Source organism: Eublepharis macularius, chromosome 15 (assembly GCF_028583425.1).
Source record: "Eublepharis macularius isolate TG4126 chromosome 15, MPM_Emac_v1.0, whole genome shotgun sequence".
NCBI classification, from domain to species: domain Eukaryota; kingdom Metazoa; phylum Chordata; class Lepidosauria; order Squamata; family Eublepharidae; genus Eublepharis; species Eublepharis macularius.
The window spans coordinates 33,498,793-33,570,881 of record NC_072804.1 but is presented as its reverse complement, the minus strand read 5'-3'; positions in this window follow the sequence as shown (position 1 = coordinate 33,570,881).

Sequence of the window (72,089 nt, the reverse complement as noted above, 5' to 3'; positions counted from 1 at the left end):
CAACATATATTTCGATACGAGCTTTCATGGGTCACAACTCTCCTGCAAAATAAAGTCTTCTAGTGGAGGAGCACCAGAATCCATTGAATTGGTAACATTCCTAGTTCAGGGATGTTGTTGACCGGGATGTAATTCTCAAGGAATTAATGCATTCACAGAATTATGCCTCTTGCTCTCTAATCTTTACAGTGAAATCCTAAGGAGAGTTACTCAAGTCTAAGTCCATTGATTTCAATGGGCGTAGACTGGAGTAACTCTGTTTAGGACTGCACTGTTAGTATACTGGACCAAGTAGCTGTTGTCAAAGCATCTACCTCCCAAGAATCCTAGATTTATTTGCTGAGGAATTCCTGAGTGTCTGCAATGGCAATTCTTGCATGCTTCAGAGGATCCTGGGACATAGTCTAGGACTCAACAAGAGTCACCGGCATCTTTGTACGGTTGCCAAATGATCAGGAAAAAGTGGCTTTGCTTGCTCCTGTTCCGTCAGCAGCAGCCTGTTGAGCAGAAACCAGCAGGTGAAGCATTCCAAAACCTGAACGTTCTTACTTGTTAATGTCTGCAAATTGAAAAGGTATTTGCTGGACCATAACATTGCCCCCCATAAGCCCAGGGGAGCTTATTCAAGACTTCCCAGCAGCCCCTGGTCGTGGTGAGTAAGCTGTCATGGAGCTGTGGCTTATTACAGATTTTTTAACTGAGAAACCAGCGAGGATCTTCCAAAGATGATGGTGGTGGTGATGATGATGATAACATCATTCGAAGAAATCCTCTCCCTCTAGGATTTCTTGTTGGTAGAAGTTAGGCTACTCAAGTGTCAGGACTAAAGGAGTCTGTGTTTAGACTTCACTACCACACTGTCATCAGCAGAAGGACTTTAATAGTAACAACAACAACATTTGATTTATATACCACCCATCAGGATAACTTAATGCCCACTCAGAGCGGTTTACAAAGTGTGTTGCTGTCAGGGCTTGCCGCAGCTGCCGCTGGGCGTGGCACTGGGCGGTCTGCTCCTGACGTCACAGGGGGGCCAGGGACTCTGCAGGACCCTGCTCTGTGGAAGGAGGGGCGGTATACCTCACCCAGACTCCCTCTCAGTCCACTCGCTGGCCTGCTCAACCTGGCCTGCTTACCCTCTGTGTCCTCCATCTCCTCCTTCCAGAACTCTCCTCCAAGCCTCCACCCTTGCATCCTACTGCTCTCACTCCACATCATCACTCCTCACTCACACCCACCACCGCAGAGCTCTTCCCAGCCACCCTTTATAGGGTTTCCTTTCTCCACCCCGCCCTCCTTCCAGGCTTATTCCCTCTCCTGACTGGGCCCAGCTGTGCATTCCTCCAGGTGTTTCCCTCCAACCACTAATCCCTCCTGGGCCCTTTTGCCATGCTGGCAGGGTGGGGTTGAGTGCGAGCCATCCCCAGCTGAGGGCTCCTTGGCCTTGCTCACGAGGAGCTGCCCCAGCCAGCCCTTGTGCTATTGAGCTTGCCTGGCCTTGCTCACGAGGAGCTGCCCCGGCCAGCCTCTGTGCTATTGGGCTTGCCTGGCCTTGCTCCCGAGGAGCTGCCTCAGCCAGCCTCTGTGCTATTGGGCTTGCCTGGCCCTGCTCACGAGGAGCTGCCTTAGCCAGCTTCTGCGCTGCCTGCTCAGCAATGCTGGGCGGGGTTACCCATCTCCTCCCCCAGAATGCCTGTGGCAGCCCCCCCTGGAGAGGCTTGGCTTCTAGCAACTCCTGAGCCAGGCTGCTGTCTTCTAGCCATGGTGTGGCTCTGGGCTGCAGCGGCGGCGTCCTCTCCCTGCCAGGTAAGGGCTCTGCTTGGGTTGCTGCTGCTGCTGCTGGACCCACCTTCTCCCTGCTGTGCCCCTTTCCCTCCGGCCTGCTTAGCCCCCTCTCTTCCCCCTGGAGGGTGGGGCTGGCTGGTTTCTCCTTGCCCCCTCCACCCCTCTGAGGTACTGGCCTTTTGCCCCTTCCCCATGGAGTAGGTAGGTTCTGGCCCTGGTTGCCGGCTTGGGGGGTGGAGTTGCTGCCACCCTTTTGTCCCCTGCTGTTCCCTCTTGTCAAGTCTGGGGGCTGGGGCTCAGACCCCGGACACACACCCCCCCCGCTTGGCTTTGAGTTGTGGGGGTCTGGCTCAGTCTCAAACATGCGGGACATATAGTCCGCGTCCACATGCCGTGCCCCCTGGCGGTATTTGATGGTAAATTGGAAGGGTAGAAGGGAGAGGTACCAGCGTAGCACCCTGGGGTTGTGCACCTTCATGCGATGGAGCCACTGCAGGGGTGCATGGTCCGTCAGCAGTATAAAGGGGTTGTTGGCCAGGTAGTACTGCAGGGCCCCCACCGCCCACTTGACCGCTAGGGCCTCCCGCTCCACCGTGGCATAGCGCTTCTCGGCGGGCTGTAGCTTCCGACTCAGGAAGAGAATCGGGACGTCTGCTCCGTCACGTTCCTGGGTCAGCACAGCCCCGAGGCCGGTGTCCGAAGCGTCTGTGGCCAGTGTGAAGGGCCGGTCAAAGTCCGGGTTCCACAGGGCAGTGGCGTTAGAGAGGGCGGAACGCAGGTCTTTGAAAGCTGCCTCTAGTTCTGGGGTCCACCGGACTTGGTTGGGCAGCCCCTTCCTTAAGCTGTCCGTCAGGGGCGCCGCTCGGGAGGCAAAGTGGGGGATGAACCGCCCATAATACCCCAGCAGTCCTAGGAATCTCCGAACCTGCTTCTTGGTCTTGGGCTGTGGGGCGTCGGCTATTGAGGCCACCTTGTCCGGTGGTGGCCTGACTTGTCCTCCCCCGACCACGAAGCCCAGGTATTGGAGTTCCTGGAACCCCAGGTGGCTCTTTTTGGGGTTCGCCCTTAGCCCAGCTCGTTGGAGGGCCCTTAAGACGGCTTCCAGGTGTTGGAGGTGGGTGGGCCAGTCGGGGCTGAAGATAATAATATCATCAATGTATGCCATGGCGTACGCCCGGCACTCTCCCAGCACCTGGTCCACCAGCCGCTGAAAGGTGGCCGCCGCCCCATGCAGGCCAAACGGCATCTTCTTGAATTGGAAGAGGCCTTGGGGGGTGGCAAAGGCCGTCTTCTCCCGGTCCTCTAGCCGTACGGGCACCTGCCAGTAGCCCTTTGTTAAGTCCAGGGCCGACAGGTAGTGGGCGGACCCCAGGTGGTCCACCAGCACGTCTGCTCGGGGCATGGGGTAGGCGTCGAACTGGGCCACCTTATTCAGTTCGCGATAGTCAATGCAAAACCGGGTGGTCCCGTCTGGCTTGGGAACCAGGACTATCGGGCTCCTCCAGGCACTCCGTGAGGGTTCGATTACACCCAGCCGGAGCATCTCATTTGTCTCCTTCTCCACTGCCTTCCACCGCTTCCTGGGGATGGGGCGCCAGGTAGCCCGGGCTGTCTGCCCCGGGCTGGTTGGGATGGCATGTTGAATCAGGCTGGTGCTGCCTGGCCTGCGGGAGAAGACCCCGGGAACCCGTGCGCAGAGGTCTCGTAGCTGGGCCCGTTGAGCTGGATCAAGCTGGGGGTCCACCTTGGGCGCCTCAAACTCCGGGGCTTCAGAGGTCCACGGCAGCTCATTGTCAGGAAGCTCCAATGGGTCCTCAGCCATGCCACACTCCTCTTCGGGGCGCTCGTGCCACTGCTTCAGGAGGTTCACATGCAGGGTCTTCCGCCGACGTCGGCCGACCCCGCACTGGACTTCATAGGTAGTGGGGCCCAGCACCCTTCGAATCGGGTAGGGGCCCCTCCAAGCGTCCCCTCCCTCTCTGGGAAATACCAAGTGGTGCACCAGGACCTTCTCTCCAGCCTGGAAAGTCCTCATCCGTGCACCCCGGTCGTAGGCGGCTTTCTGCTTCGCCTGGGTGCGAGTCAGTCTGCGGTTCGCCTCGGCTTGGGACTGTTGCACCCGATCACGGAGCTGACTCACGTAATCCTGTGGGGTGGGCGCAGGGTTGCTGGCCTGGGGCCCCCAGCGTTCTGTCAGCCGGGAGAGCATCCCTCGTGGCTTGCGCCCATATAGCAGCTTGAATGGGCTGAAGCCGGTGGAGGCCTGCAGGGTCTCCCTGAGGGCGAACATGAGCGGGTCGATGTACAGGTCCCACTGGTGAGGCTTGTCCCGTGTCATCTTCTTCAGGGCCTCCTTGACAGTCTGGTTCAGCCGCTCTGCCAAACCATCTGTTTGAGGGTGGTAAGCCGAGGTGAACACCTGCCGGATCCCCAAATTCCGGCAGAGTTGGCGCATGGCTGTGGCACGGAACGGGCCCCCTCGATCCGTCAGGATTTCATCTGGCAGCCCCACCATCGCGAAAAACTTGGACAGGGCCCGGACCACCCCCGGGGTCTGCATGGTTTTCAGCGGGATGACCTCGGGGAACCGCGTGGCATAGTCCACAATCACCAGGGCAAAGCGATGGCCCCAGGGTGTGCGTGGCAGCGGTCCAATGAAGTCCATCGCGATCCGTTGGAAGGGTGTCTCCATGACGGGTAGCGGGGAGAGGGGGGGCCTTCGGTGGGCGGCGGGCTGCCACCCGCTGGCAGGTGGGACACGAGCGGCAGTGGGCCTTCACATCTGCATTCACGGAGGGCCAGAAGAACTGTTCAAGGATCTTCTTCAGGGTCTTGTGGTGCCCCAGATGCCCGGCCCACGCATGCTCATGGGCCGTGCGGAGGACTTCGGCCCGGTAGGCCGCCGGCACCAATAGCTGGCGGACCTCCCCCTGGCCACTTGGGGCACGAGCTAGGCGAACCCAAACCCCTCCTTGCTTCTCGATGCGAGGGAGCCGCTGGGACCTCCGTTCATCCCGCACCTGCTCCTCCTCACGAGCGGCTGTCTCTCGCAAGCGCTGCAAGGACTCATCTGCCCCTTGGGCATCGCGGAATGGGCGGTCTGCCGGGGGTCCCGCTGGGTCTTCAACCTGTGGTTCTGCCCCTGGTCTGACAGAGGGACCCTCACCCGGGTCGTTGGCCTCCTCCACTTGCAGAGCGGTGGCAACTTGAGGGCCTGCCAATTCCCCTGCCGCCTCCAGCAGCAGCCCGGCATTCCCGGGGGCGTCTCTTCCCAATTTCTCCGTTGCCTGCTTGAGGAGCCTGAAGAACCCTGGGGCGTCTCTTCCCAGCAGCACTGGCACGGGTAGGTGGGCTACCCGGGCAACTTCCATTTGGTGGCAGACCCCTAGGTACTCTATTGTGATTAGGGCCGTAGGGTACGGCTGGGTGCGGCCCATCACGTCCGTCACCGGGATCCAGCGGTGCACTGGGGTGGCAGCTGGGAGAAGCTGGGGTTGAATTGCTGAGACTGCACTCCCGGAGTCCAATAGGGCTTGTAGGATCAGCCGGCCTATCCTCACGGTGGCGCATAGACTCTGCACCTGCTTGCCAGGCGGTGGGTTATTTTCCCAAACGAAGGCGCAAACCCTTGGCAAGGCCTCTGTGAGCGCGCCGGCTTGCATCTGCGGCTCTGCTGTCAGTGTTAGTTCCGCTGGAGCAGCTGGGTAGGCTGCCTCCAGCCTTCCCCACATCCTATCCTGGCGTTCCTCCAGCCACAGTCCGAGCTCCACTGGGGTGGCGGCCTTGGGAGGCCGCCCCTTGACTGGCGCCTGCGTCGGAACGTCTCTCCCCGTACGGGCCACCAACTTGTCAGGGCTTGCCGCAGCTGCCGCTGGGCGTGGCACTGGGCGGTCTGCTCCTGACGTCACAGGGGGGCCAGGGACTCTGCAGGACCCTGCTCTGTGGAAGGAGGGGCGGTATACCTCACCCAGACTCCCTCTCAGTCCACTCGCTGGCCTGCTCAACCTGGCCTGCTTACCCTCTGTGTCCTCCATCTCCTCCTTCCAGAACTCTCCTCCAAGCCTCCACCCTTGCATCCTACTGCTCTCACTCCACATCATCACTCCTCACTCACACCCACCACCGCAGAGCTCTTCCCAGCCACCCTTTATAGGGTTTCCTTTCTCCACCCCGCCCTCCTTCCAGGCTTGTTCCCTCTCCTGACTGGGCCCAGCTGTGCATTCCTCCAGGTGTTTCCCTCCAACCACTAATCCCTCCTGGGCCCTTTTGCCATGCTGGCAGGGTGGGGTTGAGTGCGAGCCATCCCCAGCTGAGGGCTCCTTGGCCTTGCTCACGAGGAGCTGCCCCAGCCAGCCCTTGTGCTATTGAGCTTGCCTGGCCTTGCTCACGAGGAGCTGCCCCGGCCAGCCTCTGTGCTATTGGGCTTGCCTGGCCTTGCTCCCGAGGAGCTGCCTCAGCCAGCCTCTGTGCTATTGGGCTTGCCTGGCCCTGCTCACGAGGAGCTGCCTTAGCCAGCTTCTGCGCTGCCTGCTCAGCAATGCTGGGCGGGGTTACCCATCTCCTCCCCCAGAATGCCTGTGGCAGCCCCCCCTGGAGAGGCTTGGCTTCTAGCAACTCCTGAGCCAGGCTGCTGTCTTCTAGCCATGGTGTGGCTCTGGGCTGCAGCGGCGGCGTCCTCTCCCTGCCAGGTAAGGGCTCTGCTTGGGTTGCTGCTGCTGCTGCTGGACCCACCTTCTCCCTGCTGTGCCCCTTTCCCTCCGGCCTGCTTAGCCCCCTCTCTTCCCCCTGGAGGGTGGGGCTGGCTGGTTTCTCCTTGCCCCCTCCACCCCTCTGAGGTACTGGCCTTTTGCCCCTTCCCCATGGAGTAGGTAGGCTCTGGCCCTGGTTGCCGGCTTGGGGGGTGGAGTTGCTGCCACCCTTTTGTCCCCTGCTGTTCCCTCTTGTCAAGTCTGGGGGCTGGGGCTCAGACCCCGGACAGTTGCTATTATCCCCACCACAACAATCACCCTGTGAGGTGGGTGGGGCTGAGAGAATTCTGAGAGAGCTGTGACTGACCCAAGGTCACCCATCTGGCTTCAAGCGGAGGAGTGGGGAACCAAACCCGGTTCTCCAGATTAGAGTCCCGTCGCTCTTAACCACTACACCAAACTGGCTCTCAGTTCCCCAGAATGCCCCCAGAACATCATTTGAACACCACCAAAGAAGCGCAGGTTTGGGACATGAGAACCCCAGCTTCAAATCCCTGCTCCCCCAACAGAACCCATGGGGCAGCAGTGTCACTTACAGCATTCTCCCTTTTCTTTCGTAGGATTGTTGGGGAGTGCCGGTGAGAGCATGTAGTGCTTTATAGGCTGAAGAGTGCTTTAAAGGTAGCAAACGGCGAATGCAGGAGGTGCATAGAAGAGCACTCAGTGGAGAGAGCCTTGCTGATTGTTTAGAGCCCATAAAAGCACACAGGGAGCTCCAACTGATGAGATTTGGGATGAGGAAGTTGGAAAGTGCATTTGGGCCCATGATTAATGCAGCCTGCTCAGCTTCCTCCGTGGGCTGAGAGGGGTCAATCACTCGCTATACAATGTCGTTCTCAGCACAAAAAGCTTACGACCTACTTTCCAGACAGTAGCCCTGGCCACTCATTCATCATCCACCTTTTCTCTCTCCCAGGAGTCCCACTTCCTGGACCGCTGCCACTCTCTGGCCTCTTCCACCTTTCTCATCAGACACAGTCCACGGAGGCGTGAGTCTTGCCCCTAGTTCATTCTCTGCCCTTGTTTCAGTTTCTGGTCATCTCAGCCATCATCTTAAATTCAACATTCTTGACCCATTATTGAATAGTAACATTTTCAGCGCAGTGGAGGTTGTTTAAGGGCACTTTTGTGGCATTCTGAGGTCAGCTTTCAAGACAACCAGTAGGTTCAAAGAGCTTCCTCCCTTCCTCGAAATGTTACAACATTCTTAATCTGTAGACTTGCAAGGGTTGAAATGTTACAACATTCTTAATCTGTAGACTTGCAGAGGTCAGGCCTGGAATTTACTCAGGAGTAAGTCTGTTGAACTCAGCAGGACTTCTTACTTCCAAATAAACATGCATAGGATTGAGCAGGAATGATTTCCTACGATATCATATAGAGTACGGGTATACCGTGAAATGGCAAAACCTAATCCGTTGATAATAATTTGTTTTTAATTTCCGAAACCATGTAAATGAAAAAGTTAATTTAATTTTAATAATGAACGTGCTTGGACTTTGTCGGCCATCTCGCTGCTTTTGTGTTCTTTCATTTTATACTTCCCTTTTCTCCCCAAGAGGGACTCAAAAGCAGATTAAAATGTCATTCCCTCACCTTTCATTTTATCCTCACAACAACCCTGTAAAGTAGATTAGGCTGAGACGGTGTGGCTGGCCCAAGGTCACCCAGCAAGCTTCTACGGCAGATTAGGGATAAAAACCTTGCTCTCCCAGATCCTAGACTGACATTCTAACCACTACAACACACTGGCCAAAACATTGGCAAACCAGAGCTAAGTTATTTTGCCCTAAGCATCAGGGAAGGTGACCACCTTCCTTATTTTTGTGCACATTGAAGTGCTAGACGCTTTTTAAATGTATAAAAGAACACTCAAGTTTCCAGAAAGGAGCTTCCAGTATTCTTGAAGGAGGTATAAATATATAATCTGTTTGTGTATTTGTTTTATGTGTAAAATGTATACCCTGCCTTTTCATTGGCATGCTCAAGGTAGCAGGCAAAACTATCATTGAACAATGTCTCCTGTCCAATATCGGCATTGATATCAATGCATTCTGTCTAGAATAGACTCTACTGTGCATAAATGAAATACTGTTGTTAGGAGTATTTTTATAAAATTAATCCCTATACCTTTGAATTTTAAAAAATCAGAACAAAAATCATGGCAAACATGAAACTCAGCATCATTTATATTTATTTGTTGTATTTACTTCTTTGTGTTCCTCCCCAGTGAGGAACCCAAAACATCTTAGATTGTTCTCCTCTCCTCTATTTTATCCTCACAACAACCCTGCGAGGTAGGTTACCTTGAGCATGGAAGGCAATTCTTTGTTGCAAAGTAGTAAAACATCCTGGCCCTTTCCTAGAGGTTGAATCAGTAGAAATGGGCAATTGAAGATTTTCATGTGATGGAGGTAAATGCCATCACCTGATAATTGCTTGGAGATCAAACTGATATTGAAGGGATGCCTAGAGGGACCTGTTTAAATGTTAATAAGCATGAGAGCTTGACTGGACTCTTCCTATGGCTGAAAAATCTCTCAGTGGCAACACCAGTAGAGGGAAAGAGGGATTTCCATCCCCTCTCTTTGCTGCTGGCAGTTGAAAGCCTTCCCCGACACTGGTACCCTGGGAAAATCCATGAATTCATCTATGCATTGTGGATTGCCCCTCTCACCTGTCAACAGCTGACACTTCCCTAGGTCCTAACTTCCCCCTTCATTATCAGGTCTGACACCATCTGCCTCCCAAATTAATAGTTCCCCTCTACCTGTGCAAAAAAAAAAAAAAACTGGTCAGCTATGATGCTTAAGATGTTATTTATTTGCTTCATTCAGGGCTTTTTTTCTGGGGAAAGAAGTGGTGGAACTCAGTGGGTTGCCCTTGGTCACATGGTCACATGGCTGGTGGCCTCACCCCCTGATCTCCAGACAGAGGGGAGTTGAGATTGTCCTCCGTGCTGCTGAGCGTCGCGGAGGGCAATCTCAACTCCCCTCTGTCTGGAGATCAGGGGGCGGGGCCACCAGCCATGTGACCATTTTCAAGAGGTTCCGGAACTCTGTTCCCCCGCGTTCCTGCGGGAAAAAAGCCCTGGCTTCATTTATTCCCTGCCATTTTAACCAATGGGGACCCAAAGCAGCTTGCATCATTCCTATTGTTGCCAGCCTCTAGGTGGCAGCTGGAGATCTTTGGGAACTACAACTGATCTCCAGCCGAGAGAGATCAGTTCCCCTGGAGAAAATGGCTGCTTTGGAGGGTGGACTCTATAGCATTATACCCAGCTGAGGCCCCTCCCTTCCCCAAACCACACCCTCTCCAGGCTCCACCCCTAAAAACTCCAGGAATTTCCCAACCCAGAGCTGGCAACCCTAAATTCATTCCCCTCCTCCATTTTTTGCCAGGTTGCAGACATGGGCACTTTGGTGCAGGTGCCAGGTATTCTGAATTCAAACAGAAAGATGTCTAAAGGAGACAGCTGAATTGATACTTCTTGTGAAATGTCCCCTTTGGGGGTTGGACTTCTGCTGGTAGAAGGGATGGGTCAGGAACAGAGCTGTTTGGGACCAGGGCTGGCAGGGCGCATTGCTACTTCTTACGTACGCTTGATTCTTTCTAGACCTCAACTCGATAAAAGCTGGCCTCATTTACAGCAGTAGGTTCACTCCAGTTGCTGGATCTCCCACTACTTACACTGCTAGGATCAGGACAGGAGAGCAATGCGGACAGTTGACTGAACCGAGCCTGAAGCACCGAAGAGGTTAATGAATGAGTAATGAGGGAGAAGTCTTTCTTGGAAGAGAGGCAGCTGTCTCTGTGGCTGGCTTGAGCGGGCTTGCCAACTGGCTGGGCTTCCGACCGGTTCAGCTGTTTCTATCAGCTCCTGTGCCAAAGGACCGGAGTTTGGATGAAGGAAGGAGCTTACAGACAACTAACGATGGGAGTAGTTGACATGTTTGGTGCGTGTGAGGTTTTTTCCTGGAGTTTCTATTATGTTCTACCCAAAACTCTGTGCTCAATAATAAATGTGATGTAGGGACAGCCAGAAAGCTGAAGCCCAGGTAGGAACCAACTTCATCCTCCCTCAAGCATGCAGAGGGGAGAGTTAGGACCCAGCCAGGCAAAGACATGCTGTTTCTGGGCCTCATGTTAGAGGGGTGGGATGGCTAGATATAGAAAGCCTTTAAGTCTTATGCCTGGGCAGACTTCAGCTCAGTGCAAGGGGAAAACACCCTGCATATATGCTCACAGGTATCTTACGATTGCTTCTCTCTTATTTCTGCCAAAGAATTATGTACCACAGATGCCTGGGCTGGGGTTGTGTAATTGCCACGACTCAGTGTTTCACAGCTGCAAAATGGGGCCACTGCCCTCCAAACAGAATCGAGTCAGTGGGGTGCATCGAGGTGTGTGAGATACCGATTTGTGTTTCCTCACTAGTGTTGCCCTCTGGATTCACCTGTTTGCATACCACTTTTGTTCTTGCTTCCAGCTTGTGGCCTTGTTGAGTCTAGGTTGTGTTTGCTCAGACATGGTCTTCTAGCCAGCTCTACTTCACCCCCAGGAGTGTTCCTCTTTTCATCCTTAGGGTGCTGAAGGTGGGTGGTCCAGAGGAGGGGCCTTTTCCGTGATGGCTCCTTTTGTCTGTGGAATGCCTTTAGGCCCAGTGCCAGGTTTTCTGGCACCTGAGGCCGGGGGCAGCTTTAGCGCTGTTGCTTCCCCCGTGCGCGTGCACGCGAAGCACGTGCACGCACCTGGACTGTGTGATGATGTCACGTGGCAGGAAGCTGAGATGGCATGTGTGCGTCCTCCCAGCTGTCCTGCTCAGTTGCTCCGTGTGCCGCCCTGGCCGCCTGCTGTGCCTGGTCCGCAGCTGCTGTGCCCGGCCGTGAGCGTGTGCTGGTGGCAGCAGCAGCACAGGGCAGCTGAGCAGGAGGGCTGGGAGGCTGCAGCAGCTGCGGGCCAGGCACAGCAGGTAACTGGGGTGGTGCGTGGGTGGCTTCCCAGCCCTCCAGTGCTGCCATCACCAGCTCTGCAGTGCGCACCCCTGCCCCTGGCACCCCATCGGGCGCCTCAGCGCTCAAGGCAGCTGCCGGACCTGCCTCTATGGACACACCGTCCCTGAATGCCTTCCCCACATGCCTGATGGTCTTCATTTCTTCAGCATTTCTTCAAGTGCTGAGTTAAATCACTTTTATTCACCCCAGGACTTGGCTTAGCATGTTGGCTTCTTTTCTTGTTCCCTACGATTGCCTCCCCAACTTCTGTTATATGCACTTTTAATGCTTCTCATATTTTCTGCTCTTTTGTACTTTAATGCTCATGTTTTGTCATTCTTGCATTTGATGTGTTTGCGTAGTTTGTAAATTGATTAAATTTAATCAATTCATTATGTATTTGATGTTTGGTGTCCCAATAACAGGTGGACAAGATACAAATAATTATTTTCTTTCTTTCTTTTATTCATTTATTTAAGAAAAAAGCACATATTGAAGACAGTGTTTTTACAGTGCTGTTTATGTTCTAGAAACTGTGTAACAGCCACAAAAAGTATGTACACTCTACGGTGCTCTTTATATAACAAAATGTTAACACTTGCTGATAAAAATGCAGAACAATTATAAAAATCAATACTTAATCCATATTGTGGGTACATACAGTTTATGAAGAGTTGCCAACATTTATTAAAGGAAGGTTCTAATTGTCTGCCATCTCGTAAATGTGCAATCTGGAAACTTTAAATATTTGCTAGACCTTATAAATTTTTAGCACTTTGCCAGTTATTAATGATAAAAATTGTAGCTGCTGTAAGTTCTTGAATAAGAGCAAAACGGGAGTACAGAACGCAGCTTCCTGAGAGTATCAGCTATTTTTTTCAAAAACAAGTTTCTAAGCCTTATGAGGCTCAGGGTGCATAGGGGTGCCTTTGGTAGGGTTGCTAGCTCCAAATTAGGAAACTCCTGGAGATTTTGGAGGTGTCACCAGGAGAAGGCAGGGTTTGGGGACCTCAGCAGGGCATAACGCCATACTGTTTACCCACCAAAGCAGCCATTTTCTCCAGGTGAACTGATCTCTGTGGCCTGGAGATCAGTTGTAATTCTGAGAGATCTCCAGCCACCACATGGCGGATGGCAGCCCTAGTGCCTCATGATTCATTGCATATCAGTGTTCCTTCCCCAACTGAAACCTCAGTCAATCAGGCAATTCCAAGGGGTTGATTTATTTTGGACTTTTACAAAGAGGCAAAGAAATTTTAGATGTTTCACTAGTCTGAAAATAAAGCGGAGGAGGATTAGGGCAGCCTTAACGTGCATGGTGTTTTATAGAACTCCACAAGCCCAAAAGCTGGTCCCTACCACTGCTGACAGTTTAAATAGCCTGCTTCCTGTTACTGATGCTCATATAACTTCCAGATGACTTTACAGCAAAGCGTTCCCATGAAGACTTTTGGACATTTCAGATTACAGCAGCCAGACTGTTGATTGGCACTTGCTGATCTCAACATATTTACTTGTGTGTTTTTTAAAAATGGTTTCCAGTATGTTTCCAGGCACAATTCAAAGTGTTGGTTTTGATCTCCCAAGCCCTAAATAGATTGGGACCTCTGGATATCTGAAGAAGCACTTGGGTTCCTGGATGAACCTGCCTAAACTCTGAAGGTCATGTTCTGAGAGTCTGCTGTAGGTGCCCTACCATTCTGAGATTAGGCAGGTGATGACGATAGACAGGCCCTTCTTGGTGGTGGCATCCCATCTGTGGAACAACTCTGTTTTCCTTTCAGCGCTGTATTAAACTGTTTGGACTCTTCCATTCTTTTGAGGGTTGATCTGGCTTTAATGTTTCTAATGTGTTTTCATTAACATTCTTATCTGTGTGTTTTGTTAAGGGTCTTGGGCTGGCTTTTCTTAAGTGCTGTTTTGGGTTGACAGTTTTACCTTTTTCTGTGAGCTTCTTCAGGGGCTCTTTCAAAGAGGAAAGTCGGGATGGAATTTTCTAAATAAGTAAATGTCATTTATGCCCACCATTTCATATCAACACTAGAGATGGGCACGAACTCAAATACAAACCAAAGTTCATCACGAACTGGGCCGGTTTTTGGTTCGCAAGCCGATGGTTCATCAGAACTCATTTCTGACGAACTGTGACGAACCACTATGATTTTTAGAGCGGTTGGTATGGTTCGTTTTTCAGTTCATCACTGCAGACAGCCTGGCGGCGATCAATCTGTTACCTAGGCGATAGGGGAGAATGGGATTTTTGAAGTCCTTGTGCAGCCCTGGAAGTGACGAACCAAACAAACCAGTTTGCAAACCAGGCAAGTTCATGACGGTTCATGGTTCATGGTTCGCAAAACACAATGAGCCTCAATGAACCGTCATTTTCCCAGTTCTGCCTCTAATCAGTACCCTATTTTGGGGACAATGACCCACATTTCAGATTTGCAAAAGAGGAAGCACCCTAAAAATGTTGAAGTCTCTGAGATTCAGGTTCACACATCTTTTTATAGGCAATAGGGTGCTCTTTATGGATCTCTCTCCATCACCTCGTGTCTTCCATTTGAAACTGCCTTATACCAAACCAAAGCATCAGTCTGATAGTTTGAATATTGTTTGCTCTGATGGCTCCCAGAACTTCCGGAGATCCTTTAAATGGAGATGGTGGGGATTGAACCTGAGACCTTCTGCAGTCAGAACAGCTGCTCTGCCCCTAAGCCACAGCTCCTCCCTCCCCAATTTGGAGCTCATGCCCACTCTTCACCTCAAATGCTCTTCTTGTCCTATCTCCTTCCACACTAACTGTGCAAACATTTTTCCTCACCTGCTTCCTGCGAACGAAACTCCTTCTGGGCCGGGGGTTGCCGGAGCCCAGTAAAGCCGAGGAAGTCTAATATTTGCTCACATCTCATTAGCTGAATTCTTATCCCCAAGACTTAGCTGAGTGAGATCAGGAGCACTCCTGGCAAATAATGAACAGAAGGCCGTCATAAGGAAAGGAAGCCAAAAGGACCTCCGACGACAATAATTACTCATCACTGTTTCAAGCAGAGACAGAAGCTGTCCATTTCTTCTGATTTGGATGCTGCTGTTGCTGAAACGGCTTCCATCTGGGATCACAGGAAAGTAATTGGAGGACCACAAGCTTTCATGGGTTTAATTGGTCAATTAATCAACACCACTGGAGTTGATTAATCCATGGGGGGGAAACATTATGTAAAAGGTATATGTTAGGGCTGTTGCTGGGCCTTTCCTCTCATGCAAATGTTACACCTTCCTTTCCTCTCGGGAAGGCAGAGTGGAGCATTCTGGAATGCCCCTAAGAGTACTCCTGGATCAGACCAATGGTCCATCTCGTCCATCTTCCAGTTTCAAATAATGGCCAGTCAGATGTCTCAGAGGGAAGCCCAAATGCAAGAGGCCGCTAGTTGCAGCCCTGCACTGCCAACTGTCCCCCACCATCTGACAATCTGAGGCATTCCACCTCTTAACCCAACGGTCCCATTCTGCTACCATGGCTAATAGCCAGTCTAGAGCTGTCCATCTGCCCAACCCCCTTGTAGATCCATCTAGGCCAGTCACCATCACCACATCTTGTAGCCATTGAGTTCCACAAGTCAGCTACTCATTGTTTGAAGTAGTACTTCCTTTTGTCTCTCTTGAAACTACTGCTAATCAGTTTCATAGGTCTAGTATGATGGGAGACAAAGAAAATATTCGTATCCTCTTCCTTGCCCTCCATGCGTAATTTTGTAGGTCTCTATTTTTTAAACTAAAAAAATCCTTTTGATTGATCTTTCAGGAACTGAATCTTGGGAAAGGGTCAAATGTTAATTCTCCCCCCCCTTTAGACAGCCATGCCCCCCCCCGAATCCTTCACTGTCGGGAGGCTAATGAACAGCCCCAATGTAGAGTCATCTGGCTGCGGCTTTGGTGCCCTTTGGGATTCTTTTAAAATCTTCTTGCAGAAAGTGTTACCATCATGCAGCCAACAAGACTTGACAACATGTTGAGGCCAGTGAGGGTAAAGCACTCGCACTTCATCAAACCCTATGGCTGGTGTCACTTTTTGGAGGAAGTGGAGAAAACAACGCTTTGGAAAGAGGGACAAATGTTGCCAGTGCAGCTGCTGATCTGGGCTGGCAGTCTTATGCAAACAGGAATGGAAGGGATAAGTTTTAGGGAGAGGTTCTGGGCAGAGGATGGTCTTTGGGGCCCTGGACACAACTCAAGGATAGGGCTCCAGATAGCGGACGGCTATCCACTGGCACTTGAGGGGTCCCTGACCACCCTACTCCCCTACCATGTTGCCTGAGTTTCAGGCAGTAGGAGGGGATCAGCTATAGGGTAGTGACTGGCACATCTGGTTTCTGGGTGGTGGTAGCAGAGCCCATGGCATCTGAAGCTGCCTTACACTGAATCAGACCCTTGGTCCATTAAGGTCAGCAATGCCTACTTAGACTGGGAGCTGTTCTCCAGGGGCTTGGGCAGAGGTCTTTCACATCACCTGTTGCCTGGTCCTTTTTAACTGGCAATGAACCAGGATTGAACCTGGAACCTTCTGCATTCCAAGCAGAGGCTCTGCCATTGAACCATGGCCCCCTCATCTAAGATCCATCCCTGTTTCTGGGTACATTTTGCACCAGGGCTGATTCTCCAGGTGAGCCGCCTGCTTGGGGAGGCACAATGGGGAAGGCACCAATGCCTCCAGGGGCTCACCCCCAGCTACCCGTGGTATGCAGGCACCATGGCTAGGGCCAAACCCTTACAGCAACAGTGCAATGGAGCTGGCTTGGCTCCAGTCAGTGGTGGGAGAGGCCCAAGAGTAGAGTTACCAGTCCCTCAGTGGGAATGGGGGACACCCCCTCCCACTCCTAGGGCTCTTCCTTGTTCCACCAAGAATGGCGTCATTCCCGGCACAACAAGGAAGGGAAGGCCCCTGCATGGGGCTGATTTGATTAAAGGTAACTCCCCCTGGGACCCCACTGTACGCCCCCATGACCCACGACTCCCCTATCCCCCAGGTTGGGCTCCAGGGTACACAGCAACCCTACCCAAGAGGGATGCCTTGTTTGGAAGGCCAACATTTATTTTATTTAATTCATTTCTACCCTACCTTTCTCTCCAATGGAGACCTAAAACGCCTCACATCGTTCTCCTCCCCTCCATTTTATTCTCACAACAACCCAGTGAGGTAGGTTAGGCTGAGAATGTGTGACTGGCCAAGGTCACCCATAGGGCTGTGAGGTCCCCCAATGGGGGTGAGGAATCCCAACCTCCACCGCCTGCCACCACTTACCTGGCCAGCAGGGAGAATGGGCCCAGGAGACACAAAACCTCCTGGGCCAGTGCTCAGCAGGTGCACTCTCATCGGGCGCAATGACATCACTTCCTTAGGTGACATCATCACACCTGGCGGCAGCACGCTCATAAAAAACTCACCCCCAGTAAATGTCAGGTTCCCCTGTTCTCCCACCATGAGGGTAAGGGGATCTGGCAGCCCTAGTTCCTCAGCAAGCCTCCATGCCAGAGTGGGGATTTGACCCCAGATCTCCTAGATCCTAGTCTAACACACAACCTCTACACCACACCACACCACACCTCTACACCAGCCCTTTTGGGGACCTCTGAACACCCTTTGCAAACTGAAAATGTGTACTAGTAAGCATTCCGTTGCAGCCATTTTGGAAAGGAAGGTGCTTACTTTCTGGAAGGCAACAATGAGTCCCAAAGGCCCTGGAGAATAAACTTGGTGTGCACATTTAGCAGTTCCATGCGAGACCCTTGGAGGCTTCTTGAGCAAACAAGTCAGTGTGAAAGGATTCCTTGCAGGCAGGAAATTTGAAAATCTCTGGTTTATATTAATGCAGTCATTAGGAACATCTTTTGCGGAAGGCGCATATTTGTATTCTCTTAAAAAGGTATAGCAACCAGCCTCCCCCAAAACGTTTGAAAAGCCAGAATGAAGTATAAGGGGCAGGGGGGGAGACCTGACATTTCTGGTTATATGGCAGAGGGCAACTTATTCTCTTCTGGAGGCCCCATTATTGCATTCTGATATCTCTGTCACACGTGTGAATACATCCTGCCTTTTGCAAGGTGTGGCATACCCTTTATGGTCTGTGATCTCCACGGAACACCCGCTTTGTAACTAAAATTAAATATCAATTTGGACAGCAACTCTGTAAATCCTCTTTTATCTTTAAGCCTTAGTAACAGGACTCTTTTGCTCATGTAATCGCTTTGGAGCACACCGTTTTCTTAAGTTGCTTTTGTGTGGGTGGGTGCACACGCACATGCATGTGCATATGCACACTACAAAATCTTCCCAAAGTGTCACAATGAGGAAAGGTTACAAACGTGAATGATTGGTATGTTGGAGATTTCCCATTCCTCTGTACAGCTCTGGGGGCTGCTGGATACATGTCACAGTGACAAACCCACTGCGGTCAGATTCACATATGTGTTGCTGGACTTCTGAAACTGAAGATGGGTAGAGGAGTGTGGGAACCAAACTCTTTGGAAAAGCAAATTTTCAGTGTGGTGAGATGATATAAAAAATTCCCTCTGTGGTATTTGACTTCTGGCTAGGGTTGCCAGTTTCCTTTGCCCTCCCAGAAGGAGGAGGGAGAACTGGCACTTACCTTCTGCCTTCCACACGCATGTGCACTCCCGGCGCTTGCATGATGACATCACTTCTGGGAAGTGATATCACTTCTGGGAAATGATGTCATCACCCAGCCACAGACATGCTCCCGTGTTTTGTGCAAGGTTAATTCTGGCCCATTTGGGACCAAAATTGGCCCCAGCAAAGGGTGGGAGCACGCCTATGGCCAGCGCGGTGATATCACTTCAGGAAGTAATGTCGTTACACCACCTGGGAGCACGAGCTCTGCACATGTTCCCAGGGTGCCTGCAAGTGGTGGGCGACCTCTGGGGGCTTGCCACCTCCACCAATCATTGGCAGTTTGGCAGGCAAAGGAGCAAACTCCTGGGAGTTTGCCCGCCTCTGGTGAGCACCTGGGAACCCTACTTCTGGCATATTCCAGCAGATCAATTCATAACTCAGCTTAGCGTATGAAAGAAGTTTTTAAAAATGATTTATTCCAAGGCAAAAATGAACCAAATCAGACCTCAACACCCTCCTGTTGACATAATTAGGACCTAGAGGGGGTCTTGTCCTTCCCCCATAATTCCCTAGTGAACCCCCAAAGTTCCTCTCCCTTCGAATGGACTTTGCATTGACTCTGTACTTGGTGGTTAATTTCACATGTTAAGATTATGTTGGAATCGAAATAGTGGGTGGCCTGATGAAGGATTTATCCTGAAACGAGCCAAATCGAATAGGACCGGTAAGCTCGTTGCCACTCAGCGTTCCTGCCACTCAGCGTTCCTGGATGCCTTCAATTAGTTCTCACGGACTTTGGGACATTATGCATTTAACAGCGACGTGATTACCACTTACCTGTTGAATGTTTATAAGGACATGATGGAACTTTTCTTGCTCCTATGATTATTGTAAATATGAAACTTTTCTTGCTCCAATAATTGTCATTGCACCAATTGTTGTAATCTTTATTGTATCATTGTACATAGGGCAATATAATATTTCTTGGCGTGCTTCCTTTGTAATCCTTTGGTGTACCTCTCCCAAGGTCTGGCAGTGACTGCTCCTACTCCGGAAGAAGGACGGAGGTTTATTCATCTCTTCCTTTTCTCTTCCCATCCCCCTTCCTGCCACCAAAAATGTTGCTGTCACAGCAACCCAGGTACAGGCAGCTTAGGAAAATTTAGGAAACTCATCAGGTGCCCTGGGAAAAGTACATTTCCCTGGGTTCCTGGCACCTCAATTGCTGCCGTGGCAGCATTTCAGAATCCCAGGGACTGGGAGATGTGGACATGAAAGGGGGGATCTGTCCATTCTGTATCTGCTGGCACTGAAGCAGAAGAAAGTTGTAAGGTTATTAACTCTGAGTTGCACATTTCTTGGAGATTTGAGGATGGAGAGCCATTAGAGAGCAGGGTTTTTTGGGGGGGAGGGATGACATAAAATTACCCCTCCAAAGTTGCCATTTTCTCCAAGTAGAGTAGGAGTCTGGAGTGGGGGCTAGGACATAGGGGTGCCACTGCCATGACAGTATTATGTCAGTTCCTGGGGAAACACAGAAGTGACATCACACTGCTCTAGGAATTGACAGAAACTCTATGGTTTACCAAGTGAAATAATGCCATCATGCTGACGGTGAGGTTTTTTTTTCATTACCTCCTACACCAGCATACCAAACACTGGTGGGAGTTTGGGGAGAATTCCAGGCTGGAGATCTGTAACCATAGCGAACTGAAAGTGGCTGAGGTGAGGATCTTTTCTGGCTTAGATTCATATCCAAGCTGGGGAGGAATTCCAGCTTGAAAGATGAGCAATAAAAGTCCCCAAGGTTTGCATTCTGAGCCAAGAAATTGCAAACTTCCCATCCTCCCTGTTAGCAAAACGTTGCACGCATTTGCAAATATGAGTTCGTTACACTTGTGCATCCCATTGTTATGGGTGTACATAACAATTTTACAGTTGCTTACACATGTCAGTCTCAATCCACCTCTAATCACACATCTTGTGCATGATTTGCAGCCCAGATTTGTTGGGGAGGGGGCCGTGATTGATGCATCTGTATCAATATCAAGAGGTCATGTTCTGTGGAGGCCCAGATGATGTGGTTGCAGACTTGCATCAGCTGTGTGTGTAGCTGCCGCTCCCTAGTTCAGGAAAAGAATGTGTGAAGAGACCCAAGACACAACACATCTTCACCTGCCTTTGGAAAGGAAAGCCGCCGCAAGATTGCTCCAGATGCTCAGCTATGTAATGTGGAAAGGGTCAGCCATGCAAATGAAGCGCCCGTCTTGCAGCACTCCGGGGACCTTCATTTCTGTTCATGCGTCTCAGTATTTGCATCTGACCATTCTAATATTTCAGTGAGCACCACATCTGCACATGTGTTTTCAAAAGCAAGCAGGGAAATGTAACATCAGAAGCAGCCCGGAGGCTCCTTCCTCCCGCCTTAAAGCCTCTGATTCTTGCTTTTAAAAAAAAAAATCAGAATCTGCCAAGCTGAGGAAAAGCATGCTAATTATTTGGGGTATAGAGGCTAGATTTCGACTTAGCTCAATACGTGGATTAGCAAAGAGGGCTGAATAATCTCCCCTTCCCAGAATAAAGTCACTCTGCTATATTCCTCAATCACATCCGTAATGCTGGATGGGATCTTAAAGGCTCTGCTGTTCTAAATGCCGATGCCGGAAACTGTTCAAATAACCCAGGCTGGTGCTGTGATTAGAGGTTGAAATGTTATGTTTGCTGGAGTTCAACAGGGCAAGATAACAGTTACCGTTCTCCTGGCCAAGGCACCATTTGAACAGTTTATAAGTCTATGACTGGTGTCTGTATGAATTGCACTGGCTCCTGGTCCTTGGACATTTTGGGGTAGGGAGGGATTCTGAGGCACAGGACACTCTACAAGTTGTAGGGCAACAGGAGTCTGCCTCCAGGGCCTTCACATCGCCCAAGCCTGCCTAGAGTTCAGTCAGAGGGAGAATATTCCCTCAGCTACGGGAAAGAAATGAATGTGATGCCAAGACTGAAACCTTACAGATGGAGGGTGGAATGGGGCTCCTCATATCTGAATCTGCAGCTCTGCTCCTCACCGTTTCCCAAAGTCGCTCACTTTCTAGAAATACACGGCTGAGAAGGCAGAGGCTGTTCTCAGAGGCAATCCCCCCCTCCCCGCGATGGTGCCAGAGCTCATAGATACAAGCCAGGGCTCTTCCCTTTTAAATTCCTGCCAACTGTGAGGAGGATCCTGAACACTCAGTAGGCCATTACCAACATCCCTGTTAAGTGTAGTGAACCAGAGTGATGTAGTGGTTAGAGGGCCCAGGTTTGGATCTCCCCTCTACCGCAGAAGGTTGCTGGGCAATCTTGGGCCGATCACACACACTCAGCCTAATCTACCTCACAGGGCTGTTGTGAGGGGAAAATGGAGGAGGAGAGAACGATGTAAGCTGCTTTGGATCCTCGTTGGGAATGGAGGAAATAAATCAATCAGGAGGTCAAGCTGAGAAAAGAAGACTAGGCCACGGTAACCCAGAGAGCTTAACAGCCGCATGAGGAGCTAAACTCACATCTTCCTGGTCCACGTCCCACCCTGGAAGCACATTACCAGCTTTCATATTGCAGATACGGACAGCAGAAACTGAGGCAGAGAAAAGCATGGCTTGCCCAGGCCACGGCAGAGGCGAAATCGGCAGCAGGGGCTTGTTGACTGTCACAGTTCAGTCTCAGAGCCGAAGCGCTCAGAAGCAGAACTAAGTCGTCTGGTTTCGGAAGCAGCCCAAGGAGGATAAGCAGGTCAAGCACTACCTTCCTGCTAGCTCGCTTTGCTGTGCCTCGCGGCTGCGGGCTTAAAAACTGGATGCCATCCCGCAGACCATATGGGCTGTATTACCTAGAGGCAGCAGGGAGACCTGGTAACAGATTTCGAGCACTGGCTCAGCTTGGCTGAGCTGGATTCCAAGCTCAAACCCACCTTAAAGGAACAGCCTGGCCTGGGCTCAGGCCTGCCTATCCGCTGTCGTTTATATGCCTTTCTAATCTCAGTGCTTACTGTAGCACACCCTATGGAGGGTGACCACGAGATGATTTTTTTTTGGAGTATGTGGGTGGCGCATGGAGAAAAGCTTTTTCTTCTGCTGAGGACGGTGGTGAGAGAACAGAAGCCCTGTAACACATAGAGGAGATCACCACTAGACTGAGGCAGTATGGTGGTGCAGCTATGGTACAGGATTTAAGAGGAACTTCCAATTTAAGCTTGATGCAGGGCTGACACCCAAAATGGCATCTCTGTGTTTTGTTCTCCACCCTTAGCCCTTATATCATTTAGGCAAACTTGCCTGTGTCGTGATGTCATCACACTGGGCATTTCCTCTTCTCTACGTCATGGGCTGCCGTTGGGGGAGGAAAAGAGACTTGCGACAACAGGGATAATGTGACCCTGTTCATTCTCCTAGACCTCTCGGTGGCTTTTGGTACCATCAATCATGATCTCTTTCTGGACCAACTTTCAAGGTTGAGACTTGGAAGGCACTGTTCCGCCGTTGGTTTTGGTCCTACCTCAAAGGTAGGTTTCAGAGGGTGGGGCGGGGGAACTGTTGCTCTACCCCAGGCCTCTAGTCTGTAGGGTTTCCCAAGGTTCTATCTGGTCCCCCATGTTTTCGCACATCTATATAGAGTCACTGGGAGAGGAGATTTGGGCTGTGTTGTCACCAATATGCAGATGACACTCAGATCTATCTCAGAGCGGGACCACAAGTGACGCCTGACACAGGTTGGACACTTGCCAGCTTCCCTCAAGTTTTGATGGGAAATGTAGGCATCCTGGTCTTGCAGCTTGGCTCTCCGACTGCTGTCCAATGGACTTTTCAACTGTCACCTGTCCAACATTCCGCCAAGCTGCCTACATTTCCCATCAAAACTTGAGGGAAGCTGGCAAGTGTCCAACCTGTGTCAGGCGTCACTTGTGGTCCCGCTCTCACACTTCCAACAGATCCCAGGGAGGCTGTGGAAACCAAGAACAAGAGCCTGGAGGTAGTTTGGAGATGAACAATCTGAAATGTAATCCCAGCAAAATGGAGATGGGGGGAAGGCTTGGCTAAGAATGGGGATATCTACTGTTCTGGGTGGAGTTGCACTTCCCCTAAAGGAGCAGGTACGTAGCTTGGGGATGCTGCTGGATCCAGGCATCCAGTTGGATAAGCAGACGGCAGAGGTGGCCATGGGGGGCACCTTTCGCCTTGCCCTTTCTGGCCAAGAAAAATCTTGCCACTGTGGAGCTTCCATGTAAAATGCAGGCCCTCTCTCCACCCTGCCAGTCCCAATAAAGGATAGTTTTCTAAACGATCATAATGAAATCTTTTCAAAATGAAATCACAAGTCCACATCTAGGTACCAGCTTTACTTTTTGCAAGTGGCAGTTTTTTTCTTCTCTCTCCAGAAAGCCTGTGCCTAAAGGGTAAGGTGGGTGAAGACCAAGGCCATGTGTGAACTGCAGTTTAGCAGGAGTGTAAGAAAGGCACAAAAGCATGGGAAATGGTGGGTACAGAATTCGGCTTCCTGAAAATCACAGGGAGGGATTTACCAGTGGTATTTAATGAGATGGTGGCTGAATATGTGGTTAGGTCTGGGACTTCAGTGTCCTCACAACCCCCATGACTTGCAAAATGCAAGTAAATTATGCAAAAATGGCAAAATGCATTATGCAAAATAAGAGATGCAGATGTTATTAAATTGCCAAAGTTATATAGGTCATAGAACTCAGCAGCTTGTATCCTACCACTCCACTTGGCAAAGATCGAAGCAGCCCTCCAACCTCAGGAGAATTCCTACGACTTAAATGGCTCTGCCACCAATGGAAGCCATTGGAGGAAGGTACCTTAGCTGGAGAACAACTTCAGACTTACCTGAGCAGAAGTGGTAGGATACATATCAGAATCTCTTAGAACAAGAACTTGGAGTGCTAGGTGGAAAAGTTCTCAGTGTGGATTATATGCAAATCTTGGATGGTTTAGATCCAGACTCACTTTTCCAATGGCAAAACAGAATTTCCAGTCTCTCCCACTCGGAAATTGCAGCCCACTGATCTCCACACAATGCTGCTCTTGAGGAGGGAACCTGAAGAATGACATGCGGTGGGTGGTCTGCGGAAGGAAGGGAAGATCAGTAGAAATTGCCCATTTAGTCTGTATCCTACCTATGCCTTGCAACATCAATATAGGATCAACAAGCTCTTGGCATTCCTCTTTCCCATACATTTTGACAAGTGGGGGTTAGGAGATCAAGTGTGTGTGTGTGTGTGTGAGAGAGAGAGAGAGAGAGAGAGAGCATAAGAGCGCACTTCCTTTTTCATCAAAACAGAGGATGCTAGAAAGGTAGGAATTTCTTTTGGCAAGCAAGAGGTAGCGTGCACCTGGAACAGCGGGGATAATTGGCTAGCTGGCAGCCTGCAGGCACCAAGGGAGAGCCTAGGGTTTCTCTCAGTGATCCCCTACCCTAGAATGAGAATCTCAGAGCCTTCAAGCAGGCAGTTGGCACAAGTTTGACTTGCTGACACAGAATTGCTTCATCCAGTAGTCTGGAATGGGGGTGGCGAATATGGGTATCTGTGCATTCCCTTACAGCTTTCCTGGTGTACGTTGTGGAAGCTGGCTAGGTGACTTCCCTTACCCTCTGGATTTGCCTAACCTGCTGGAGTGAAGTCAAAACTAGTAGACTGAATACCCCCTCCCCAGTCATCCACATTGCTGTTGGGGAGTGGCTCAGTCATTAAGCATCAGCAGGGTTCATTCATATGCCACACCCCTTGACATCACCAGAAGTGTGTCATTAGCATAACTGATTTGCATATGCCACACCCCCTGACATCACCTATTCTGGCTGTTTTGGACCCAATCCTGGCCATCCGGGGCTGAAATTGGGCCCAAAATGGCAAAAAGGGGCTGAAAATGGCCGAAAAGGGCCCCAAAATGGTCAGGATCGGGCTGCTGCTGAGTGGGAGAGTGATCCACCACCCATCAGAGGCCCGATTTGGGCCATTTCGGCCCCAATCCAGGCTGAAACGGGCCCAAAATGACCGAGAGTCAGGTGGGCGGGGCCACCTGACATGTGACCTCTTTGGGGAACTGCCAGAACTGCGTTCCTGCGTGTTCCCCCTCGAAATGAGCCCTGAGCATTGGCTTGGCATGCAGAAGGTTCCAGGTTCAATTCCCAGCATCTTCAGTTAAAAGGATCAGCTAGGAGGGTCTGACTCAGTAAAAAGCAACTAGGAAGAGGCCATGGCTGAGTGATAGGTGATCTGCTTTGCTTGCAGAAAGTCCCAGGTTCAATTCCCAGCATCTCCAGTTAAGGGAATCAGGTAGAAAGTAATATAAAACCATCTCTGCTTGAAACCCTGGAGAGCTGCTGCTAGTCAAAGAGGACAGTACTGACCTTGGTAGAGGGTTTGGTAACCACTTGCCTGAGATCAGAGCACCACCTGTAGGCTGGATGCCTGTAAAACTTTAGGCCAACCTAGGGTTCTTTTGTAGAACAATGCTGCTCAAACTATCTGATGTAGCAGACTGGCAATTTCTTTCCTAGTGTGCTAGGGGGTGGTACCATATTTGTGCCATATTATTATCATATTTGCATAGGTATATAGCACATCAGATCAGAAAAATTAACATTATTCACTGTATTAAATTGGAATGGGAGTTACCCCCCGCTGCCAAAGACTCTTACTTTTTACCCCCCCCCCCTTCAAAGACCCTTATCCTTTAGCCCCTCTGTCCCAAAGGCCCCTACCCTTTCCTATCCTTCCCCCCTTCCCTCCCAAACACCCTTCACACCCTCCCTCTGAAACACCTCCCCTCTCTGTCCCTTCCCTTCCCTTGGTGTGGCCCTGTTGTGGCTCGCAATGCCCTCACCGTGGCGCAGGCAGCCCTGGGTGGCTTGCCTCACTGCAGCACTTGCCCAGCCTGGCATTGGTGGCCATGCTGCAGAGCTGGGCAGGAAGGAAAAGGTGCATTTTCTGTGCATATGCAGACAATGCTTAAGTTTGGGCTTTTGTGTGGGGGTTGGTTTATTTGATACGTATGTAAGTATGGACACACTATAGCACTATGGCATAATTATCAATATTATGTGTGGCTGAAAACGTAATGTTTAATATTGTCAGATTCATTGAATGATAATCATTCTTGGTAGAATTCTGGGGCAAAAAATTACATGTAGTTTCTTTCTTTCTTGAACTCACCAAGGACTAGCAGCTGAAAGTCCCAGACCGGTGCTGGTCTATGGACCACCACTTTGAGTAGCAGTGTTGTAGAAGACATTTTGGTCAGCTGAGGAATATATATTTATGCAGAGCTGTGTACTCATCATGGGCTCCCTGAAACAAAACTACAGGATTGTTGTGCCCAACACCTCTTGTAAAAATATATCCTCAGGTCAGTTTGTCAATTTCAGCACAAGCTCATAAACCTGCCTTTTTGCAGAGGTCTTCATCAGAGGCCCTGCTTTGAGCTCCCTTGCCTCCAGAGAGTGATCCAGGGGCTTCCAGATACAGGGCCTTTTCTGTGGTGGCACCCAAGTTATGTAAAGACCCCAAAAAAATCACTTTGCACCTATGCCTTTTTTTTTCCTTTTGGGGGTTGTTTTGCTTTTGTGTTGGGAAGTGGCCTGGAATTGTTTCCCCGGTTGTCTTAATCGGCTTAATTCTGCTTCTGTATCTGGTTGTTTTAAAGGGGGGAGTGTAACTGTGATTTTGTTTTATTTATATTCTGTCATTGCATTACATTGCATTGTTGAACTCAGACTTTCGCCGCCTGGAAAACATGTATTGTTCAAAAGTAGGATGGCGATACTTTAAATGAAGCAGCCCAGCAAATAAACCAGCCTGAAGTTACTAGTCTTCCGTATTTTACTAGTCATCCTGATCTCTAGTCAGGTATGGCATGACCTGTAAAAGATTCCCCACCACCACCCAAAAAGAACCAACCCTTCTCGACTTTACAAACACTTCTCTGGCCATCTGGAGGCAACCCTTTCTGACTTCCCATAGGAGAGTAGGTGACAAGGTTTTTTTTACAAGACTTCCTCGAAGCATTGTCCCCACGTTTTTCTTTGAGGATGCAAAGAGACAGGCAACTATGGTTCCATCACTGGCATGATATGTTCAGAGACGCTGCAGCCCCTCCTCTTGGCTGTTTCTCCAGAGGGGGAAAAAAACCTGATGGACGGATGTGACTTTTAGTTACTGTTTAAGCAGCCATCAGTGATACGCGTTTTCAGCTCCCAGCAGAGCTTGAGAAACAACATCTCATTTTCCCACCTGCCTAACGGCAAGCCCAGGAGTGTGTGGTCTGCACAGCCGTGTTGGATGGCAAAGCTGTCCTTGGGGGTTTGCCCAGGAGAGCTATCAGCCCTCAGCCCAGGGGGTCTTTGTTTTCCATCCCCTAAATGTGTTGGATGAGAGAAGAACTGGGAGGAGAATGAAACCATTACGGCCTTGCCTCAGTCCCTGCTGCCATGAAGAAAATTGAAGTCTACATGGTTCCCACAAAGCCTCCGATGAAACAGAGAGGGAGAGAGGTTTTTCAGTCCCTCCTGGTGTGCTGGCAGAGATGTTCCTTTTCAGGAAAGACCCGGAGTCCTGGAATATGTGAAGCAATAATATCCTGTGGGCATGTGCAATATACTCTGCCCAACGTCATTGAATACCGACTGCCTGTTCCCTAACACACTTATGACAAAGAAGCGGCATTTCCCCGGCAGACACCATGCTGTTTTAGCAAGCTTGAGCCCCGGCAGCATCCTTGCGTTTGAGCCCCAGAAGCTTTCCTATAAATTTTTTATTTTTAATTTCTAACATAGAAAACTACAAAAAACTACAAAAATATAAAGGAAAAAAGGGGACTGGGGAAAGGGGAAGAGCAACATATAAACAGAAAACACACACTACATCTACATGTCTTGTATTCCCTTCATACTGCAATTTTTCTTTAAAGTTAACTTTCTGATATGCTAACAGATTGGTAGATCTTATAAAATACAGACTACATTCAGGATCAGGTCTTCTCCCCCCCCCCCTGCGTCTCGGTCTCAGTTCTCTCTGCGCAGCTACAATAGCTGCGCTTGTTCCCTCCTCCCCCCCACTCTCCCCTTCAGACTTTGGACTTTCTTCTTGCTGAAACTCCTGATGGTTAAACAAAAAGTCTCTCAACTGTACTTCCGATGTTATCTTGTAGGTTTGATCCTTGTATCTGAACCAGATGCCTTCCGGAAACAACCATTTGCATTTTACTTCACATTTCCTCAGGGAAGCCGCAAGTCTTTTATATTTAAATCTTCTTTTACGAGCCAAAAATGGAACATCCTTCAATATCTTAACCTTATTGCCCAGATAGTCCAAGTCCACATTATACGAATTATATAAGATGGTGTCCCGAGTCTTCTTAGATGAAAAATCAATAATAATCTCACGAGGCAGCTGACGCTTCATTGCATATTTTGAAGATGTCCGGCAGACTTCCAGAATATCGCTTTTTAACTCTTCTTTAGTTGCCTTTGCGAATGACGCCAAGAGTTCCGATACCAAATCTTTTAAATTTTCACTTTGCTCCTCTTTTACATTCTGAAGACGCAGTACCATTTGGGCACGGTCCACTTGTAATCCTATTATTTGATTCTCCAAGAGCTTCACTTCTTTACTTGTTGCTTTCATGAGTACTACATTTTCACGTGCAGACTGCTCTGCTCCAGACGCTGTTTCTTTAATGGTTTTCACTTCGCTTTCCACTGAATCAACCTTTTGCCCCATTTCATTTAGCTTCGCTACAAAGGGCTGCATAGCTTCAAAGACCGCTCGTCTGACCATCTCTTCCAGGGTTTCCCCCTTCCCCTGTAACATCGCCATCACCGATTTACTCATCGCAGGGCTCTGCTTTTTCGTCGCCATCTTAGGGGGGGGGGCGCCAGCTAAGTTCCGAAACTCCGTGAAGGGGAAGAAATTCGCGCCTTCTTAGCTTCAACTCCCACCAATCCTTCGCATACGCTTAGAAATCAGAAGGGATTCGCTTACTTACAGGTTTTCACCTTAAATCTGCTTATTGCCGTTCTCCATGGCCCGGCAGCACGTGATGTGCTGCGCAAGTCTGCCGGCCTCCGTTGGAGCAAACAGGCAATTTACCCCCTGCATTGCTTTCAGGGGGTTCTTCCCGCCACGCTCCGGACCCTGACCCCCTCACTGGGAGTCCTGGGGGTTAACCCTCGCAGGTCAACCGCCCGGTCAGGCTGCTCGGACGTTTCCTCCTGGACCTGTGGAGAGGAGCGTCCGACATGGCCGGGAAAACGAAACCGAATCCGCCCCAGAAGCTTTCCTTTTCTCAGATCCAAGCAAAGCGGCTGGTCATTCACAGATCATGACAGCTTGAAGATTATGTGCATGTCAGTAAGACTGGACAACATGCCCACCTTAAGAAGAGGTCCAACAATACAAAGAAGCACAAACTGGGATTCCAGGGAGTGTCTTACGTTGTCCTCCTGTCCTCCATTTTATCCTCCTAACAACCCTGTTGGGTCAGTTCGGCTGAGAGAGTATGTGACTAGCCCAAGGTCACCCAGTGAGCTTCCATGGCAGAGCAAGAATTCAAATCTGGGCCTCCTAGTCTGGCACTCTAACCACTGCACCACACTGCAGGGAAGGGTCTTGCTTGTTTGCTTGCTTGACTTTGTTTACCCACCATATTCCCCAGTGGGGACCCAAAGCAGCTTACATTACTTTCATCCTCAAAACTCTCCTGTAAGGTGGGTTAGGCTGAGAGAGAGTGACTGGCCCAAAGTTGTCCTGCAAGCTTCCAAGGAAGAGTGAGGAGCTGATGGGAAGGATAGCTAGGGGTGGAACTAGAGGTTAGATCTTGACTAAGCTGGAGATGGCTACCAATTCCCTCTCTCTGCTGAAATCTGGTGTGTGTGTGTGTTTGTTGTGTGTGTTTGCCTAGCAACCGTAGGGGGGCACTCTCCCCTTCCAACTACTTCTGGTGTGTATCAAAGAGCTTGGTAAAGAAGTTCCATGGTTGCTAAGCAACTGCACCATTCTCTCCTCCCTGGAAGTTGCAAAAGACCAGCTGGGAACTCAATTCCCTGATCTGAACTTAATTTTTTAAAGCACTTCTTCATTTCCCTTGCAAAGTGCCTGGTGCCTGCTATGTTGTGCTGGATTCACAGAGTGTGCTTCAACGGCTGCCAGGAGTAAACAGGGTCGTGCCTGCCAAGCACATGATGAAAGGATCTTTGCGAGACAGAGGTCCCTTCCTTGTAGCCTCTCTGGACCATTGGAAATTCCTGTCTCCTACAAACAGGCAGCCCTTTAATGGAGCTGTGGGCCAGCAGTACTACAGCTCTGTCTCCCAAAGATCCTGTCTCATGCAGGAGGCTAGAGTTCTTCATAAAATACTATTTTGTTGTATTTTCTAGAGAAAGATTGATGCACACATACAGAGAGCACTGCTAAGCAGGTCTACTCAGTTAAGTCTATTCAGTGGTGCTTACTAGAGATGGGCACAAACCAAAATACAAACCAAAATTAAGCACGAACAAGGCCAGTTCGTGAATCACAAACCAGCGGTTTGTCAGATCCCATTTCTGATGAACCGCCACGAACTTTAGGCTGGTTTGTTTGATTCATTTTTTGGTTTGTCACTGCAGACAGCCGGGTGCCGATCAATCAGTTTCATAGGCAACAGGGGATTGACTTCCTGCAGACCTTCTGCTGACCTGGAAGTGATGATTTTCTGACCTGGGTGTGATGTTTTCACAAACCAAACGAACCAGTTCGCGAACCAGGTGCAGGTTCGTGAAAGTTTGTGGTTCATGAAATTTGATGAACTATGAACCACATGGTTCGGGTTTTTTCGGTTCATGCCCATCTCTAGTGCTTACTCCTAGGAAAGAGTGCTTACAATTTCACTGTGAATTGTTCTAGCAAGAATTAGCTTTTATAAGTCACAGCTCACTTCTTCAGATACATATATGAAGGAAAATCATACTAGGAATTTTTCTTATGAAGAAGATTATGGTGAGGGGGAAGGAAGAGCCAAGGCAGAAGGACTTGGTATGAATTCTGCCCTGAATCTTCCCAGCTAGGTTCAAACCACACATGACAAAATACACTTGAATTACACTCGAATTACACTCAAATACACCCGAATTACAAAATACACTCGAATTACCCATGTAATTCGACCTGAGTTTGAATCCCTGCTCTGTCATGGAAGCTTATTGGGTGACCTTGGGCTAGTCATTCTGTCTCAGCCTAACCTACTTCACAGGGTTGTTGGGAGGGTCAACTAGAGAAAGGGATAATGTTGTTGCACGACATACTGAATCCCAATAGGGGAGAAAAACAGAGTAGAAATATCTAAATAAATTAATAATCAAGCACCTGGCAACACTTGGCAGCCTGCCAAGGCACACGGACCTCCCTTTCCCCCAGGGACAAAACTCTCAGCACTGTCCCTAAGAGTGCCCTGTTTATTATAATACCAGTGTCTTTATGTGTGTGCGATATGCCATCCAGTTGCTTCTGATTAATGGCAACCCTATGAGTTTGTGACCTGCAAAACGCTCAATCACTGACTCCCTTGCTCAGATCTTGCACACTTGGATTAAGGGTCATGGTATTGTTGAGAAGAGTCAAGCTCTCCAGGGAGAGAGGTACAACTCAGTCTGTGGCCCAGTGCCAGTTTTAAGGAATGCTGTAGTTGCAGCTATCACAGCAGGAGGCAGTGCCACTGATTCCAGTCGGCCCTTTTCATTTCACTGTCCTTGTAATGCTTGGACAACCACCCTGACAAAGGTCCTGCTATATGGCATAGTGGAACAGGAGAGTCATTCCTTAGCCAGAGCATTTAATTCCCAAAGAACTTGGACAGAGGAGGTACAGGTGGATCTACACAATGATTGTATTATCAGCATTATTCTGATTTAATTAGTCATTCACACACTCACCAAGAATCCTGGGAACTGTAATTAGACAAAGATGCTGTTTGAGATGATCTCTCCATTCCCCCCTCCTAGAACTACAGTTCCCAGAGATCCCCGGGGTGAGAAAGTATTAATGCTGTTTTAAGTCCGTGGTGTAGATGTGACCTTACTAGAGTGTGGTGTCATTGACAACAGGAGCAACTGCATTTCTGCCCTCTCTGGGTTAATCTTTTCTCTACGCCTTAGCTTCTTTCATCCCCTCATCCCTTTTTTTATTGGTCTGGTGCAAAGAGCTGTAATTATGTATTTAAATATTTAGCTGTTCATCAGCTTTGCAAATTAAAGCCATCAATTCCGAAAACCCTCACCCTCGGCGGTTTCTTTGGCAACTCGTAATAATAATCTTTTTTTTTAAAGAACCTACAATGCTTGTCAAGTCGTGGATCTTATTCGCAGTCAAGACGAGTGCGAGGCACCTGTTTCTTCTGTGAGGCTAGAGGGAAATAGGAGGGAGCGGATTTGCAAGAGTCCTGTAACGATGAACCTCATTAGGGATGCTGCATGTTTCCTTGTTAATTATACGGCTTTCTCCTTAATAAAACATAGCATCCACTCCCGTCAAAAGACTCAGCTGAGCACAGCGCAGGCCGCAACAAACCTGCCTGCTCTGTCTTTGGAAGGGGGATACCTCTAGGGCAGTAGGGAAGGGACACAGTCGCCATTTATTGGAGTGCTGTGCCGCCCCACAGTGGCAAAACCACCACTGCCGCATACGGCTGTTTTCTATGAGTGCAGCATTTACATGAGAGCCAGCACGCTTTGCTATGAACTACTGGGGGTGGGGGTGGAGATGCAAAACCAGTTTCATCTTGAAGACCAACAAGATTTCCAGGATATAAGTTGGGGAGAGCTCCTAATTAGGCAAGGTGTTGGGAGAGCTGAGATCGAAGCTTCCCACTCCAGGGGAGGGGGAGGGGTTTCCAAATTAAAACAAGGTTGGGATGTCAGGCCCCAGCTATGGGGGAATACCTCCCGGGCATTTGCTCTGTTGCCCTCCAGCATCTCAAAGGCCTGCAAGGGAGAAGTAAGGGGGAACTGGAGGGGTCCTGGCTCAAAGGTTTAATTATGGTTTAACCACTGACGAATTCTAGAGCACCAAGCCCCACCCCTCAAAAAATCATCATGACGCTTACTTTTTTGCACCAGAACAGACACTGTATGGCAGGATGCTGGCGCACCTGTCCCTACCTGTCCTAGGGATGTCTCTTGCATCCCTAGCACAGGGCCTTGGTTAGAGTCAAGGCCATAATGTTAGACTGGGGAGAGAACAGGGATTTAACCTTTCCAATGCTGTATGACATCAGGAGAGCTAGTTGTTGGGACTGCAGCGTTTCTGTTTCAGTCACGAAAGAGTTAAACTGTTTGTGCTACTTAATTAGTAAACTTACTTTGCATGTAGCCATTAGGGCTTCGAGTAAAGATTCCCACCATAGAAAGGGGAGTCTCTATGAATAATGAAGTAGAATTAGGATTTCCTATTGGGTAACTTGGGGGGGCAATTAAGTGATGCTATGTACTGAAGTTTTATTGCTCTTTGTTCACTCTTTCACTCTCTCACTCTCTTGTGTACCATGTCTATCTAGTCTTATCTAGCAAGATGTAGTCTATTAGCAATTTATTATTTTCTTCCAAAGTAACCGTAATTTTTATCCTCTTAGTAAAGTAATTTTACAGAGCTACACTGGAGTCTGTGTCAACTCTCATTACTTCCAATGCACAATTCTGCATAATCTCTGCTAATTTTCCTACACCAGTGTGGTATGGTGTGGTGTGGTATAGTGGTTAGAGTGTCAGATTGGAAGACCCAGGTTCAAGTCCTACTGTGTCAGGGAAGCTCAATGGGTGACCTTGGGCCATTTACTCATTTTCAGCTTAACCTACCTTGTTGTGAGTTAAAGTGGAGGAGGGGAAAATATAAGCTACTTTGGGTACCCGTTGGGGGAAAAACCAGGGTATTTAAATTATATATATAACATTTATATGACATTTGATTTATATACCACCCTTCAGGATGACTTAACACCCGCTCAGAGCGGTTTACAAAGTATGTTATTATTATCCCCACAACAAAACATCCTGTGAGGTGGGTGGGGCTGAGAGAGCTAGAAGCTGTGACTGACCCAAGGTCACCCAGCTGGCTTCAAGTGGAGAAGTGGGGAATCAAACCCGGTTCTCCAGATTAGAGCAATTAGGCATTTCCTTGTTCAGTGGCAGTTGGATGGTAAAAAATACATTTCTTTACCTTTAAAATGCAGATTAATGTTTGTCAAAATTAATAATGCTTTATTGAAAAAATTCATAGCCTTTTATTTTCAACAAAATAAACCAAGATTTTGATGGGGCTGGAAATCACATGATTATCAATTTCCTTAGTCTCTCAATTTCGTTTTTCTTTTTAACCCTTCAGATGTAACTCAGGCCATTCTTCAGATGTAAGTGACCTAATTGAATATTGGATTTTCTTCCTCTATAGAACTGAGGTTTTCCGCACAGTTGAGTCAGCACAAAACCTTGGAAAGTGCCAGTAAGTGATAATCTCAGGTTGGGGAGGGGTGGAATTTCCCCTGGCAAAAAGATTCAGGATTGCAGCTTTAAGCCAAGCGTCGTGAAGGAAGCCACCAAAAGGCACTTTTGAACAAAACCCAGCTTAAGGGGCATCCTGCCGTGTGGCAGGGGAGATAACAGGCCGTTTTCAGTAGATGTCGCATGGCTTGATTTCTCTTCCTCCTTTCTTCTTGTAACAAGAAGCTGTTGAGCTGAGAATCAGACAGGAGAAACCTTTAAAGTGACACAGGAATTGAGGGTGGGGAGCAGGGGGAAGATTCATCCTGCTTCACATGAAATGAAAGGGAGTTTTGTTAATAAAAGACAGGGGCATCTGTGAGTGAATTCGAAAGGATTGAGAACTTAACCTGATATTCTACTGGGAAATGTCCTAGAAAACCTCATTGCTGCCACTATCCAATGCATGGAAAACCTCAAACCTCTCCACTTTCATGTTTCTATACCTGATTAGAGATGGGCACAAACTGAAATACGAACCAAACTTAAGCACGAACCAGGCCAGTTCATGGTTCGCGAACCAGCGGTTCGTCAGATCCCATTTCTGACGAACCACCATGAACTTTAGGCTGGTTCATTTGGTTTGTTTTTTGGTTCGTCACTGCAAACAGCCTGGTGCCGATCAATCAGTTTCCTAGGCAGCAGGGGATGGACTTTCTGCAGGCCTTCTGCTGACCCGGAAGTGACCTTCAGCAGACCCAGAAGTGATGGTTTTCTGACCTGGATGTGCCGTCTTCACGAAGCAAACAAACCGATTCACGAACCAATTCACGAACCACGAAATTTGATGAACCACAAACCACATGGTTTGGTTTTTTCCGGTTTGTAACCATCTCTAGACCTGATGTTTGTGGGGAACTAAGTGAACCTGCAGGGCATAGTGTCTTCTGGGGCAGTCCAATCCTTGTGAGAGAAATTATTCACAATTTAGGAAGGTGGGGTCCCTCCTAGGATCTTTACTTTTCATGGGGCCATAAACAATCTTACCTCCCTCCCATTTTGTCCAAAGTTACCTGCACACATTTATTTATTTAAGAGCAAGAGTCACAATTCAAGATTCACAAAAGCTCATACCCTACCACAAATTTTGTTAGTCTTATAGGTGCTACTGGACTCTTGCTCTTTGCTACTGCTACAGACAGATTAATATGGCTTCCTACATTTATTTATTTACATCCCATCATCCTCTTAAACAGGGACCCAAAGCTGCTTATGTCGTTCTCATATCCTGCATTTTACCCTCACAGCAGCCCTATGAGGTAGAGTAGGCTGAGAATATGTGACTGGCCCAAGATCGCACAGCAAGCTTCCATGGCAGAGTGGGGATTTGAACCTGGGACTCCCAGATCCTTGTCTGACATTCTAAGCATTATACCACACTGGATCTAGACTAGACTTCTTCTGAGCACTGGCACCAATCAGTGAACCTCTGCTGCAGGCCGAGCATGGGAGGAAAGACGGGCTGGTACTGCACTTCAGGTTTTCAAAAGATACCCAAAAACTGCTGGATCCATGACTTGCTGTCGGTACAAATGCTGTCGGATGGTGGAGCATTGATCTTGGGGGGAAATAGGGCCTTTCATATTGTTGGGCTCAACAGTCGAAGCCAGTTTGGGATTATTTTTTAGAACCGAGGGAGTGAGAGACAGTTGACCACAGCTCAGCAGTGGACCACTGCCTGTCACAGTCTCTCAGCCTCACCTACCTCACAGGGTTATGTGAGGGTAAAATGCAGGTGATGAGAACAATGTGCGCTGCTTTGGGTCCCCATTCCGGAGGATGACGGGGGTGTAAATGAAGTAAATAAATAAATGTGTGCAGGTAACTTTGGTAGGGTAAACAGGGGACATTGCAATATTATCATAATGGTGCAAAGTCGGGATGGAAGTTCATTGAGCAACACATTTTTTAAAATCCAAACAGAACCAAGTAGAAAGTGATGTTGTTATAACAAATAAGAATGTGGAAATGAATGGCATTCATTCATAGCTATTTATTTATTTAAAACATTTTTATTCCACCTTTCCATCCATTTTGGTTCCATTCCATCCTTTCAAGGCAGCGAATAACTAGAAGGATATTAAAAGCTGACTTTAAAAAAATACACACAAATATCTGTCTGTCTGTCTGTGTCTGTCTGTCTCTATCCCTAGATAGATAGACAGACTGACTGACTGACTGACTGACTGACTGACTGACTGACAAACTTTGGAATATATTATACAGCAATTAAAAATACAAACAAGAAGAAGAATCAGTAACTAAACCAAACAAAAAAAGGCAGCACTCAATAGCAAAAGATAATGATAGAGGGGGACAGAGAAATCTCCCTGGGGAAGGAATTCCAACGTTTCAGTCCCATGACCAAGAGGACCCTTTCCCAGATTGCCACTTATCTAGCTTCAGATGATAGGGACACCCAAAGCAGAGCCTCCAAAGATGACCATAATGATTGGATTGGATCATATGGGAGTCGGTGGCCCTTCCTCTGGTCCCTGGCTGTCTGGCTTAAAGAATTAAAACAGAATTCAGCCTCAGAGGGAGGCTCAAGAGAGTCGAGTGAAGCTGGAAACTGACAGGGATGTTTTCCAATCAGCAGAGTATCTTGCCGTAGAAAACTTTTCTGACCTGATAGGTGTTTGTGAAGTATTTTCTGACTGTTATTAGTGGCAGTCAGAGCTTTCTTGATTCTCTATTAGCAAGCCCTCCACAGAAGTCCTTGTACAGCCTGAGTATTTTCAGAGTTCTGGGTGTTATTATTCTAACTGGAGAAGGGCTGTGGTTCAGTGAAAGAGCCGCTGCATTGCATGCAGAAGATCCTAGTTTTAATTCCCAGCATCTCCAGTTAAAAGGACCAGGTAGGTAGTGATGTGAAAGACCTCTGCCTGAGACCCTGGAGAGCTGCTGCCCGTCTGACCTTGATGAACTAAGTTATTTTCTATTTATTTACTTCATGTATACTCCGCTTTTCTCCCCAGTGGGCTTACATCACTCTCCTCCATTTTATTTTCACAACATCCCTGTGAGGTAGGTTAGGCTGAGAGAGTGTGATGGGCCCAAGGTCACCCAGTGAGTTTCCATGGCAGGGTGGGGATTTGAAACTGGGACTCCCTAGTCCACCCCAACCACTACACCACACTGGTCTCAGTGGTCAGTCTAAGGCAGTTCCATACGTGTCCATGTGCAACTATTATCATACCTACGGCACTAGCCAAGGTTGTTTCTGACCCCTTGCTTGGTTCAACCTAATTAGAGGGGGACATTTGTCAACAAGAGGGATCCTCCCTCAAACAGATTTCAGCACATTCTGGTTTTTAAAACAGCAGCTCCATTTCTTTCTCTCTCTCTCTTTTTTTAAACATAGTTAGGACAGCTGAAACTCAGAACAGGCATCAGAGACAGATGGTCTCACCAAGCCATATATATAGCTCTCTCCTTTAGAGATGCACTCTGAAAGTACAGCTAATGGCACCTAAAAATTATACATTTTGATCCCATAACTATTGAAGATCTTGCTGTGGGGGGAAGGGGATTGCATTAAGTGTAATTTTTTATGCATCTGCTGATTTTTCCTCTCTGAACTTTCTTCCTCCAAGCCTTGGTATTAAATGTAAATGAGATGCTTTTCCTATGGCCCCTTTTCTTCTCTCTGCCAAGTAAGGACTTCAGTATGCAGTACACTGTTCATGGCCCTAATGCCACGTCCTGTCAAAACAGGCATTCGCTGGGAGTGCCAGGTTGAAACACAGTTCTCGGGCACAAGGAGGCCCAATTCGGATCGGGACTTTGACACAGCAGAGAGGGGAATTAAGCTTTGTGCCAGTGTTGCTTTCCTAATCTGAGAGATCTGCTACTTGTCCCCAATGGAAAAATGTGATACTGATAGGCTACATGTAAATTTCCCCAGACCATTTCAGGTCAGCAAAATGGCATGGGGGGATTCTCTGCAGTCCTGATCCTGAGGGCCAAACAATATGTTTCTTTTTTCACGTGTTTCCATGTGTTTCCACATGTTCTCTGCAGCCAAACAGCAGTTCACAGAATCACAGAGCTGGAAGGGGCCATACAGACCTTCTAGTCCAACCCCCTGCCCAATGCAGGATGAGCCTAAAGCATCCCTGACAAAGATTCATCCAGCCTCTTCTTGAAAACTGCCAGTGAAGGGGAGCTCACCACCTCCCTAGGCAGCTGATTCCACCTTTGAACTACTCTGACCATGAAAACGTTTTTCCTAATATCCAGCCGGGTACCTTTCTGCGTGTAATTTAAGCCTGTTGCTTCCAGTCCTATCCTCTGCTGCCAACTGGAACAGCTCCTTGCCCTCCTCCAAATGACAGCCTTTCAAATATTTAAAGAGAGCAATCATGTCCCCCCTCAATCTCCTCGAAACTAAACATTCCCAAGACCCTCAGCCTTTCCTTGTAGGGCTCAGTCTCCAGACCCCTGATCATTCTCGCCGCTCTCCTCTGCACCCTCTCGGTTTTGTCCACATCCTTTTTGAAGTGAGGCCTCCAGAACTGCACACAGTACTCCAGGGCTGTTTCCACACGGCTCCCCGCTGCTTGTAACAGCATGGAATATCGCGAAAAAAATGCGGAAGATCGCGTTTTCTTGTGCGAGATTTGCGTGACGTCACATGACATTGCACAAATCTCATGCGAGAAAACGCGATCTTCCACATTTTTTTCGTGATATTCCGGGTTGTTATGAGCAGCGGGGAGCCGTGTGGAAACGGCACAGGTGCGACCTGACCAGGGCAGTATAGAGAGGAACTGTGACTTCCTGTGATTTCGATGCAATGGCCCTTTTGATACAACCCAAGACTGAGTTTGCCTTTTTTGCCACCGCATCACACTGACTGCTCATATTTAGTTTACAGTCCACTCTTGCTCCAAGATCTCTTTCACATATATTACTACCCAGAAGTGTTTCCCCCATCCAGTACTTGTGCTTCACATTTTTGTGGCCCAGATGTAATACTGGGCACTTATCTATGTTGAATTGCATCCTGTTCACAACCACCCCCTTCTCCAGAGTATTCAGATCTTGTTGAATTTTAACTCTATCTTCTTGGATGTTTGCTACTCCTCCCAATTTGGTATCATCAGCAAATTTAATGAGTATCCCATTTACTCCTTCATCCAGATCATTGACAAAAATATTGAAAAGTACCGGGCCCAAAACCGAGCCCTGCAGCACCCCACTGGACACCTCCCTCCAATCTGATGAAACGCCATTAACCACCACTCTCTGGGTGCGGTCCTCCAACCAGTTCCCTATCCACCGAACTGTCCTATAGTCCAGACCTCAGTCTTCCAGTTTACCCATTAGAATGTCATGGGGAACCTTATCAAAGGCTTTGCTGAAATCCAGGTAAATCACGTCGACAGAGTTCCCACAATCCAGTAAAGCTCATCACTTGATCAAAGAAGGAAACCAGGTTGGTCTGACAAGATCTGTTGGGGACAAAACCATGTTGACTTCCCCGGATCACTAAGTGGTCCTTCAGATGCTTGCAGATCGATCCCTTTAAAATCTGCTCTAATATCTTCCCAGCAACAGAAGTCAGACTGACGGGCCTGTAGTTTCCCAGGTCATCCTTCTTAGAAATTGTGGGAAAGTTGTGAAGTACTGCTGCTTAAAAAAAAAAGTAAAGCCCAATGACATTGCAGGAGAGGAAGGAGTTCCACCTCCCCCCACCCTAGCAGTTTTCTCACACAAAAGCCATGCTGAGAGGGGAAGTGGGTTTGTGGGTTTTATTTGCACATATACTCTACATGGACCAACAAATTCGATCAAATAACTCACCCCCAACACAATTTTTGAATGAGAAAACTCTTTCGGGGGAGGCAGGAACCCCTTCTCCCCCCCCCCTGCAGTTATTCTGAGCCTGTTCAGGTTCTCCTTTTTTGATATAGAAGCCGTTTCACACAGCTGTTCTATAGCTGCAGGGAACACATGAAAACATGTGGAGAAAAGTAACATACAGTATGGCACTAGAGTTTCAACATGGAACTCTCAGCATGTCTGCTAGACAGGACTGGGAACAGACACAGGATATAGTGCGTTGTGTATCTGAGACCCCAGCCAGAGGTGTATAAGGTGGGTGGTAAACAGAGGGAGGAAAGAGCTATCTTGGGCTCTCAAATGCGTCACTAGTTCGTTGATAAAGCAGCATGATGGGCATTTAAAGTGCTTGCTTCTATTACTGGGCAGTTGTCTTTTTAAAATATATCTTTGGTGCTCTGTGGAGGGGGAGATAATGCCACAGAATCCACCCTTCAAAGCAGCCACTTTCTCCAGGGGAAGTGATCTCTGCAGTCTGGAGATCAGTTGTAATTCCAGGAGATCTCCACCCCCACCCCCCGGTGGAGGTTGGCATGTCTATTTTGAGCCAAGGCTTCACCAGGGTTTAGCCTGAGAGTTTGCTTTCATTAGCAGGGCTGAGAAAAGAAATGGTAAGAAAAGAGCTGCTGAGAAAGTGCAGAGTGCATTTGTCATGGCACTCAATCACTTTCCCCTGTGGCTGTCAAATGGCTCTGGAGGAAGGAAAACGAGGAGTGGATTTTAGAGGGGAGCAGCCTGTCTTTGTGCCATGCTTATAGTTTACTGGTGAGATCAGTGCTTATTTTTCAAAAGAGAGAAAGCTGGGTTTTCACTCTGCATTGGCAGCATGTTTTCCCTCTGGACGCCCTGCTTCTTAATTCTAAGCATGTGGCAATTGCACTTGCTGATGGTGAGAAGTGTTTTGTTAATCTATGCTTAAGAGTTCTGTGCACGGGAGCAGCACATGGGAACACCACCTTTCAAATGGTATGTATGCACTATAGTGCATATATGTATGTCAGGCAGAGACTAGGCTTACCACCTCCAGGTGGGGCGTGGGGATTCTCAGAAATTACAACTGATCTCCAGGGTACGGAGTTCAGTTCCCCTGAAGAAAATAGTTGTGTCCGAAGGCGGACTTTATGGCCTTATATCCCACTGGGGTCCCTCCCTTCCCCAAACCCCGCCATCCCCAGGAATTTCCCAACTTAGAGTTGGCAACCCTAGCAGAGATGGAATGGTCTCAGAGGATGAATGCACATAGGCCACTCAAAGCATGTTCTCATATCAGGTGGTGATAGGGTTGCCAACTTCCAGGTAGGAGCTGCAGCTTTCCTGGAATTATATCTCCAGATGACAGAGATCAGTTTCCCTGCAGCTAATATCAGCTTTGGAAGGTGAACTCTATGACATCATACCTTGCAAATGTCTCTCCCCTTCCCAAACCCTACAGCTCCCAGACTTCACTCCAAATATCCAGGAACTTTCTAACCCAGAGTTGGCAACCTTGGGTTGTGGTGTAGGAATTTAAAAAATTGTTCATGTGCGTTAGCTTAATCATCCTGAAAACAACCCTGAAAGGTAGGTCAATATTAGAGAGCCAGTTTGGTGTAGTGGTTAAGAGTGCCAGGACTCTAATCTGGAGAACCGGTTTTGATTCCCCACTGTTCCACTTGTAGCCAGCTGGGTGACCGTGAGTCAGTCACAGCTTCTAGGAGCTCTCTCAGCCCCACCCACCCCACAGCGTGTTTTGTTGTGGAGATAATAATGACTTACTTTGTAAACCGCTCGGAGTGGGTGTTAAGTCATCCTGAAGGGCGGTATATAAATCAAATGTTGTTGTTGCCACAAAAGAGGGCCAAGAGTGAGGGAATATTGACCGGCATAGAGCCAGTACCCTGGGTCTAGGGCGAACCGCCATTATCCAGCCCGCTAGTTAAGATTCTCTTGTCAAGCCCTGTTCTCAGTGCTCGTACCTGCAGAAGTAAGAGGGGTGATGACCAGAGGGGAGGCTTTTGTGTGGTGGCCTTCGGAATGTTCTTTGCCTGGTGCCTACATTAACTTTCTTGTGAGCTCCAGGCCATTTCTCTTTACCCAGGATTTTAACAAAGAGATCTTTTGACGTGTTTTTTAGTCTACTCCTAGCCTAGATCTTCTAGTAATATCCTTTTAGTCTGCCGTGTTTCTGTTATGTGTTTCTACGGCCTGGCTTTTTAAGTTGGCTTGAGCTTGGGTTTTATTGGCATGTTTTTTATTGATCTGTTTTTATTTATTCTACTGATTTATCATGTGATTTATTTTTCTTAATTGCTTTATGGTACTGATAGCTTTTGTTTTCTTGTTGTGAGCCACGTTGAGCAGGTTGGGAGAGGTGGCATATACATTTTCTAAATAAACAAACGCCTATTTGTGAAAATGTTTCGGTTGTTTCAGGAGACTCTCAGTGAACTTGCTTATGAAGTTCACTGTGTTTCCCTGCAGCTAGCTCCCTATGAGTTCTCCCATCTGAGATACCAGCCCTACTTTTATTTCTATTGTGATCATTCAAAGATTACAGAATCAAAGATACTAATTTTCAGCCCTTCAATGTTAATTTCTTAAAAGTGTAAGCTTTTTACACTTTTAAGAAATTAACATTTCTGTTAACCTTATTTCTGGATAAATAATCTGCTTGGGCTCCAAACTCTTTCAAATTTGCTAGCTAGGTATGGTTCAAAATCTATTTCAGCTTTTTTAAAAAAATGCTTTTGAGCACATGTTCACGCTATAGTACCCTGGTGATCTAAAAAGCTGATTTGTTGTAGTGGCTTTGTACGACTGGGGAGGAACAGAACTGGAGCTATATCTTTTATGAACCCGTTGGATAGTCTTTGGCAATCTACTCTCTCTCCCCATCATATGTACAATATGGGGATAAGGCTGACCTGGGCTGTTTCCACACTGCTTACCTTCCCTCGGAACGACCTGAAACATCGCGCAAAAATCGTGGAAGATCGCGTTTTCTCACGCGATCTTCCGTGGTTTTTTGCACGAAGCTTCGGGTCGTTCCGAGGGAAGGTAAGCAGTGTGGAAATGGCCCTGCTTTATACCACAGGAAACTTTCTGGGTTTTTTTGTGAACTCATATTTCAAAACTGACTGCAGGTGGGGTCAAATTTGTATCTTGCTCGGTTGACAAAATACTTTGAAATAACCCTGGTGCTAATGTCTGGTATATGTGTAAGAAAGACAGTGTTGTGTACTGGTTAGAGTGCTTAGAAAAAGTTCAGCTCCCCATTCTGCCATGAAGCTCACCAACTGACCTTAGGCCAGTTGCTCTCTCTTAGCCTCACCTTCCTTACAGGGTTGTTGTGAGAATAAAGTAGGGTTGCCAACCTCCAAGTGGGGTGGAATAACAGCTGATCTCCAGCCTACAGAAATCAATTCCCCTGGAGAAAAAAGGCTGTTCTCAAGGATGAACTCTATGGCACACTGCTGAGGTCCCTCCCCTCCCCAAGCTCCACCCACCCCAGGCTCCACTCCCAAATCCCCTGGAATTTCCCTAGCCAGAGTTGGCAACTCTAGGATGAAGTAAGGAGAGTAGATTTCCCTGACTTCCTTGAAGGGAAGGCAGGATAAAGGCAGGATTAAAAAGGTACTAGATAGATGGAGTAATAACTGATCTATTCTTATGTTTTGAGACTGTTACTACTTAGTACTTGAGCCTTTTTCTCTCTGTTCTGTTCTCCCTGTAGTGTTTGTTCTAAATCTGTAAATCTAGTAGTTAATGCATTCTGTGTGTGAGTCTGTTAATAACACTGTTCTCTGTGTGTTGCTAAGGGAAACTGTAAATTTTGCAACTAACTTGTTTGACCATCGGTCATACTATTTTTGACTATGGTGATCAGCAAATCACTGGGTTTGTCCAGTTCAGAATCAAACAGCTCAAATGCTTGCTAAACAAGTTTGCATCAGGTTTTGGAAAAATGTTGAAGCAATCTGGTAAGGGAACTTGAGTTGCATGTAAATGAGGAATTTAATTGTGGCAAGTTTGAGTGGTGATCATATTTGTTTCGAAGTTCCTGGCATCCCTGGATAGAATCCCTGAATGCATTGTTCAAATTGGATGGGGAACAAAAGCAAAAATTTTAGCTGGAATTTCATTTTTTTTCTCTGATTAAAACTGTGATTGAAAGAGATCTTGGGGTTGTAGCAGAGAGCTGGATGAAAATGTTGACTCTGTGTGACGCCATGATGAAAAAGGCAACTCTTATTCTGCGAGTTCTTAGGAAAGGGAGAGAAAATGAAATGGCCAATATTCTAATGTCCTTCTGTAAAGCAATAGCATGGCCTCATTTGGAAGGCGGTGTGCAGTTTTGATTGCCATACCTCCAGAGGGTTTTTTCAGCAGGAACGTGGTGGAACGGAGTTCCGGCACCTCTTGAAAATGGTCACATGACCGGTGGCCCCGCCCCCTGATCTCGAGACAGAGGGGAGTTTAGATTGCCCTCCACACCGCGGCCATGTGACCATTTTCGCCAAGGGCAATTTAAACTTTAAAAAACTCCCCCCTTGTTCCAGCTGACCCAGTGACATCATTGTGCGGTCCTGAGTTCTACCACTGAGTTCCACCACCTCTTTTCCCAGAAAAAAAGCCCTGCATGTCTCAAAGATATTGCAGACACTGAAAAAAAAAACTAAGGACGAACAAAGGGAGAGCAACCAAAAATTTTAAGGGGTTGAAACACCTTTTCTATGAGGAAAGCTAATAGGGTTGCTCAACCGAAAGTGGGGCCTGGAGTTGCCCTGGAACTAGAGTTGATCTCCAGACTACAAAGATCCTGGAGGAAATGGTAGCTTTAGAGGGTAGACTTTATGGGGTCACATCCCTGCTGAGTGGGTACGAGATCAAATCAAGCCTGAATTCTCCCTAGAATTTAAAATGACAAAACTGAGGCAATCATACCTTGGTCACATCATGAGAAGGCGAGATTCTCTGGAAAAGTCAATAATGGTAGGGAAAGTGGAAGGCAGTAGGAAAAGAGGAAGACCCAAAATGAGATGGCTTGACTCAATAAAAGAAGCCACGACCTCTAGTTTGCAGGATCTGAGCAAGTCTGTTAATAAGAAGGCATTTTGGAGGTCTTTCATTCATAGGATCGCCATTGGTTGGAGGCGACAACACATAACACACATCCTTGTGGAGCACTCTTCCCCCCACCCCAACTCCCCTCTCCCCCTGCACTACCTCCAAATCGCCAGGAACTTTCCAAACTGCGGCTGGCAACCCTTAGTCAGCCAGTTACATGCAGAGGTAGCAATCGCAAGCTTGTAGTGACAGCCAGATAAGAGGAAGAGAAAAGGGCCATCCCTTTGGAGGCTGCTTTAGACCAGAGCTGGGTGCTCAGGCACCTTCCTGTGCAAGTCCAGTTCCCACCACCAGGCCTAGCAGCCAATCTCCAGCCCAGATTAACTGTGCTTCCAAATCTGACAAGGTCCTTCTAGCTAAGGCCTCCCTTTGCCCTTGTTTGTTCATTATTACTATTAAGGGACTTGTTGGCAGAGTGTAGTACATGAGCCGCTGGCTCCCTGCCCATAGTAGGAGTTTGGCAATGCAGTGCCAAGCCAAAAACACAGTTCTGCAGTTACCCAGTCTGCAACAGGCCAAGGGGGAAATCTACTGGCTGTCAAAGGTGTGTGTGTGGGGGGGGACGTCTGATAGATAGTCTTGGAGCCCTTCTCCACCCTAAAACACCTCCGCACCCCGAAAACGAGCCTGCCAGGGATTAGAGATGTTGCAGATTTCACCTTGAATGTGTTTGGCAGTCAAACTGACTTTGTTTGAGCATGATGATCAGATGTGAGCTGATCACCAGCAGCCAAATAAGATGTTACGTTTTTTAATAAACCAGCCCAGGATTCCCCTGTGTGATTCTCATTCCCTTTAGCAAACGGCTGCTGCTGGGAACTCATTTCCCAAGCACTGCAGGTCCCCTGCCATGGTGGCAGGGTAGTGTTGCCAACTTCAAGTTGGGAAATTCCTGGAGATTTTAGAGGTGGAGTCCAGAAAGAGCAAGGTTTGGGGAGAAGAGGGACCTCAGCATGATGGATCCAGAGGAGTTAGCCGTGTTAGTCTGTAGTAGCAAAATCAAAAAGAGTCCAGTAGCACCTTTAAGACTAACCAATTTTATTGTAGCATAAGCTTTCGAGAATCAAGTTCTCTTCGTCAGATGCATGGTACAGAAACTGGTCAAATATAGAAGGGTGGGGGAGGAGAGCTTTGTCTTTGTCAGATGCATCTGACGGGGAGAGCTGTGGTTATCGAAGGCTTATACTACATTGGAATTGGATGGTCTGGTTGTTTTGCTGCTACAAACCAACACGGCAAACTCCTTTGAAGCCTCACACAAGCCAATTAATCTCCACTCCAAAAGGAGATGTTTACATTTACTAGCAAAGGAATGTTTTGGTTGCACCCTCCCTCTCCCCCCCTAACTGCATCTTCTCTCTCCTCCTCTCCTCCCCCCTCCTCTTCTATATTTGACCAGTTTCTGTACCATGCATCTGACGAAGAGAACTTGATTCTCGAAAGCTTATGCTACAATAAAATTGGTTAGTCTTAAAGGTGCTACTGGACTCTTTTTGATTCAGCATGATGTGGAATTCTGAGAGTGTTGAGCAAACTTAGAATCCCCTCCAAGGAAAATAGAAAAGAGCCCAGTAGCACCTTTAAGACTAACCAACTTTACTGTAGCATAAGCTTTTGAGAATCACAGTTCTCTTCGTCAGATGCAAAGGTGCTACTGGAATCTTTTCTATTTTGCTACTACAGAGTACAGACTAACCAGCTAACTCCTCTGGACCTCTCCCTCCAAGGAAAGATGCCAGTCCCTACCCCCCCTTTCCCCCGCAATATGACCATCAATAAGGGCCACCAGTTGGCAAGCCCTAAGCACCTGGCCAGGATCATCATTTTAGTACCCAAAGGGAATTTTGTTCAGGATAAAGTCATCCTTATATGCATGAAATTGCCAGGAGGGGCATATTGAATAGGCAAACCCAAGAAAATCAGACAGAGGTAAAGTTTCATGCGGTCATGGCAGAGACACATGCCCTTTGTTAACCAGGCCTGTTCCTGTTCTAAAAACAATGTTTTTCAAATGCAAGCTGTAACATCACCAATTTAAAAGACCTCATTTCCCCAAATTTCCCCCATGGCCTTAATTGGGGTCCCAGGCAGGGCTGCCGGCTCAAGCCTCTCAACCAAGAGGAGACCTACATTGTGCGGAAGGCATTCCTTATGCACTCGTAAGCATGAGGTCCAGAAACTTGGTGAGGGTTTTTTTTTTCTGTGAAAGCTTACGTTTTCAAAAATGGAATTTTTCATCCTGTCCCACGTTCTGTATGTTCCATGCACCCAAAGAATGGTGGTGCGTTCATTCTCGTGGGCCAGTCCAGAGAATATGTTAAGAAATCTCACTAAAGGATCTCCCATATTATTCCCATATACCAGCTGCATTCCCCCCCCATTCATATCATGATTATGGGGGGGGGGATGGGAAGTTAACCCTTCCCTCTCCTGCCTTCTTGATCTCATACACCACTCTGCTTTCCAGCTGTCATTTGAACCATCGGGGTAACCAGACAGGCAACATGCAGGCAACTAGTATGTTTTTCCCAACACAACAAATACACAGCTTGGGTGGGGGCATGATTTGACATCAGGAACATGCACACCCCTTCACCCAAGGGCCCAGATTCCAGCTGAGGACTCCTGCTGCTTGTTACCAATAAAATGTTTCGGAAATCCATGCCCGGCTCTTTCAGTATTGTGTTGAACTGCAACATTTTGGCTTTCATTCGGGTAGCATGTCGAATGAGTTCCAAGAGTTTGCTCTCAGCCATGGCCAGTAGGGGGCAGCCTACGCCTCTCCAGTGGCTTCTGTGTTAGCCGATGAAACCCTGCGTCCTTTTTTAACCGTGATCTACCACTCTGCTGTTTGCTTCTTTAGGAAAGAAAAGGCCCAGTTTGTTGCCATTTAGTTCTTTCTTTCCCTTCGCAGACTCCGCAAATGTGAATCCCATGTCCTCCTCTCCTCCTGTGCTCTTAATGGAAAGGCAATTAACAGCTACCACCAGCCCCTCAGTGGGTCTTTGGACAGATTTTTCCAAATTGCTCTCAAACAGCAAACACACACACCCCTCCTGTTGTTCTTGGAAGGGAGAAATGGTTGTGCAAGAAAACAATGGGCTGGGAGCATGGAAGGAGGAGGGGGAACTCTCCGCTTAATCTCACTCTGTTGCATAACCCTGGAATAGTCAAATTGTCTAAAGGGGGTTAATGGAGTTCTCCTGGCACATCAGTGGATATCAAAAGTTGGGGGGCATGTTTTGCTCTGAGTCCTGCGGCACCGGGCAAATCGTTCTTTTTTTTCATGCTGTCTGCTGCTGCTAACAATTGCACACGTTACCCTTTTCAGTCTCACTCTCAAAATGTGTTCAGCAAACGGTTGCCAGAGCCGGTTCTCCAGCCTAGCTGCTCAAGCAGCTGCCTAGGGTGGCCCAGTGTGGAGGGCGCCACGAGGGGTCTGTTTGGTCCCCCCCCCCCCCCCGTCAGTGACTCAGGAGGGGACTGGCACGACTTCCCTGGCCTTTGGCCGTGCTGCTGTTCCTCCAGGGTGCCTTGGGCCCAGCCAGGCCAGGCGGGACATGGACTCAGAAGCAGACGGATGCACCTCACTTGGGGCAACAAAATGCCCAGTCCCAATCCTGATGCTTGCAAATACAGAGAAGAGTAGCGTGTCCGTGACGAGGGGCCATGGTCGAACATCGGCTTGACACACAGAAGATCCCAGATTCTCAGATTCTCCGGCGAACGGAGCAGATGGTAGGTGACGCGAAAGATCTCCACCTGAGACCCTGGAGAGCCACTGCCAGTGCGAGTAGACAAGACTGACCTTGATGAACATACAGTCTGATTCGGTAGAAAGCAGCTTTGTGTGTTCATGTGTTCAACGCGCACACCCCTTTTGCAAAGACTAGGAAAGCTCTTGCACATTTCCACGGACAGGTGAGCTGTGCCTCCCTCATAGTCCTGCAGACAAAATGCACACTTGCACAATCATCAGGAACAACTAGCTGCAACTTGCGTCTACATGGAAGTTCTTTCTACACACAAATGTCATAAATTTGAAAGCCAAGGGCAGAAGGTACTCAGTTCCAGAGAAAGGAAGGAAGTCCTGAATAGCGTGTGAATGAATATTATTAATCATAATGAATAACGCTTGGGATGGTGCACTATTGTTGCCCTATATCAGTCTCTGTTTGGTTCCTCTGATACTGAATACCTTCTGCCCTTGGCTTTTCAGAGGTGTTCTCTCCCTTCCTTCTGTGATAAATTAGAAAGCTACCCTCAGGTTCAGCTGCTACTCGATCCCTGCTAAGTTTTTCTTCCTCAGTCCGGTCAGGTTCATGATCAGTTGACCGTCTTCTCTAAGCCAGCACTCTGTGCCAGGTCCTTTCTAATTATTCCTCTGGACCTCCCAGATCTCGGGTCCCTGGTCCAAACAGTAGGAAGGGCTGAATCCAGGTCTTCCTTCTACTCCCCTGCTCCAAACTCTGCCGCACCAACTACTATCAAAGGATAGTCCTGGTCTAAAAAAAAATAAGGAGGGAAGTCCAGGAGCTGGAAAACAACCCCTTCCTTCCAAGTAATCATGGCGACCAAGACTGAACCATGTCAGGGGATACTTGTACAGTAGCAATCTCCCAATATGGCACCCATGGGTGTAATGTCACCCATGCAACTTCCTTCTTCCTCAAATTGTTTCTCCAAACAATTTTTTTAAAAGCTAGTCCTGGCTCTCTCTCTCACTTTTCTGGAACTGGAGATGCTTCAAAAGAATCCAGGAGGTATCACCTTTGGGTCTGCAGAGAGTTCCCCTTTGGGAAACTGCTATCTCCATCACAAAAGGAAGCTTGGAACCTCCCAATATTTTATGGTAAGCAACACATCCCAACACACCCCTCCATAGCTACCATTTTGTGATGGCACCAAACTCCTGTTTTCCAAATGTCAAAAATGCTCACCAGCTCAGCCAGGTTGGGGATCCCATGTACGATATGCCCTCCTTTCCTGTTAGATTTTTCTCCTTTCAGCAGTTTTTTCTATTGGACAGGATGAAAGTCTCCATTCACTTGTATGGAGCAGAGGGGAAAGAAGCTACAAATGGCAAAAACCTCAAATGCAAAGAAGAACAAGGTTATTTCCCCACTGTGCAAAAGTTATGAGACCCAAGGAACATTTCTACTTCCTCTCCTACAGTTTTCTCAGTTTCAGTCTTTCCTTTTTTGCTCCATTCAGTTCTATGGAATAGCATTTTAAGCGCCAGTACATATAACCAGATTTGAGGGGTGAGGGAGATGAATTTTCATCTCAAGCAGCAAAACCACTTGAGCCAGCTCTGTGCCCTTGCAGCCCAGTTGCCTGCTACCATTTTTCCGTGATAGTTAGTGAAAGGAAAGTCATGCCCGGGGAGTGTTTTTGCTCTGAGGAGATGACTCCATAATTCACATTGCCGGCTGGTGCTCCATTTCCTGTCTGCTGTTTTATTGCGTTCATGAATTCTCGATGCAGTAATGACTGTCTGGCAACGATAGGGGCCCATCGATTTCCTCTTACACACGCGCAAACTCAGGCCCACTTTATATATTGTTGCCTAAGCAAAAAAAAAAGATAATATCAGATGCTTCTTGAATGCTAAGACAGCCGCCCCAGGGAGATACAGATGTTCAGCGATGACAGAGGCAGACGTTGCAGGGTTCCGGGGATTGCACTGTAGTAGACAGTAGAAATTGAATGGTGGAGACGGTGTACTTCTCGTGCAAACAAGGAACAACAGCTGGTGAAACGCAGGGAAACGCTGCTCTGTTTGTCTCTCAGAGGCTCATAGGGGCACGCTTAGCTGCTGCCATTCAATTTGCTGATATTTTATGGGCATAATAAGACACAGAAAGCTGGCCAGCCGATTTCAGTCCAACCAAAAGGTACAAGGGCTCTGGATTATGCACAGGCCTTGGTCTGGATGCAGGGCTGGCCCACAGGCTTTTAGCACCTTAGGCTAGATGGCCCAGGTACACTTCAAACAGTCAGCCAGCCAGCCCAAAAGCACCCTGAACTGCCAGATGGCATAGCATCCCAGGAGTGGTGTTAGGGTCAGGGGCACCGGTGAGGGGCACCACTCTCTGTGGCCCTAGGCAATTGCCCTAAGCAATCACTAGGTTTGCTTACCAGGTAGGCAGACTCGGGTTGAGTGGCTCTCTAAATATTGGGGGTGAATTTCATGTCTGTGCCTCATCCATGCCATGCTTGATGCTGACCTGTTGTTCTGAACCAGTGTTTCATGCTATAGCTTGATGTCATATTGCCAGTGCCATAACTGGTTTTCTTTCACAGGCTTATTGAAGTTGCAGGTATCTTATCTAACGGACTGTAGAAGCTCTCAGTGCTTTTGACCTTGAACACTACTCACACATTTACTCCTTCCCCCTCCCATCAGCAAAACAGGACTTTTGGCACAAACCCATCCTGAGAACATCTCACATATTTGCACTATCAAGTCTAGACACTGAGAAAGCAGGAGATCAAAAGTTAAAACTTATCAGTGCATGGGAGTGAGTAGTGTACTACTTCATTGATTATCATGGAATAAATGCCATGTCCATGTCAAATGCTTACCCCCTCCCTTTGATCAGAGACTTGCTCAGTGCGGAGGCGCAAGGGAAAAAATTTTCAAAGCTGGATTTAAAAGATGCTTACTTCCGGATTAGAATAAGAGAGGGGGATGAATGGAAAACTGCCTTCAATACCCCCCTGGGGCAATTCGAATATCTTGTGATGCCTTTCGGCCTGCAGGGGCACCAGGTGTGTTTATTAATTTAATCAATGAAGTGCTGCATGAGTACCTGTACAAAGGTGTGGTTGTTTACATAGATGACGTGTTGATTTATTCTCCTGATAAAGAATTGGTCAGAAAGGTGCTGACCACTTTAAAAAAACACAAACTATCTAAAATTATCTAAATGTGAGTTCCACAAGGAGGAACTGGATTTTTGGGAGTACCAGGTCTCACATCAAGGACTTAAAATGGATCCGGCAAAAGTCCAAGCTGTAGTGGGGTGGGAACCCCCCAAAACGAGAAGGCAATTGCAATCATTTCTAGGATTCGCTAACTTTTACTGACCTTTCAGAAAGAACTTTGCTGAAATCACTCTCCCCCTAACAGACTTGCTAAAAAACAAGGGGAGGGGAATGCAAGGTGGAAAGCCTAGTGTTAAATTGAATTGGACTGTAGAATGCCAGAAAGCTTTTGAAAAGCTGAAAAAGTTGTTTATTTCAAAACCGGTTCTCCAGCACCCCGACAAGAACCAGAAATTTGTGGTCCAGGTCGATGCAAGCGACACTGCCATAGGGGGATCCTCCTACAACTGAATGAAGAGGGGAAATTGAATCCCTGCGCATACATTTCTAAAAAATTCTCTGAAACTGAATGCAATTGGAGTGTATGGGGAAAAGAAGCTTTTGCGGTGAAATTTGCACTTACCACCTGGCAACATTGGTTAGAGGGGACTAAAATTCCTTTTGAAGTTTGGACTGACCATAAAAACTTAGAAGCATTACGCACCCCCAGTAAGCTGAATGCTAAACAGTTAAGGTGGGCGGAATTCTTTTCCAAGTTCAACTTCATGTTGAAGTACCTCCCTGGCCGATCAAATTTCCTAGCAGATGCATTTTCGCGCATGCCCCAACACGACAGCCAGAAGAAGGAGATAATTAATACAGTTTTCTCACCAGCTCAACTAGGAGGAGCAGTGACAACATGCAGCCAAGCTGCGAAAACACAAAGCAGCACAAAACCTAATCTCTCAGAATGGGGAGAGAGGATAAAAGCTGAAATGGAAAAGGAGGGGGGAAATGTGCCCAAAGCCAATCTGAACCAGGAGGGAGATGGCCACTGGTACAGAATGGGCAAATTATATATCCCAGCCAGCCTAAGAAAAGAAATTTTGCAACTGTCTGGGGTCTGAAGCTCTGGCCCCGGACTTAACAGGAGAAGGGGAGGGGAGACAGCCAGACAACCACCATGCAGCTGCCCAGGCAGACATCAAGACCCTGCCATGCCCAGCAACAGAGGACAGGGAAGAAACACCCAAGCCCCAGAGAGTCAGGCGAGGCAGGTGGAAGCCAGCTAGTCCCACTCTCTGGTGGGAGGCCAGGTGGAGAGGTAGGGAGAGTAAGGACCCCCAGGAGGGGAGTAGACCTGAAGGAGGAGGCGCAGGAAGCAAGGGCAGTCAGACGGCAGCCTTACCAGCCAGAGAGGAGAGGCAACCAAAGCAGCACAGAGCCACGCCCCAGCCTGCAGGCCAGCTAGAAGGCAGTAGCCTAGTCCAGGCAAAGCAGGGAGCAAAACAACCCCAGGTGGAGCTACCTCAGGCACTCTGCAGGAAAAGCCAGCCAAGGGAGCACAAGTGTGCCTGGCCCAAGCAGCCAGCTCAGCAGGGAAGGCTTGGCAGCCAATCAAGGAGGTTCAGGTGTTCCTGCCCAATGCAGCCAACAGAGCAAACCCAGGTGTGACTGCCTGAGTCAGCCAGGGGTGTGGCTGGCAGGTGGAGAAGGGAATGGTGAAGGGATAAAAGGGAAGTCTACCCACAAGGCGTGGTGGGTTGTGGAGGACTGAGCGTGAGAGCAGGGCCGATTCCAGCCGACTAACCTGAGTTTGGCGACATTGCGCCAAACTCACACGAGAAAACACGATATTTCGCGTTTTCCCCATTGCGATCCAGAACATGGCGGCATGCAGCGCCTTCAGGTTAGTCATCTGGAATTGGCCCAGCAGAGAGGCGGAGGCGGAGGCGTCAGACCGACCGACAACTGGATGGAGACAGCTGTTGTGGAAGGCAGCCAAGACTCTGTCAGGTTGAAGGGACCTGCGAGTGGACTGTGAGGGTGAGGTATACCCCCTCTCCTTCCACCGAGCGGGATCCCACATATTCCCTGAAGGTCCTGTAAGGCTAAAATCAGGCAGGCCAGCATCTCACAGGGCGATGCCTATGAAGGACCTGATAGCAACAATGTCATGATGCCAAACTGCTGGACATTTTGGGTACCTAAAAACCCTACACTTAATACAAAGACAGTTTTGGTGGCCAGCTATCAGAAAAAATGTTTCTCAATATGTATCTTCATGCCCAGTGTGCATAATGGGAAAATCTAGGAGGGGGAAATCCCCTGGACTGTTGCAACCCTTAGAAACCCCTCCTAGACCGTGGGCAGTGATTTCAATGGACTTTATCACAGACCTTCCCCCCTCAAAAGGATATACAGTCATTTTAGTAGTGGTGGATTTGTTTTCAAAACAGGCTCATTTTATTCCATGTACTACAATCCCTACAGCTAAGAAACTAGCCAACCTGTTCTTACTGCTTAGTTGCTTGTTACGTCCATAGGATTACTTAGAAGCAAGGTAAGCAATGATCTGAGTCCTGAATAAAACCTAACCAAGAGCCTGGATTCTTGCTGTGATGGTACAGGGCTCTATCTGCCATAGCCTGTCATCCATAGCCTGACAGTGAAGCAACAACATACAACTGCAAAATGCAACTGGGGTAGGATCACTACGGGTCAGGGTTAGTTGCAGTGCTTGGGAGTTTCCATCATTTCTCAACTCAAACTTGTCCCACTCCTGCTGGTTTCAGTCCCATCAGGGGGGGAAAGGAAAGGCACGGAACAGCTACCACTTCCTCCCTCCTAGGTCTTAAAGCAGCTTAGGATGGAGGCAACTCCAGTCAGGGAAACAGTGCGTTCATCTGCACATTGCCGGTAAAGGAGTTTCAAAACTATGCCCGACCGCACAGCTGCTTTTTGCAGCTCAGTTCATGTTGGAGAATCTGATCCCCCACGTCCTGTGCAATTAAAGTACCAGAGTTCTTTCGGATCAGACTGCAGCTCGATCTTGTGCTGTGTGTACTCTCTGCTAAGTACCAAGAAGAATTCTGTGCATGGGCAGTCCCAGTTCTGTGTCTGGATATATTATACTAAGCCAGCTCTGACTTCTCTTATTTGGTACAATTGATTCTGGCTTTAATAGTCTTGGGGGAGAGGGAGGCCCCAGGCCTAACCTCCATGAATCTTGTTCTGCTCTCTCTCTCTCTCTGGTTCCTGGAGTTTCCGCTGCCATCACCTGCCCATTCTGAAGCACATTTTCAGACCCCTTTCAGTTACTCCATCCTATTACACCTAATAGGGAGAGAGGAGTTAATTCTGCAAGCTCTCTGGGAAATGTCAACATTCACCAGCCAGGGGTGGAACAGAGGTGGGAACAAGCGTCAGCTGCAGTACCTTCCTTTCTGGATTTATTGTGTCTCTTCCAAAGGCGGTTGATGCCTCGGGATTGCTGAGCAGACATTTCTGGGTCACTAAAAACCATTGCTTTAGACTAAGATGAAAGTAAGATATTGAACGGAGGGGGTCCTGTGGAGCGCAGGATCAATCAGCGTTAACCACATTTTTGTCTGTAAGAACATACATTCACCAGTGGGGAAGGACGCGAAGTGTGCTTGAGTTCCCTGTCAGTAGCAAAGGCACTCTGTCAAGTAAGATCCAAAAGCTGTCATTTTAAAGGCCCGTAATTTATAACTTCATCCAGTTGCAGGAGCAAGAAGGAGGAAATCGTACGGGGAAACCGCAACGGTGGGGAATGTTTGCATCAAAGCCACATCCTACACAATGTTTAAATTTCATGTCAGTTCACGTTTTTCGTTAAAGAAAGCAGCATGTATAAATACAGCAATATATTAACTGATTGAGGAAGGTGTCTGATAAGGCATAAGACAGAGCAAGTATAATGTATTGGTTGGAATGGCAGAGAAGGATTTGGGAGAGACGATTCTGCGTCCCTGCTCAGACATGAAGCTTGCTGGATGTCTTTGGACCACTAACACACTTGAGATGATCAATCCAGTTCACGGGCAAAAAGAATAATTGAAACCTCACGACGTGGTTCTGCCATATGTAGGGCTTAGTGATCTTAATGGAGGTGGGTGGGGCTGAGAGAGCTCTGAGAGAGCTGTGATTGACCCAAGATCACCCAGCTGGCTAGAAGTGGAGGAGTGGGGAATTCAACGCTGGTTCTCCAGATTAGAGTCCCGCGCTTAACCACCACACCAAAGTGGCTCTCTCAGAGTTGCTGTGAGAATAAAATTGGGAAAGGAGAACCATGAGTTCCTAAGGGAAGGGGGTGGGATAAAACTGACACAGTCCATAAAGTCAATATATGACACTGACGGTCAGATACTTACAGAAGTTTTTTTTCATCATCTCTCAGATGTACATATTGAGTTAACGTTGCCATCTCAGCTCTTTTTGAAGTTTAAAGTGATCTGTTCTCTCAAACTCAGTTTCACAGATTCACTGTTTACTTACAATTAGAATTCTGTGCGCCTTTAATAAATTCCACACTAATTCTTAGGTGCTACTCTTTAGCAAGAAGTGCAAAGTGCTTCTGTCCAGTCAAATTAGCTGAAGTGGCTGCTGAATTTCAGTTCCAGAGCAGCCTCACGGGACCCAGGGTTACTTGCCGTTAGAAAGAGGGCTGTTCAAGCTGTAGGCTTACCACTTGCTCAGTGGTAGCAGGAAAACTCTTGGCTCTGGTATCAATTTTGTGCCCTCAATTATCTGAGGAGCAGGAGAAAAAATGAGGGATGGCATTGATGGAGACTCTCTAGGAATTTTCTCCAATCTCTATAGTAAATATCAATAGAGATTAGGGACATTCCTAGAGCATCATCCAGAAATGATGTCAGATTGCCACCCTCCCCACTCACTGCCCACTCAATCTCCTGGCATTTGCCTGTGCGGGACTGGAAGCCTTATCAAGCTACCCATCCCGTTTGAGACAAAAGATGAGGAGCCATCCAAAGAGAGAGCAGGCGGGGTCTTGAGAAGTTCCTCATTCACAGTGAGTATCTGGAGGGCAAACAGAGCTGGGAGTGGACTGAGCTGTATTTCTACAGATTGAATCCAGGCAAAGTTTTCCAGTTATGGAACTCACTTCCATCAACGGAAGTGGTCTTTTCCGCCTTCCCACCTCCCGCTGCAGTCCACTGATCTCCCCGAAATGCTGCTGCTATGGGACGAGAGACCCCCAAGAAAGGTATGAGGGGCAAAATGGGGGTCCGCAATAGAAACTGGTGGAAACTCCGCCTCTCACTCTGTTAGTAGAAAATTTAATCTGCATCGAACCCTGTTGGGAGATGCTGCAAATGTTTAAGGTAGCACGATTCTGCACCATTGTTTGGAAGCATGTCCCATTTAAATGGCTAGGGTTTACTTTTGAGTAAGTTAGGACTCAGCTTTAAGGCTGTGGTCCTTTTCACATTTCATTGATGTGAAGAGTGTATTCATCCTCTGGGAGCTCCTTGCAGCCGAGGCAGTTCAGTGCAATTTTGGCCAGTGGAAGTTTGTGGCTTTTGGCAGCTGTGCAAATATCAGAGTCCTCTGCCTGCTTGCCTGCTTAGGGAGAGAGAGAGAAGGAGGGAGGGAGGGAAGGATGGACCACTCCTAGCGTGATGGATGGAGCATGGCAGGAGAGAGGAGTTTGTCAACATGGCTGCTGGTAGTAACACCTCAGAGGTTTATTAGAAAGGCCGTGCAAGGAGAGACGTCCTATGGAAGATGGATAAGAAGCTGTCTGTGTTCCTGATAATGCTGGAGGGGGAAGCAGAGGAGGCCAGGCAGCTACAATCGCAGCCACAGCGCTGGAGAAACCACACAGAGAGGCTGGTGTAGCTCAGAGCAAGGAAGCCCCAGTGGAAATCTTGCCCCAGCCACAAGCTCAGCAGGTAGCCCTGCTATTCACACCTTGCAAAGTCCACCTGGCTGCCATGAAGACTTTGGGGTTCAATGTGTATCTGGAAGTCTGTGCTGGGAACTTAGTTCCCAGCCATATGTGGGCTAGATTCAGGTCAAGGTTGTGGCATGCAAAGAGAAGGGGCTTCAGCTTGCCATCTTCCAGATGCTAGCTGGAGAACTCCCAGAATCACAACTCTTCCGCCTTCATGCCCTGTGCTTTTTTCCAGACCTGAAAGAGCCCTTGAGAGCTGACATTTGTCCTCTTGAGTAAACTTGCATATAGCCCATGCATGCACACAATTTTATCCCAGCAGGAAAACAGAGTGTTTCCGGAACTGTTTCAGATTAGGAAAATGATGCAGGGGAGATGGTGTAGCTCCCTCTCACCATCCATTTTGGTGCTGATCTGAACTCCCAGACTACATCCGTACAAAGTCCACATGGGAGACACATGAACCGTAAGCCTAAGTGCAGGCACTGCACATTTGGACAATGCAGATGGCCTGTCAATCACCCAGAGGCAGGCTGAACTGATGCCCATTCTTCTTCCCTTGCAGTTAGGATTGCCAACTCTTGGTTGGGAAATTCCTGGAGATTTGGGGGTGGAGCCTAGGGAGGGCGGTGCTTGGAGAGGGGAGGGACCTCAGCCAGGTATAACACCATAGAGTCCACGCTACAAAGCTGCCATATTCTCCAGGGGCCCTGATATCTGTAGCCTGGAGATCAACTGCCATGCTGGGTCTCATCTGGAGGATGGCAACCCTACTTGCAGTCCATGTGCAAAGTGACTGGGTGTAGACAGTTCATGTTACCAAAAGCCTGTGGTTATTTTGGTACTGGAAATGATGGGTGTGAATCACATTAATGGCTGGTGCAGTCTTCAAGAGGCACCTATCTGGCTTCTGCTGGGCTGAAGAGGTATTGGTCTGATCCAGCAACCCCCAATATGGTGCCCATACGCCCCAAGGTGCCCTCCATTGTGTTTCCTGGCACCCACTTCTCCCCCAAAGCAAAGATCCAGGTCCTAGCTTTCCCTCCATCATAGTGGTGCAGGAAGTGTTTCAGTGCAACGTGGGGATATCACCTTTGTGTTGTTTGGATTGGAAATAGCACCCTGCGTCATAGGAGGCTGCTTGGCTTGGATCCTCTTTATTTTGTGGGACTTCTCAGCATAGTATGGTTGGCTCCTTGGCCTCCTTGGCAGCCATTTTGTTACTGGTCCCATGCACCCCAGGGCAGCTGTTTTGTAGCTGGCTATGTCCCAGCACGGTAGCCACTTTATCCTGGTGCTGGCTACTCATTTTCAAAATCCCAAAAGTACGCAAAAGTTTGACAGTGTTGGGGGTCTTCTGCTGGAGACTCTCAAGGCATCTCTTACAAAGGGGCAATGCAGGTGAGTTCTTGGGCCTAACTGCATATTACCCTGTCTGTGTCATCAGGCCATGTGGTAAGGAGGTTTTACTATTGGGGGAAGGGGTATGTATGCCAATGAGTGTTGTGATGAGGTAATTATAGATATCCATCCATATTAACCCCAGGGTAGTTTGATTGTCTGCATGGACTCCAGGTAAATGGTCCTCTGCATTCATGCACAGAGACAACAAGCGATAAAAGCATTCAAGAATGAAATGGCAACATGGCCTACATTTTTGTCCTGCTGTCTCCAGCTGAATGTTCTGCTAGGAAAGATCAAGGCAGGGCACCTGACGCTTGCTTCTCGTTCCGCAGGAGGCTGCCTTTCCCTTGGATCACTCTCCTTTTGTCTCCTCGCTTTTTATTTCCCCACCAGCTTCCCTGTGAGTTTCTGAACTCTCCCACTTTGTGCATTTTGTGCTTTGTCCCCTCACCAAGGTTGTCCTTTGAAAGGAGGCCACTGTTCAGACAGGCTCCCTGGCTGTTGAGCCTCAAACTGCAGATAGAAAGACGGGTGGATTCTTGTTAGGACCATTCATGATGTGGGCTCTGTCAGTTTCACCTCCCCTTCTAGGAGGCGAAGAGGAAATAAACCCTCTGAGGAGCCATCTTTGTGGTTCTGTAGAGAGGGGAAATTGACGGAGCCTTCCGATCTGTCTTTTAAAACTCAGCTTCCCGGCTGCAATTGCTACTCCCTTCATGTGAGCATCCTCATGTGATTCGTCTCTTGTCATTTAGCTCTGAATCAGATTAATATAGGGGTGCAAGCGTGCCCACCCAGAGGGGGCAGGGGATTCCTAGTCCCCCCCCACACACACACACACATCTTGTTTCTTGCTGAGAAAACCCAGAACTGACATCAGTCCTCTTTAGGAATTGACAGAAAGTCTATGGGTTTACTATAGAGTTTCTAGAGATTCCTAGAGAGGTGTGATGTCATTTCCTGGTTTTCCCAGAAGTGGCATCATGACATTGCTGACAACTACCACCTCTAAGTCTCCACCCACCCTCAGTCTCCCTCTGGTTACCAGACCATGCCAGGCCATACCTGGCCACCCTAGATTAGCTTTAGGAACAATCTGTAACTGAGTAGTAGAGTCCACGCTTTGCATGTTGAACATCCCACATTTGTTCCAAGTTCAAAGGATCTCGGGGAACCTGGCTGGAAAAGACCTTTCCTAGTCTTGATGGACCAGTGGTTTGAGTAGAATAAGAAGATTTGCTATGTCCAAATACTGGGTAATACAGGATTAGGCTCCATCCACACCTTGATGGATTTAATACTATCAAGGGTTTCTAACAATCATTCTCAAAGAGATTTTTCTGTGTGGACAAGACAATTCAGAAGTGAATGATTGTTCTAGTACCAAGATCACGCAATATCTATCTATCTGTCTAGATACCTATGTCATTTATACATCACTTTTCTCCCCCACAGGGACCCAAAGTAGTTCACAGGGTTAAAATACCAATACATTCAATTTCAACAAACAAAACTCACACATCCTAGGGCTGATCCTAATGGACGGTGCTACTTAATGAGCCTGTGGACCTCTCTTTCTTTCTTTCTTTCTTTCTTTCTTTCTTTCTTTCTTTCTTTCTTTCTTTCTTTCTTTCTTTCTTTCTTTCTTTTTCTTTCTTTCTTTCTTTCTTTTTTGGTTTGAGCTGATTAGTGCTATTGCCTCACAACACCAGATACGTCACCCAATACTAGAAATCAGTATGACACCAATTCACAACCATGTTGAGGTGCCATTTTCAAAAAATGGCCACCGCAGCAAGAAATTTTGAGGTTGATAACAGGAGCAGTGCTGGGGTTGCCAGGTCTCCTGCTGTGGCGTTGCAGCCTTCAGGTGGGGCCTGAAGATCCCCAAGAATCACACTGGATTTCCAGTCTACAGAGATCAGTTCCCCTGCAGAAAATGGTTGCTTGGGAGGGTAGATGCTTTGGCATTATATCCCACTATGGCAGGAGATGTCCTGCCAGAAACCAGTGCTTCCCGTAGCCAGTCTGTCAGCCTGTTAGAGTAAAATTAAGAAATCACTGTTGGTGCTATGACTTGACATCAATTCTGGGAAAACCCAAGTTTCCCATTGAGTTTTCTGTGATTCCTGGAGTGGCATGATGTCACTTCTGGGTTTTCCCTGGAAGTGATGGCATGCCATTGTGCTGATAGTGCACCCTATATCCCCACTCCGCCTTCTCTCACCAGCTGCCAGTCATCAGCTAGCAACCTAAGCAATGCTTTCCAACATACCCCAAAATCACATCCTGCCGAGAGCATGGCAGAATAACAGCGCAAAGACCGTCCACGCACCACACGGCTTGCATTTCTATTCTGCGAAACAGTTGCAAGAAACCAGTTCTAGGGAAAAGAAAAAACAGGATCATAAGAAGGAAAAGACAGGAGAATGGTGGCTTTATAACGCTGTCTGGACCCCCCATTATAATTGCTTGTGTAACTGTTGGTAACTGCACTACGTCTTACACGGAGCCACCTTTATTCATGCTTACTGGAGATGTTTCTTCCCCCGGCACTGCATGGCTGCAGCACTAATCCAATCTCTGCCTAAGCTGAGCTCTGCTCAAAGCCAGCTGCATTGATCAGGCCTGCGGTGCTGTATTTTTTTCTGCCCAGGCACCAACCTCTGCCTTCTTTGCCTTGTTCAGTTTTTATTCCTATCCCTTTTTTTATTTTATTGTGTGTGCGCGTGCACACACATGCGTGAACAACTGAACGGTGCTATCCATCCCCTACTGCTCATATTTGGGAAGCAATCCCCATCTTTTAGGATGCCCTTGCATTCTCTCTTCTTTTGAAGAGGTTCCATCATTTTACAACAGTCAGGCACCTGCCCTTGCGTATTTGAGCAGCTGTGAGGTCTCGGGGAGGCTGCAAGCAGGGGGAAGTGCGAGGTATGTTGTTGCACTATCCAAGGTGGCCTGGCCAGAGAGCCAGCCCTGGCGGTGACCTTCATTTTCTCAAATCAGGCCCTTGACACAGAGGGCTCAGAAATGATGTTCCTGTTAGTATATCTGTCTCTGCCCTCCATATGCATCTTGCTTTACAAAGTAATCTACAGCAGTGCGTCCCAGCCTGTGGGTCCCAGCCCTAAAGTGGGTCATGATGCCTGTGAAAGTGAGTCCGAGGCTTCTGCAGTTTTATTGATTTAGTGCCTGCTCTGTTTTAGCAAGTGGATCACCATGCCAAGTAAAAATTTTAATTTCTTTATATATTTACGTGATTGATAGGCCACCATTCTCTCCAAGACTCACGGCAGATTACACAGTATAAACCAATGCAATCAATAGGAAGAGATGCCTAATAAGCAATATAATTTGGAGTAGGATTACAACAATCAGAAACAAAGCATATGGAGAATAGGATAATGCATACAGCAATCAGATAATCTATACTGTACACAGTGGTATTCTCTGATCTGGATAGCCCAGGTGAGCCTGATCTCATTAGATCTCAAAAGCTAAGCAGAGTCATCCGTGATTAATTGGATGGGAGACCTCCAACAAAGACCAGGGTTGCAGAGGCAGGCAATGGCAAACCACCTTTGTTAGTCTCTTGCCATGAATACCCCTCCAGGGGTCTCCATAATTCAGCTGTGACTTGAGGGCACCCTCCACTCTACACACACTGGTATAATCCCGTTCTCTTTATAAATCCACCTTCCTGAGCCATCTTGTTGTAATATATAAAATATTTAATTAGAGACTCCAAAGACAGGACCAAAAAAGCATTACTGTTTTCTTGCAGAGACAATAATCTTAATGCAAGCTCATAAAATTAAAATGGCTTCTCTCTTCTATAACACAGTGTTACAAGCCTTAAACTACAACCAATTTGGACTTGTGTGTTACCATACCAAAAAGGTTGGGAATGACTGATCGAGAGCCCTTGCCCTTCACTTACAACCTCTTTGTTTCTTTGCAACAAGAAAAGCTTTGCCAGGTAAGACTGATGACTGACCTAACCCAGCTCCCTGTCTCCAACAGAGGTCAGCCAGTTGCTAGTGGTAACCTCCCAAGGCATGAGGACAATGCCTTCCCCTGTTTTTGGTTCTCCCCCTTCTCAGGGAAACTGGCAATCAAGCGTTTGCTGTCTCTGAACTTCCATTTAGCTATCATTACTATTAGCTACTGAGGGACCTTTCATTTTCTGGTCCCTCTTGTCTAATCCAAGAGCACATCCTGCCGCAGCAGATTCCGCATGTTTCCTGTCCTTTGCATGAAGAAATGCTTTCTTGCATCCAATTCCAGTCAGTTTCATAACTGTGACCCATTTAAGTTATCATCTACATTTCACAAATGGGAGAAGCAATAGAGGCAATGTGTGGTGAGATTCAAGTAATGGTGGTAAATATACTACTATTAATAACAACAACAACATTCAGTTTATATACCGCCCTTCAGGACAACTTAACACCCACTCAGAGTGTCTTACAAAGTGTGTTATTAGCCTCACAGCAATCATCCTGTGAGGTGGGAGGAACGAAGAGAGTTCTGAAAGAGCCGTGACTGATCCAAGGTCACCCAATTGGCTTCAAGCGGAGGAGCGGGGAATCAACCCTGGTTCTCCAGATTAGAGTTCTGCCGCTCTTAACCACAACACCAAACTGGCTATACTAAGGTTGCCAACTTCCACATGGGGCCCAGAATTCTACAAGAAATACAGCTGATCTCTGGACTACAGTGATTGTTTCCCCTGGAGGAAATGGCATGTCAGAGGGCGGACTCTACGGCATCACGTCCCTCCTTTGCCCCCTCCACAAACCCCATTCTTCTCAGGCACTGCCCTCAAATCTCCAGGAATTTCCCAAGCTGGTATTGGTAGCCCTAGAATATACCTAAATACAGCTTGAGTTTTCTTTTTGGCCAACAATCAACAAGTTGAGCCTCTGAAAACGGTGTGGATCCTGAGTACCTGAAGAGGGCTTCTTCGGGTTGCTGCTAAGTAATGGGAAACAAGTTTCCATGTGAACATGGGTTGTCTGCTGCTGCTAAGGCTTCACATCACTGATGGTTGGATACCAGTAGTACCTGGCTGGGGTCACTGTTAACTAGTACAAGAATGTGGTGCCATTGATCACCACGGATATTCTCTGATGCACCAGAATGTTTTACATCAGGGGGTGGGAGGGCAAACTTGTTGAACCTGCAAGCACTTTTGGAATGCTGAGAACAGGGAGTGGGCATCACCACAAAATGGCTGCTACAGAGGATGCCTCAGGGGTTTGGTTCAGTCACAAAACTGGCAAGTTCCACAAAATGTTAGGAGTTACCAAAGAAAGCATCCTCCTCGAATAGAGACCGCTTTTTCAACATGTGTCCTGGGTTCCTGAGGTAGTGGAAAGCCAGGGTTGCCTCTTTGCCTTGGGGGAAGGAAGACCTGGGCACCAAGAAACACAGCAGTGGGCATCATGGCACCCATGACCACCACTGATTTACACAAAGGCTGCATGTATCATGTGGCTTTGGTGTTTTTTCCATTACTTTTGGAGTAATTTTGCGTCTTGATATTTATATTGTATTTTATGATATATGTATTGCTTTTGTTTTTATATATTCCTACGTATTTGTATGTGACTATGATGTAACCCGTCCTGAGCCTGCTTGTGGGGAGGGCGGGCTAGAAATTGAATCAACCAACCAGCAAGTTTCTAGCCCTCATGGACGTTTGTGGGTGTGGCCAGAGGGCAAGGTTGAATTGATTAGATGGAAAGCCACGTACATCTTTGAGAGACATGAGAGAGGGATCCATGACTGACTAACTGACCAACCAACCTGTGTTCTCTAATGCCACTGAAGAAATTACTCTGCCCAGCTGTAGCTGGAGGCAACTCCCATCTCTCCTAGAATCTTAATGAGTCATGGAGCCAAATGGGTCATTAAGAAATAATGCTGGATTGCAGGATTTCTTAGCCCCCTCCCTTCCAACCGCTGCATCAGCAAAGATAACAATCTTTCCCTCGCTTTCTTAATCAACCCAGCAGCTGCTGCCAAAGTTAATCAGGTGTTTAATAAAGTATCCCTTTCAAATCAGGCCTGCCTCCTTGCCTTTCCTGGCAGCAGAATATCAAGAGTTATAATAAATCCAGCAACTGACATCTTCTTCTTGAACAGGAAAATGCTGCTAGAAATGTGTGAAACTGAGAGCGTGGCATGAACATCTCCACCCATTTCAGGGTCACCATGGCTGGGTTGAGGTTAGTGAAGCTGTCTAAGCAGAGTTCAAGTTGTATGCTTTGCGTGACTCTATCCAATCAGCCCCTGTGTCAGTCATAAAAGCAGCAGAAACAGGCTACCCCACAGGCATGGTAGAAACAGAGTTATCAGCCCTCAGCTGGCAACCTCCAGTAGACAGGGGCAGGGGGGAGAACTCACTCAAACAGTGACCTACAGTACCACAGTGTCTCTTCGCTGCATGACCAGTAATGGCATCACCATGTCACGAGGTGCTCTAGAATGTCCCCAAAACTCTATGGTAAAAACCATAGTGTTTCAGGGGAATCTTAGTGTCACATGACATAGTGGCCTCACTTCTGGTTGTGCAGCCAGAAGTGACGTCGTGGCATTGCAGGATGCCATTTCATTCATGCCATCCCCCCTGCCCCCCCATGCTATGAAGCAACACCAGGGGATCAAAATTGAGGCTGGGAAGTTGTTCACCAAAGCAGACAGACTGGTCTCCCTAGAGTTAGGGATCTCTACATGCAGGGCTTTTTTTCTGGGAAAAGAGATGGTGGAACTCAGTGGGTTGCCCTCAGAGAAAATGGTCACATGGCTGGTGGCCCCGCCCCCTGATCTCCAGACAGAGGGGAGTTTAGATTGCCCTCCGTGCCGCTGGGCGGCACGGAGGGCAATCTCAACTCCCCTCTGTCTGGAGATCAGGGGGCGGGGCCACCAGCCATGTGACCATTTTCAAGAGGTTCCGGAACTCCATTCCCCCGCGTTCCTGCTGAAAAAAAGCCCTGTCTACATGTAGGATCAAAACTGAGGCCAGGAAGTTGCTTGCTGAAGTGGACAACCTGACCTCCCTAGAGCAGGGATCTCTGCTTGCTCAAGAGGGGGGTGTACAGGGATTCAGAAAGATGTGACTTGGCACTTACCGAAAGAAAAGACCCCCCCCTGAAAAAAAAGCCAGCCTGATTAATACTCAAAAAGCCCAGAATGTTGTTCTCCCCTCCTGTGATTCCTGACAGCCCCTCAGCTTCAGATCTAGATCGCCCCTTTTGGTTCCATTCGCAAAGAAAAGCAGCTCTTTTTTTTTTTTCCAAATACATGGATGAGGGACGTAGTAGGAGGTGTAGGGTCGTGTCTAAACGAAGGAGCTGTGGATCTGATTCAAAACCTGAGGAGGCCAGGAAACTGCTATGAGGACACCTTTCTTCAGAATGTGCAAAACAGAAGTGTTCGGGAGGGCTCTCTGATGAAAGAAATGGAATGGTTCGGGAGGGCGCTTTTATAAAGGGAAATAGTAAAGAGTCCAGTAGCACCTAACCAACTTTATTGTAGCATAAACTTTCGAGAACCACAGCTCTCTTCGCCAGATGCATGCACTCCTCTGGATTTGTAAAGGGAGTAGGACTGTATGTTCTCTATTGCACATTTTGTTGTGTCTATACTCTCTCTGACTGCATTGCCTGCTTACCTTTGTCATCCATCTTCTGCATTGTTTTTGGTTGGTCCTGTGTCAATGGTTGTGTGGGAATGGAGTTGTGTGTGTCCTTTTCTAATTTTGTAATCCTGTTGCATTGTTTGTTGGATGTCGTCTGCAGTTTGATTGCATCGTTTTTATGTTTTCTAATTCACCTGGAGCCTCAGTGAGAAAGGTGGGCTATAAATAAATTAAATAAATAAGTATCTCATCTCAGCCATAAACTTACTAGAGCTGCATGCCTAAGAATGCTTTCCTGGAGGTAAATCTCTGAAGATATTTGGGACTTATTACTGAATAGATCTGATTAGGATTGCTTGTGCAAGCTACTTACTCCCTCTTAGTGAAATACGAGAATCATAATACTAGACTACCTTACAAGACTGTTGTAGGGAGTGCTGTAGATGGTATGTGAAGCTCTTTGAACAGTAGAAATGCAGTAGAAATGTTAAGTGTTATTATTGTACTTGACTTGGTTTTGAACCAGTGCTTTGGGTCAGGTGGCTAGGGCAGAACATAGTGAAGCTGAATCCAGACAAGACAGAGGCAATGCTAATTAGGAAGGATGATATTTTAGTGGGATTGAATCCACTTGTCCTGGATAGACTGAAGATGGATTTTGCAGAGCAGGTTAAGAGCATATGGGTGCTTTTGGACCCTGCCTGTCTCATTGAAAAGCAAGTTGACGTGGTGTCCAGGTGCTCCTGCTATCAGCTGCATCTGGTTCTCCAGCTTTCTTATTACCTATTAGCATACTTTTGTAACTTCTTGGTTGGATTACTACAATACACTCTACATGGGGCTGCCCTTGAAAACATCCCAGAAACTACAACTGGTCCAGAATGCAGCAGCCATTGGGAACATACGTTGCCCATTTTGAAACAACTGTGTTGGTTGCCAGTCTGTTCTCAAATTCAATTCATGGTGCTGGTTATGACTTTCAAAGCCCTTCATGTCCTGGGGCCCACATACTTTAAGGACTGTCTCCTTCCATATGTCCCTGTGTGCCAGCTACGGTCTTCAGGCAGCCATCTGTTGGCGATTCCCCTCTTAGGGTGACCCATCTGACATCAACCGGAGCCTCGGCCTTTTCCATTCTGGCCCCTGCTCTGTGGAATGAGCTCCCTGAAGAGGTGAGAGGAGCCCCCACCTTGGAGATCTTCAGGAGCTGCTGCAGGGCTTTCCTGTTTGCCAGGGCTGTGGAGATGGTTTGAATGACAGGTGTCTTTTTATGGGGGGGAGAAGGATTGGGGGGTTGTTATTTTATTTTACCTGTAAATGTTTTTTTAATCTATTATTGTAAGCTGTCTTGTGCCATGAGGAAAGGCAGGGTAAGGATAGATAGATGGATGGATGGATGGTGGGCCACATACTGAGTCCACTGTGATAGGGCTTTTAGCTAGTTAGGAGGATCCAACCATTCTCCACGGATCCTCCTTTCGGGGGAGAAGGGTCGCTTGCATCTACCTTTCTCCTTGGAACTCAAGTGCTGCTTTTCTGGGGTAGTCATAACCAAGAAAAAGATTCACGGTAATAAGCCAACAGAAGTGATCTGAAAACTGCCCCCATAACTGTCTGACTATGAATACAAATCACAATACAGTCCTGGACAGTAAATACACAGTTCTTAATAACGGCAGGTTGGAATTATAATATGAAAAGTACAGTTCCCAAACAAGGGTATTTTGCATCATTATCCTACCAACATTTTATAAAGTGACATGTGCAATACCAAGGATGAAATCATCCCAAAATGATAATGTACAATCACTTTTGGGGGGCAGTCAGCAAGGGGCATGAGGAGGGGCATTCTGGTACTCCAGCCGTCTTGCAAATTTGCATATTCCCAAGCATTTATCAGCCTTTCAGGGTCATCTTTTTGCAGCCTGACTGTGCATTACTTTTCCCCCAGGTCCACACAATCCTTGTATGCTTGCAAGTTTCCTGCTTGCCAGGCATGCAGAGCCCAATTCACATGAGAACCATAGCATGCCGAAGAAAGGACTTGCGCTTTCCCCCATGCCATTCTCTCAATCTGAAACAGCTCCCAAGGGAACTCTGTTTACCCTGCTGAGGGCCTCGCTTTTGCTGAATGGGTACATGAAGGTTTCCCCATTGAGGCAAATAGCTCTTCCCCCGTGTCGTTTCAGGATAGAAAAATGACTCAGGGGGCACAACAGAAGCACCATAGTCCTCATCTGAATTGGGCTCTGTGTACCTAGGAGAGGAGTTCCCACTGAGGAACTCATAAGCAGATATATGATTGGCAGCTTTCATGGCTGACCCAAGGACTGCGTTTCTTGCAATCAGCAAAAAGTGGAGAACTTTCAATCAATTTTAATACAATACTATTTTATTCTCTCTGCTTTTTGCTGTCATCGCTTTCCATGTCAATCAGCCACCCCAAAATCTTTGGCATTTTGCACATTACATGGCGGCCCTCCTGGTCTTGCCCCCAAATGGGCCCTCAACATGGAACCATCAGTTTACAAGCCAGATTCTCTAACTGGTGTACAGGCGTGACATACATCGGGGCAGGGGGGGTAACAGTTTTCAACTGTTGAACCCAAAACAATGAAGTATCTTGAGATACCTTTGAGACGAACAAAGTGATTGTGGCAGAAGCATTTCCTGATGCGTTGAGTATGTTTGCAAAAAATTAGTTTGTCTGAGCTTTATAAAAGGGAGATCTGAGACTGCATTCTGGCATGTGATTATAATTTGTGCATACAGTGGCTGCTGCTGCAATCGCCTGTGCCTTTCCCTTGAGTTTGCACATGTGCCTGTTGCTTAGAGTCATATTCCATGACATTTAGAAGCCTACGAAGAGGGAGAGAGAATCCTCAGAGCTGAGGATTTGGTAGCACTAATGCAAGAGTGTTCTCTTCAAGCTTTACACAAGAGGCATCATGAACTCCTGTCAAACTTTATTCGGAAGGGGATTGTTTTTATTTTTTAGAAAATTAAGAATTGGAGAAGAAAAACAGATGCAAATGTAGCAGTTCTGTAAGAAGACACTTCTTAATAATGTGATCTTAGATAGTTTCTGGCATCCCCGCCTTTATGTGAACATTGACAAGGTCACATAACTCGACAAGAAAGGAGTTCATATTTTCTAATATGATTTCCTTCCTCTTTAAAGCAGGTGAATGATCTGGAGAGAACACTCTTGGGTACAGTGCAGGGGAGCTTAGCTCAGCAGTACAGCGTCTGTTTGGCATGCAGAAGGTCCCAGGTGCAAATCCTGGAATCTCACATTTAAAAGATCAGGCAGTAGGTTATGTGAAAGACTTCTGGTGAACCCCCTCTGTTAGTCTCTTGCCAAGAAAATTCTGCTAGAGGTTGCCATGTCCGCTATGACTTGAGCTAGCAGCAAGGGAGAGTAACACAGTGGTATTAAAATCTATATAGCAACAACAACCATGTATATGCCTAACAACTCCAGTAGTTCATTTATTTACACATTCATTTACACATAAATCACACAGTGAAAAACTACTTATGCATATAATTATTCACCTCACACATGGAAAACCATTAACACAATTGCTTAAAACAGGTACCATAAGATAATAAAGTGCTGGTGCTACAAAATGCTATACAAATTCATTGCACGCACAATCCATAAAGTGCAAATGTATAATAACAACCCAGCATAATCTCTAGTTACAGGTCCCAAATAGCAAAGTCCAGCTCCTGGTGAGTGAAAATTACAATAAAAAATGGAGACAATCCTTGTTGTATATTAATTCCAAATGGCTGTGTAAAGTAGAGTCCAATAGGAAATTGTATGGTCCTCCGACAGGTTATCTAGATCCTTATGGGACCCGTTTCATATAATCTTTATCAAAGAGTACACAGTCAGTGAATCCCTCATAGATCTTTTTCATAAGTGCTTATTCACGAATCCAGATTCTTTAGAGTAGCACTGGAGTCTTCAAGGAGTGTCTTTGGCAGAGGGGTGAAGAATGGTTCCCCTTGATCGCAGGCTAGGATTCTAGGAGAGACTGGAAGGCTTGCTTTACTTTTCACTCTGCATGGGATTACACTGGAGTAACTGCATAGGATTGCAGTTTTGATAGTCTTTGGGGTACCACAAGACCCATGTGTGTTTGTGTGCACGCACGTGCGTGTGTACATTCAGTGAGGTTGCATCCACTTAGGATATTGTACTGTTGTTGCATTTTTTTAGTAAGAGTTTTTATTAAAAGACTATGCCAAGATTAATAAAAAAACATCACAAAAACGGGAAAAAACTAACAAAGATAAAAAAGAAACAAAAATTAGAAATAAGAATGAAAAATAAGTACCAATTTTCTCTGTGAAAAGAGTTATACGTACTACAAATTATAACCTAACTTCAAATTTGCCTGTACCATCAATAATATATCTTAACCACAAATTAGCCCTAAGTGATTAGATCTTTCTTCCCTTTAAAACGTATTTTTTTAGCTCTTCGTTTTCAAATGTACAAACCATCCGTTCATTTTCTCCATTCCCCACAAAAAGTCAATGAAGGGCATTCAGGTATCAATATATTTATCCAGTACCTTTTCCCTAATCAGAGATGTCAGTTTTGCCA